Below are 72089 nucleotides of genomic sequence, written 5' to 3'. Positions count from 1 at the left end.
GGACGGTAAAGGATCCTGGCTGGTCCCGGTCTTGATGTGGTGGGCTGTAACGCAGGACTTTCTGTTCTCGAATGCCTCCATGATCATGAGCAAGTCCACTGGCTGTGCCATTTCCACCCCGGTGGTGGGCAATGGCAGTTGACTGAGAGCATCTGCCCAGTTCTCTGCACCCGGTTTGTGGCGGGTTACATAGTTGTATGCCGACAGTGTGAGCGCCCATCTTTGGATGTGGGCAGAGGCATTGGTATTAACCCCTTTGCTCTCAGAGTACAGCCATATGAGCGGCTTGTGGTCAGTTTCAAGCTCGAACTTGAGGCCAAATAAGTACTGGTGCATTTTTTCACCCCGTAGACGCACGCCAGAGCCACTTTTTCAAACATGCTGTAGGCCTTTTCGGTGTTGGACAAATTCCTGGACAGATAAGCGACTGGTTGCAAAATTCCCGATACATTAGCCTGTTGTAACACACACCCGACTCTGTATGACGATGGATCACAAGCTAGCATGAATCGTTTACAAGAGTTATACAGGAAAAGAAGTTTGTTTGTGTTGTGTATCTTTAAAGTATGCACTCCCATGCTCCACCACCATGGAGCGCATGCCCTGAAGTCCCAAGGGATTCCAGCATCCCTTGGGAGCACTGTATATAAGCCGGCCCCTAAGGCCTGTTCCTCACTCTGGAGTGTCTTGATAAAGACTGAGGACACTGCTATTTTAACCTCCCTGTGTGCAGTCTCATCTGTGTTAGGAACACATTAACTGGCTTTTGGATACGAATCCAATGCAATGATGCAGCAAACTGTGGACATCCTGGAGAAGTTCTCACAGGTTGAGCACTGGGAAGCCTATGTCGAACCAGTACTTCGTAGCCAACGAGCTGGACGAAGAAGAAAGTGCTTCAAAAAGGAGAGCGGTCCTCCTCACAGTCTGCGGGGCACCGACCTACAGCCTCATTAAGAATCTTCTGGCTACAGTGAAACCCACAGATAAGTCATATGAGGAGCTGTGTACACTGGTTCGGGAGCATCTTAACGCGAAGCAGAGCGTGCTGATGATAATGTATCGGTTCTATACGTGCCAGCGATCTGAAGGACAAGGTGAGTTGATGGTTACCTGGAGCAGATGCTCAGAGACTGTTTTGCTCTGGGCATTGGCCACGAGACCATCCTATGAAAACTTTTGACTGTAGAGACACCGACCCTCAGTCGGGCCATTACAATAGAGCAGGCGTTTATGGCTACCAGTGATAATACCAAACAAATCTCTCATCATACAAGTGCTAGCAATGTTCATAAATTACCTGGAACTGTGTTTGCGAGCAGAAATGTACAGGGCAGAAAGCACGAGTACACAATTGCCAGCAGGCCTCAGGTGACCCAAATGACTCAGAGTCTGCAACAAAGGATGAATGTAAGGCAATTCACACCTTTTTGGCTTTGTGGAGGCTTCCATTCAGCCGATTCATGCCGCTTCAAAGGGTATGTTTGCCAGAGCTGTGAAACAATGGGCACCTCCAACGAGCTTGCAGACGAGCTGCAGGCTCTGCAAAACCTACTAACCACCACGTGGCTGAGGAAGATCGGTCCATGGTGGATCAAAGCAATGTCGAGCCTTAGCGAGAGGAGGCAGATGCTGACGTACACGGAGTGCACACATTTTCGACGAAATGAACACTTATGATGCTAAATGTAAAATTGAATGTGTTACCCGTAGCCATGGAACTGGACACTGGCGCTAGCCAATCTATCATGAGTAAAACGATGTTTGAGAGACTGTGGTGTAATAAGGCACTTAGAAGAGCCCTGAGCCCCATCCATACGAAACTGAGAACGTACACCAAAGAGTTCATCACTGTCCTGGGCAGTACCATGGTCAAGGTCACCTACCAGAGCACGGTGCATGAACTCGCACTCTTGATTGTCCCGGGCGATGGCCCCACACTGCTTGGAAGGAGCTGGCTGGACAAAATCCGCTGGAACTGGGATGACATCCGTGTGCTATCACATGTCGATGAGGCCTCATGTACCCAGGTTCTGAACAAAATTCCTTCCCTTTTTCATCCAGGCATTGGAAACATTTCCGGGGTGAAGTGCGGATCCACTTGGTCCCAGAGGCACGACCCATTCACCATAAGGTGCGAGCGGTACCTCACATGATGAGGGAAAGAGTAGAAATCGAGCTGGACAGGCTGCAATGCGAGGGCATCATCTCCCCAGTGGAATTCAGCGAGTGGGCCAGACCGATTGTTCCAGTACTCAAAAGTGATGGCACGGTCAGGATTTGCTTTGATTATAAAGTAACAATTAATAATTTCTCGCTACAGGACCAATACCCGCTACCTAAGGCAGACGCTGGCAGGAGGCAAGACATTCACCAAGCTCGACCTGATCGGCCTACATGATGCATGAGCTGGAGGAGCCTTCGAAGGGCCTCACCTGCATCAACACGCACAAGGCACTGTTCATCTACAACAGATACCCATTTGGAATTCGGTCGGCTGCAGCGATCCTCCAAAGAAACATGGAGAGCCTACTCAAGTCAGTACCATGCATGGTGGTTTTTCAGGACAACATATTGGTCACGGGTCTGGACACCGTCGAGCATCTACACAACCGGCATAAGGTCCTCCATCTACGTGATCGCGTAGGGCTGCAGCTGAAGAGGTCGAAATGCATCTTCATGGCAACAGAAGTGGAGTTTTTGGGGAGAAAGATCATGGCGGATAGCATTCGGCTGACAAACGCCATGACAGTGACTATCAGGAATGCACCAAGGCCACAGAATGTCACGGGGCTGCGGTCGTCCCTGGGACTCCTCAACTATTTTGTTATCTTCCTACTGGGGTTAAGCACCCTCTTAGAGCTCCTAAATATGTTATTACGTATCAATGAGAACTGGGTATGGGGAGAAAACCAATTAATTGCTTTGAGAAAGCCAGAAACATTTTATGCTCCAACAAGATGCTTCTATTGTATAACTCGTGAAAAGTCTTGTGCAAGCATGTGATGCGTCGTCGGATGGATTCGGGTGTGTATTACAACAAGCCAACGTTGTGGGGAAGTTGCAACCTGTCGCCTATGCCTCCAGGACCTTGTCTAAGGACGATAGGGCCTACAGCATGATTGAGAAAGAGGCATTAGCATGTGTGTTCCAGGTAAAGAAAATGCATCAGTACCTTTTATGCCTCAAATTTGAGCTGCAACCCGATCACAAGCCCCTCATATCACTGGTCGCTGAAAACAAGGGGATGAATACTAATGCTTCAGCCTGCATACAAAGCTGGGCACTTGCGCTATCAGCTTATAACTATACCATCCAGCACAAGCCATGCACCGAGAACTGTGCGGATGTTCTCTGTCATCTACCATTGCATACCACGGGGTTAGAAATGTCGCAGCCTGCAAACTTGCTGATGATGGCGCAGCCCGCAGACTTGTTGATGGACATGGAAGCTTTTGAACAGGGCCTTCGTGAGGCTTCATCTGGAATATTGTGTTCAGTTTTGGTCTCCTAATCTGAGTAAGGACGTTCTTGCTATTGAGGGACGTTCTTGCAGTGAAGGTTCGCCTGACTGACTCCAGGGATGGCTGGACTGTCATATGAGGAGAGACTGGATAAACTGGGCCTTTATTCACTGGAGTTTAGAAGGATGAGAGGGGATCTCATAGAAACGTTTAAGATTCTGACGGGACGGGACAGGTTATATGCGGGAAGAATATTCCCTATGTTGGGGAAGTCCAGAACCAGGGGACATAGAGTTAGAGTAAGGGAGAGGCCATTTAGGACTGAGATGAGGAGAAACTTCTTCACTCAGAGAGTTGTTAACCCGTGGAATTCCCTGTAGCAGAGAGTTGTTGATGCCACTTCATTGGGTATATGTAAGAGGGAGTTAGAAATGGCCCTTATGTCTAAGAGGATCAAGGGGTATGGAGAAAAAGCAGGAAAGGGGTACTGAAGGAATGATCAGCAATGATGTTATTGGATGGCGGTGCAGGCTCGAAGGGCCAAATGGCCTACTCCTGAACCTATTTTCTATGTTTCTATGATTCTATGTTTCGATAAATCACCTGTCATGGCCCACCAGATTAGAAACATAGAAACATAGAAACATAGAAAGCAGGTGCAGGAGTAGGCCATTCGGCCCTTCGAGCCTTCACCGCCATTCAATGAATTCATGGCTGAACATGCAACTTCAGTACCCCTTTCCTGCTTTCTCACCATAACCCTTGCATCCCCTAGTAGTAAGGACTACATCTAACTCTTTTTTGAATATATTTAGTGAATTGGCCTCAACGACGTTCTATGGTAGAGAATTCAACAGGTTCACCACTCTCTGGGTGAAGAAGTAGCTCCTCATCTCGGTCCTAAATGGCTTACCTCTTATCCTTAGACTGTGACCCCTGGTTCTGGACTTCCCCAACATTGGGAACATTCTTCCTGCATCTAACCTGTCTAAACCCATCAGAATTTTAAACGTTTCTATGAGATCCCCTCTCATTCTTCTGAACTCCAGTGAATAGAAGCCCAGTTGATTCAGTCTTTCTTGATAGGTCAGTCCCGCCATCCCGGGAATCAGTCTGGTGAACCATCGCTGCACTCCCTCAATAGCAAGATTGTCCTTCCTTAAGTTATCAGACCAAAACTGTACACAATACTCCAGGTGTGGCCTCACTGTAGTAACACCTCCCTGCCCCTGTACTCAAAACCCCTCATTATGAAGGCAAACATGCCATTTGCTTTCTTAACCGCCTGCTGTACCTGCATGCCAACCTTCAATAAGTGATGTACCATGACACCCAGGTCTCGTTGCACCTCTCCTTTTCCTAATCTGTCACCATTCAGATAATAATCTGTCTCTCTGTTTTTAACACCAAAGTGGATGCCCTCACATTTATCCACATTATACTTCATCTGCCATGCATCTGCCCACTCACCTAACCTGTACAAGTCACTCTGCAGCCTCATAGCATCCTCCTCGCAGCTCACACTTCCACCCAACTTAGTGTCATCCGCAAATTTGGAGATACTACATTTAATCCACTTGTCTAAATCATTAATGTACAATGTAAAACAGCTGGGGCCCCAGCATAGAACTTTGCGATACCCCAGTAGTCACTGCCTGCCATTCTGAACAGTACCTATTTACTCCTACTCTTTGCTTCCTGTCTGCCAACCATTTCTCAATCCACGCCAGCACACTACCCCCACTCCCATGTGCACATTAATCTCTTGTGTGGGACCTTGTCGAAAACCTTCCGAAAGTTCAAATACACCATATCAACTGATTCTCCCCCTTGTCCACTCGACTGGAAACATCCTCAAAAAATTCCAGAACATTTTTCAAGCATGACTTCCCTTTCACAAATCCATGCTGACTTGGACCTATCATGTCACCTCTTTCCAAATGCGCTGCTATGACATCCTTAATAATTGATTCCATCATTTTACCCACTACCGATGTCAGAGTGACCGGTCTATAATTCCCTGTTTTCTTTCTCCCTCCTTTTGTAAAAACTGGGGTTACTTTGGCTACCCTCCATTCCATATGAACTGATCCAGAGTCTATGGAATGTTGGAAAATGATTGTCAATGCATCCTCAATTTCCAAGGCACCTCCGTAATACTCTGGGATGCAGTCCATCAAGCCCTGGGGATTTATCGGCCGTAAATCCCATCAATTTCCCCAACACAATTTCCCAACTAATAAGGATTTCCCTGAGTTCCTCCGTATTACTGGACCCTCTGACCCCTTTTATATCTGGAAAATTGTTTGTATCCTCCTTAGTGAATACCGAACCAAAGTACTTGTTCAATTGGTCTGCCATTTCTTTGTTCCCCATTATGACTTCCCCTGATTCTGACTGCAGGGGACCTACGTTTGTCTTTACTAACCTTTTTCTCTTTACATATCTATAGAAGCTTTTGCAGTCCGTTTTAATGTTCCCTGCAAGCTTCCTCTCGTACTATATTTTCCCTGCCCTAATCAAACCCTTTGGCCTCCTCTGCTGAGTTCTAAATTTCTCCCAGTTCCCGGGTTCGCTGCTATTTCTGGCCAATTTATATGCCACTTCCTTGGCTTTAAAACTATCCTTGACCTCTCTTGATAGCCACGGTTGAGCCACCTTCCCTTTTTTATTTTTACACCAGACAGGGATGTACAATTGGTTTAGTTCATTCATGCAGTCTCTAAATGTCTGCCATTGCCCATCACTGTCAATGCCAATCGCCAATCTATTCTAGCCAATTCATGCCTCATACCTTCAAAGTTACCCTTCTTTATGTTCTGGTTCATGGTCTCTGAATTAACTGTTTTATTCTCCATCCAAATGTAGAATTCCACCATATTATGGTCACACTTCCCCAAAGTACCTCGCACAACGAGATTGCTAATTAATCCTCTCTCATTACACAACACCCAATCTAAGAAGGCCTACGTCCTAATTGTTTCCTCGACATATTGGTGAAGAAAACCATCCCTTATGCACTCCAGGAAATCCTCCACCACCATATTGCTTCCAATTTGGATAGCCCAATCTATATGCATATTAAAGTCACCCATTATAACTGCTACACATTTATTGCATGCACCCCTAATTTCCTGTTTGATGCCCTCCCCAACATCACTGCTACTGTTTGGAGGTCTGTACACATCTCCCACTAACGTTTTTTGCCCTTTCGTGTTCTGCAGCCCTACACATATAGATTGCACAACATCCAAGCTAATGTCCTTCCTAACTATTGCAATAATCTCCTCTTTAACCAGCAATGCTGCCCCGCCTCCTTTTTCTTTTATTCTCTCCTTCCTGAATGTTGAATACCCTTGGATGTTGAGTTGCCAGCTCTGATCATCCTGGAGCCACGTCTCTCTAATCCCAATCACATTATATCTGTTAACTTCTATTTGCACAGTTAATTCATCCACCTTATTACGGATACTTCTTGCATTAAGACACAGAGCCTTCAGGCTTGTCTTTTTCAGACACCTTGTCCCTTTAGAATTATGCTGTAAGGTGGCCATTTTTGCTTTTTGCCTTGGGTTCTCTGCCCTCCACTTTTACGAATCCCCTTTCTATCTTTTGCCTCTGTCTCCCTTTTATTGCCCTCTGCCTCCCTGCATAGGTTCCCATCCCCCTGCCATATTAGTTTAACTCCTCCCCAACAGCACTAGCAAACACTCCCCGTTGGACATTGGTTCCGGTCCTGTCCAGGTGTAGACCGTCTGGTTTGTACTGGTCCCACCTCCCCCAGAATCATTTCCAATGCCAAGATCCTCTGCTGTCCCTAGTAAAAAAAACTGTCTACTGCATGGGAGCTAGGCCAGCATCCCCGTTGAAATGTAAGAGCTAATCAAACCGTTCTAGCGGGGAAAGGACGAGCTGTCCATTCAGGCAGACTGCCTGTTGTGGGGTAACCCTGTAGTGCTACCTAAATACGGCAGGGAAACCTTCATCTCGGATCACCTCAGCACACACCCGGGTATAGTAATGATGAAAGCAAATGCCAGATTCTACATTTGGTGGCCCAGTATCGACTCTGACTTAGAGTCCTGTGTATGGCAATGCAGTGTGTGTGCACAGTTGAGCAACGCGCCCAGAGAGGCATCACTAAGTTTGTGGTCCTGGCCCTCCAGACCATGGTCAAAAATCCAGTTCAACTATGCGGGCCCGTGTCTCGGTAAAATGTTCCTGGTTGCGGTGGATGCTTTTTCAAAATGGATTGAACGTGAAATAATGTCGGGAAACACCGCCAACACCACCATTGAAAGCCTGAGGGCCATGCTTGCCACCCACGGTCTGCCTGACACACTAGTCAGTGGCAACAGGCCATGTTTCATCAGTGCCGAATTTAAAGAATTCATGACCCACAGTGGGATCAAACATGTCACCTCGGCCCTGTTTACACCAGCCTCCAATGGGCAGGCAGTGCGAGCACTACAAACAATCAAACAGAGCCTTAAACGCATCACAGAAGGCTCACTCCAAACCCACCTGTCCCGAGTACAGCTCAGCTACCGCACGAGACCCCACTCACTCACAGGGGTGCCCCCGGCTGAGCTACTCGTGAAAAGGTCACTTAAACCAGACTCTCGTTGGTTCACCCCAACCTGCATGATCAGGTAGAGAGCAGGCAGCAGCAAAAAAATGTAAACGATGGTCATGCCATTGCGTCATGGGAAATTGATCTGAATGACCCTGTTTATGTGTTAAAGTATTGACATGGTCCCAAGTGGATCACAGGCATGGTGTTAGCTAAAGAAGGAAGTAGGGTGTTTGCAGTCAAACTAGACAATGGACAAATTTACAGAAAGCACCTGGAGCAAACGAGGCTGCGGTTCACAGAGTGCCCTGAACAAACCACAGCAGACACCACCTTTGTCAAGCCCACAACACACACCCAAAGGATCAACGACACCATCCCGGACCAGGAAATTGAACCAATCACGCCGAACAGCCCATCAAGGCTAGGCTCACCCAGCAGCTCTGCAGGGCCAACAACACGCCAGACCAGCGAGGGCACCGCCAACTCACCAGAACAGACATTTGTACTGAGGCGGTCCACCAGGGAAAGAAAGTCTCCTGACCACCTCTCCTTGTACATAGTTTTCACTTTGACTTTGGCGGGGAGTGATGTTGTGTATCTGTAAAGCTTTCACTCCCATGTTCTGCCACCCGGGAGCGCATCCCCTGATGTCCCAAGGGATCCCAGCATCCCTTGTGAGCACAGTATATAAGCCGGCCCCTAAGGCCTGTTCCTCATTCTGGAGTGTCTTGATAAAGACTGAGGTCACTGTTACTTTAACCTCCCTGTGTGCAGTCTCATCTGTGTTAGGAACACCATAGTTTGAACACATCAGGTTTCTGCTTTTCCTGAAGGCAGCCTCTTGTGAATTCCCCCTTACCCACGCCTCTCCCTTGTGCAGTTGCGCATGTACGGGTTCTAGCAGCGTGCTTAATCCAGGTAGGAATTTACGAAAATAATTAGGCTGTGCTAGGAACGACTGCAGCTCCGTCACATTCTGTGGTTGTGGCGCATTCTTGATGGCCTCCATCCTGGCCTCGATGGGTCTGATGCCATCTGCTTCGATTCTTCTTCCCAAGAACTCGACGCCCTGTGCCAGGAAAATACATTTCGAGCATTTCAACCTGAGCCCCACGCGACACAACTGACTAAGAACCTCTTCCAAATTCTTCAAGTGATCAATGGTGTCCGGACCTGTGACCAATATGTCGTCCTGGAAAACCATTGTGGAAGGATTCGACTTTAGCAGGCTCTCCATGTTCCACTGGAAGATAGCCATGGCCGACCAAATCCTGAACGGACACTGGTTGTAAATGAACAGACCATTTTGCGTGTTGATGCAGGTGAGGCCTTTCGAAGACTCCTCCCACTCCTGCATCATGTATGGTGAGGTCAGGTCCAGCTTGGTGAACGTCTCCCCTCCAGCCAGGGTCGAAAATTGGTCGTCTGCCTTGGGTAGTGGGTACTGGTCCTGCAGTGAAAAAAGGTTAATCGTTACTTTATAGTCCCTACAAATTCTAACCGTGCTGTCCTCCTTAAGTACCGGGACAATCGGACTTGCCCAGTCTTTGATTTCCATCGGCGCGATGATGCCTTCACATTGCAGCCTGTCCAGCTCAATTTCCGCTTTTTCACGCATCATGTACGGTATTGCCCGTGCTTTGTGGTGGATGCGTCGCATACTGGGCACCAAATGGATCTGCATTTTCGCCCCGTGAAGCTTCCAATGCCTGGCTCAAACAACGATGGGAACTTGCTCAAAACCTGGGTACATGAGGCGTGATCAATGGACGAAAGCGCTCGGATATCATCCCAGTGCAGCGGATTTTTCCCAGCCAGCTTCTGCCAAACAACGTGGGGCCATCCACTGGCACAATTCACAATAGGAGTTCGTGTACTGCTCTGTCTTATGAGATTTTGAATTCTGCACTGCGAATTACAGGGATTAGTTCCTTGGTGCAAGTCTTTAGTTTGGTGTAAATGGGGCTGAGCTTGGTCCTGTGTGCCTTTTTGCCCCACAGCCTGTCGAAGGCCTTTTTGTTCATTATGGACTGATTTGCCCCCGTGTCCAGTTAAATAGATTCAGTTCAACTTTCAATATTATTGTTGGACATTTGTGTACCCCGTACACTCCTGCCTGCTCGGTATGAGTCTCCAATTCAGCCTTCTCCACAGAGAATCTATCTTCCTCTGCAACGTGGCGGTTTGCAGGTTTTGCTGGGTTTGCAGCTCGCCTGCGCAATCGTTGGGGGTATCCCATTGTCCTGCAACCATTGCATGCATAGTGCTTAAAGCAGCATTGATGGGGCCGATGATCATCTCCACAACGCCAACAAGGTCTTCACATTACCAATTGTTGGTGGACTCTGGGTCAACTGTGGTCGGGCCGCAGCAGCCTTCTTGTACGTTCTGCCATGTACATTTCTGCTCGAGACCGACATTACTTTATGTACAGTATTGATCGAAACTTCATTACTCTGCAGAATCTGTTTGGTATTTCGCTGGTGGACGTAAATGCCTGGGCTATCGTTATGGCTTTACTTAGATTCGCAGATTCTACAGTCAACAGTTTGCGAAGGATTGTCTCATGTCCAATGCCCAGTACAATAAAGTCTCTGAGTACTAGTTTTAGGAATCCCTCAAACTGACAATTTTACGTGAGACGCGTAAGTTCGGCGACATAGCTCACCACTTCTTGGACCTCCAATCGTTGACACGTGTAGAACCGATACTTCACCATCAATAGTCTTTCCTTATGATTTAGGTGCTCCTGGATCAGCGTACACAATTATTCTCTGTTGGTTTTGCCGGGGCTAGGAGATTCTTCATGAGGCCATAGGTTGTTGCCCCACAGACATAGAAACATAGAAACATAGAAAATAGGTGCAGGAGCAGGCCATTCAGCCCTTCTAGCCTGCACCGACATTCAATGAGTTCATGGCTGAACATGAAACTTCAGTACCCCCTTCCTGCTTTCACGCCATACCCCTTGATCCCCCAAGTAGTAAGGACTTCATCTAACTCCCTTTTGAATATATTTAGTGAATTGGCCTCAACTACTTTCTGTGGTAGAGAATTCCACAGGTTCACCACTCTCTGGGTGAAGAAGTTTCTCCTCATCTCGGTCCTAAATGGCTTACCCCTTATCCTTAGACTGTGACCCCTGGTCCTGGACTTCCCCAACATTGGGAACATTCTTCCTGCATCCAACCTGTCCAAACTCGTCAGAATTCTAAACCTTTCTATGAGGTCCCGTCTTACTCTTCTGAACTCCAGTGAATACAAGCCCAGTTGATCCAGTCTTTCTTGATAGGTCAGTCCCACCATCCCGGGAATCAGTCTGGTGAATCTTCGCTGCACTCCCACAATATCAAGAATGTCCTTCCTCAAGTTAGGAGACCAAAACTGTACACAATACTCCAGGTGTGGCCTCACCAAGGCCCTGTACAACTGTAGCAACACCTCCCTGCCCCTGTACTCAAATCCCCTCGCTATGAAGGCCAACATGCCATTTGCTTTCTTAACCACCTGCTGTACCTGCATGCCAACCTTCAATGACTGATGTACCATGACACCCAGGCCTCATTGCACCTTCCCTTTTCCTAATCTGTCACCATTCAGATAATAGTCTGTCTCTCTGTTTTTACCACCAAAGTGGATAACATCACATGTATCCACATTATACTTCATCTGCCATGCATTTGCCCACTCACCTAACCTATCCAAGTCTCTCTGCAGCCTCATAGCATCCTCCTCGCAGCTCACACTGCCACCCAACTTAGTGATATCCGCAAATTTGGAGATACTACATTTAATCCCCTCGTCTAAATCATTAATGTACAATGTAAACAGCTGGGGCCCCAGCACATAACCTTGCGGTACCCCACTAGTCACTGCCTGCCATTCTGAAAAGTACCCATTTACTCCTACTCTTTGCTTCCTGTCTGACAACCAGTTCTCAATCCACATCAGCACACTTCCCCCAATCCCATGTGCTTTAACTTTGCACATTAATCTCCTGTGTGGGACCTTGTCGAAAGCCTTCTGAAAGTCCAAATATACCACATCAATTGGTTCTCCTTTGTCCACTTTACTGGAAACATCCTCAAAAAATTCCAGAAGATTTGTCAAGCATGATCTCCCTTTCACAAATCTATGCTGACTTGGACCTATCATGTCACCATTTTCCAAATGCGCTGCTATGACATCCTTAATAATTGATTCCATCATTTTACCCACTACTGAGGTCAGGCTGACCGGTCTATAATTCCCTGCTTTCTCTCTCCCTCCTTTTTTAAAAAGTGGGGTTACATTGGCTACCCTCCACTCGATAGGAACTGATCCAGAGTCAATGGAATGTTGGAAAAAGACAGTTAGGAGGATCACCCTTCATTGGGTAGCTTTCTCATTGGCCATGAAGTATTGGTCGCGTCTCTCCATGAAAGCCTCCCAATCATCCCCTTTGAGAACTTCTCTAGGCTTCCGACTGTTCTTTGCATTTTCGCGCGGCTGTTCATTACCTAGTCGCCAATTGGTACACTCATAATAAAGGATGAAACTGAGTACCGTGTACAATGAGCAAGTGTGACCTTAGTTTCTTTAATAAGACTCCAGAGTACAGGCACCTCGTGGGTGACCTGCTTATATGCTGTGCTTCCAAGGGATGCTGGGATCCGTGGGGACTCCAATAGCTGGGCCCTTCGTGGTCAGGTGTCATACAGGTTACAAAGGGTTAAACACAAATCAGATAGTATGCAGGTACAGCAAGAGGTCAGGAAGGCCAATGAAATCTTGGCCTTTATTACAAAGGGCATGGAGTATAAAAGCAGGGAAATCTTGCTGCAGCTATAGAGGGTATTGATGAGACCACACCTGAAAATCCTTCGTGCAGTTTTGGTTTCCATATTTATGAAAGGATATATTTCCTTTGGAGGCAGTTCAGAGAAGGTTCACTTTGTTGTTTATGGAGATGAGCGGGTTGACTTATGAGGAAAGGTTGAGTAGTTTGGCCTCTATTCATTGAAATTCAGAGGAATGAGAGGTGATCTTATAGAAACGTATAAGATTATGAGGGGCTTGACAATGTGGATGCAGCCATAATGCTTCCACTGATGGGGGAGACTGGAACTCGATGGTGTGATATTAGAATAAGGGACCACCCATTTAAAACAGAGATGAGGAGAAATGTCTTCTTTCAGAGGGTTGTGGAATTCGCTGCCTCAGAGAGCTGTGGAAGCTGGAACATTGAATACATTTAAGACAGAAATAGACAGTTTCTTAAACGATAAGAGGATAAGGTGGTATGGAGAGCGGGCAGGGAAGTGGAGCTCAGCCCATGATCAGATCAGCCATGGTGGAGCAGGCTTGAGACGCCATATGGCATACTCTTGTTCCTATTTCTTATTTTCATATGTGCTTATAGTGGTCAGTGTGGCTAAGGCGTTGCATTTAGAGAATACTTTCCCCTTGATGTGTGGTTTCAAATCCCATTTGTGACATTTAGACTTTCAATCATATGGTGTTTTTTGTGTGCATTCGGCTGGGGCTGAGTTTTCAGCCCAGCTTATTTGCTGCTAAATATATTAAAAGCAAGAGGATAATTAGAGAAGGAGTGGGGCCTATTGCAGACCATAAAGGAAAACTGTGCATGGAGGTGGAACACGTGGGTAGGATTCTTAATGATTATTTGCGTTCGTTTTCACAAAAGTGAGAGGTGATGCAGACTTTGCAATGAGGGAGGAGGAGTGTGAAATATTAGCTGAGGTAAATATAGTGAGAGAGGAAGTATTAAGGGGCTTAGCAGGTTTGAAAGTAGATAATTCCCGAGGCCCAGATGAAATTTATCCCAGGCTGTTAAAAGAAGCAAATGACGAAATAGCAGAGGCTTTTGCCATCATTTTCCAATCCTCTCTGGCTACAGGTGCGGTGCCAGTGGACTAGAGTACTGCTAATCTTGTAGCTGTCTTTAAACATGGAGAAACGGATAGAACGAGTAATTTCAGGCCAGTCAGCCTAACTTCAGTAGTGTGAAAATTATTAGAAACAATCCTGAGGGTCAGGATAAATCTTCCTTTGGAAAGACATGGATAAAAAGGACAATCAGCATAGATTTGTCATGGGAAGTTGGTGTCTGACTAAATTGATTGAATTTTTCGAGGAGGTAACCAGGAGTGTTGATGAGTGCTGTGTTTATGATGTCGTGCATATGGATTTTAGCAAAACCTTTGATAAGGTTTCATATGACAGATCTGTCACGAAGTTAATAGCCCATGGGATCCAGGGCAAAGTGGCAAGCTGGATTCCAAATTGACTCAGAGGCAGAAGAAAAGAGTAATGGTTGATGGGTATTTTTCTGATTGCAAGGCTGTATCCAAAGGGGTTACACAGGGCTCAGTGCTCGGCCGCTTGCTTCTTGTGGTATATATTAATCACTTGGACTTCAGTGTTGGGGGTATGTTCAAGAAGTTGTCAGATGACACTAAAAATTCTGTGTGGTTGATAATGTAGAAGAAAGCTGTGGACTGCAGGAAGACATCAATGTATTGGTCAGGTGGGTGGAATAGTGGCAAATGGAATTCAATCCGGATAAATGTGAGGGAATGCATTTAGGGAGGACTAACAAGGCAAGGGAATACACATTAAATGGTACGACACTGAACAATGTAGTGAGACAAAAGGACCGTGGAGTGCAGGTCCACACATCCCTGAAGCTAGCAGGCCAGGTAGATAAAGTGGTTAGGAAGCCATATGGAATACTTGCCTTTATAAGTTGAAGCATGGAATATAAGAGCAAGGAAGTTGTGCTTGATCTCTACAGAATAATGGTTAGGCCGCAGCTGGAAATGTATGTGCAGGGTCACCACATTGCAGGACAGATGAGATTGCACTGGAAAATGTGCAACGGAGATTTAAAAGATTGTTGCCTGGACTGGAGAATTTTGGCTATGAGGAACGATTGGAGCTGCTGGGTATGTTTTCTTTGGGAATGAGAAGGCTAAGGGGAGACCTGATTTCTGTGTATTAAATTATGAGGGGCATGAATAGAGTGGATAAGAAGGACCTGTTTCCCTCGGCAGATGGGTCAACAGCCAGGGGGCTTGGATTTAACGTAATTAGGGGCTGGCTTGGAGGAGATACGCGGATAACTTTCTTCACCCGGAGGTTGATGGATGTCTGGAATTCACTGCCTGAAAGGGAGGTAGAGGCAGAAACCCTCACCACATTTAAAATATACTTGGATGTGCACGTAGAGTGCTGTAACATACAGGGCTTTAGGCCAAGAGTCGGAACATTGGATTTGGCTGGATAGCTCTTGGTTGGCCGGTGCGGAGAGCATGGGCTGAAATGGTCACCTTTATTGCTGTAAATTTCTATGATTTCTACGATTTCAATGCTTGTTGTGGATGTTTCCTAGTTAAATAAATTGAGAACCATCTTAATATTCGAGGATTATTTGTTTGCGTATTGATACGGAGCCAGTTTAATTATGAAAAATAATAACGCGTAGTTGTTACAATGGCTAAGATTTGGAGCGACCAAACAATTTTCTCGCACTTTTATTGTTTTGGTGGGCCACAAGTTCAGCATTATAATTTGATACTGACTCAGATTACAAGCCGCTATTTTCAGGGTGCGTACGAATCTTCATGAGATTTATTTCCGTGTAATAGATATTGTTCTCTCTGCTAATCATATGTTTTGATTCTGTACGGTGTATTGCCATTCCATTTTTGTTAGCGTACATAAAGCTTGAGATGCGGTGCATTTTAACCCACCCAGTCCTGTCTCCAAACTCCATGCTTGGCTTTACCATGAAGAGCCTATGGGAAATGTTCACGCTTCCGCATGTTTACAGTAAATATACCCAAGCTATCTTCGGAAACCTAATCATGACTTTACCAAAATTCATTTAACAATGAAAAGCAGTACAACATGAACACGTAAGACGGAAAAAGAAAAATAACTTTAGAGACAATTTTGATGTAGTTATGCAACCATGAATAGAAGACTTATTTTCTAGGCTGTAAATGTAGAAGTTAAGCTCTCGCCAAAGCTAATTGGTCAAATGTCGTGAATACTGGATGATGTTAGAAAATATCCAAAAACACATCAGGAACATTGAACATGAAAAATTGCAGACAAATTAATTGGAAACTACTAACACTTTTCAATTCGACACGAAACGCTGATTTTTAGACTTCCCATGGCAGCCTGTAGTATCATTGCCGGAAACAGCAGACACCGTGGAACAGTCTGCGCTGCAGTTTCCTCCTCGAGGAATCTTTATATCTGAATGAATCTACATAAATATTCGACCCGATACCAGAGTCAGATTTTTGGCTAAACAATACACACAATTGCTGTGCACATGTTCAGCCACAAAATCACATCACTCATGGTAATTGAGTGGAAGAAAATGTAAGGTATAACGGCATCTTCAACGCTCAAATGCATTAATGTGAGTTGAAACGCAAGTATCACATTGCAAAATTTTAAAGAATTTGTGGTAATTTAGCGACGGGTTCTTTAGGTCTTGGAACTAACGAAAATGTAGCTGGAATCAAAGTAGCTTTTTGGCTCCAAGTGCCTGGCTCAGTCTCGTCTACAAGATGTATGAACGGACTATTATGCACTGCACTTGTCAGTCTGAGCTTAAATTAACCAACCCATTTGCTAAAGAACACACCGTTTGCATGATGTCTGAAGTTTATCTAAGGTGCGATTTTAACTTGCTATTATCTGACCGGGAATATATTAAACTGCCAGTGTAAGAAACATGCTGTCTAGTTATGTGCCCTTTTAATGGACTGAAATCGTTCGTATGATTTTAAAATGCCTTACATTTACTGCAGCTGTTCAGAATGTAAAACACATATTTTGCTAATATTTATTTTTGTGTAAAAGTAATTATGAAGAAAATGAACATAGTCACCTCAAATTTACTGAAAAGAGCAAATCTAATCGAAAAATTCGATTTAAGCTAAAATTATCCTCTGACAATATATATTGAAAAGCTTATTTTTTTATACAACTGCTCTAGCAGCTTGCAATAGATTTCAGACGCTGAATTATAAGTAAGCAAAGGCAAGAACGAGGTTGCAAATTAGGAAAACAAGTATTTAGATGCATCGGAGAATGATGTTATGCCGCTTAAACATTGGCGACCGTTAGTGTCGTGCAAGATGTAATTATCAAGCAGTTCATGATTTCGGCTGTCTATACACTGAACGCTGAAAATAAACTAATTTTAATGCTTGCTTGTCAGGATATTTTTAATTGTACACTCGTAAATATAACGTTCAGTACACTTTAAATGATTTCAAAACAGTCATGCTTTAAGAAATGTAGCTGCAATTATTGGTTGAGACTGTTCGTGTCGCTGTCTACCAATAAGGAGCCGAGTCGCTGCGAGAGATCGACCTTCTCCGTCAGAGAAACACCGAACAGAGACAGACGGTGTCTGCGTTTATGCAGTGCGGCCATATTCAGAACATATGCCCAGTTTGTGTGTTGGTATTCCTCCGTTCAATATTAGTGTATCTACATATAGTCGGCTAAATATTGTGCATAAGAGACAAATTAATATAATAGATTGCGGGTTATTTCGATATTTTGCTACATAGTCCAGCACAGAACAATGGCGAATGAACTGATGAGCGGGGCATATTTTATTTTCCTGCTTTGTGCGTCGGACCTGGTTTCGGGACAGTTTCGCTACTCGATTCCCGAGGAACTGGAGCACGGGGCCTTTGTGGGGAATATCGCTGAAGATTTAAGACTAAACGTTTGGGAATTATCGGCTCGCAAGTTTCGGCTGATTTCCGATGAAAGAAAGCAGTACATGGCGGTAAATCTGGAGAATGGGATTTTATTTGTTAATGAAAAAATCGACAGAGAACAGATTTGTTACCAAAGCTATACCTGTTTTCTTTCTTTTCAAATAGCGCTGGATAATCCTTCGGAAATGCATGATATCGGAGTCGAGATTCTCGATGTAAATGATAATTCGCCCACTTTTACAAAGAGCGAGTTTGCTTTGCAGATCAGTGAGTTAACTGCGCCGGGTGCGCGCTTCCCTCTCGAGAGCGCGCGTGATCCGGATGTGGGCACGAACACAATCAGCTCTTACCAGATCAGTCCAAACGAACACTTCGGGATTAAAGTGCAGACAAGATCCGATGGGAGTAAAAGTGCTGAGCTGTTATTAGAGAAATCCTTGGACCGTGAACAACAGTCTGTCTTTCATATAGTACTGACGGCTACTGACGCTGGAATTCCCCACAGATTTGGCACAGCTCGGATTATTATTACTGTAATGGACGGGAACGATAACGCACCTGTATTCGAGCATGAAATCTATAGAGCAACCGTAGCAGAAAACGCCCCTAAAGGTACTTTGGTGATGCAAATCAACGCTACTGATTTAGATGATGGCAATAACGCGGAACTAACGTATTCTTTCATCAATCACGTTTCCCAAAAGATTCGTGAGTTGTTCAAATTGGACCCTGAAAACGGAGAGATTAGAGTTCAAGGAGTACTGAATTTTGAGGAATCAAATATTTATGAACTTGACGTACAAGGTGTGGACAATGGTACACCCGGTTTGACAGGGCATGCTAAGGTTATCGTCCGTTTAACTGATATGAACGATAATGCCCCCTTGGTAGATATTAAGTCGGCGTCCAGCACATTCCCCGAAAATGCGCAGCATGGAACTGTGATTGCTACGATCAGTGTAACCGACTTAGATTCGGGGAGAAATGGGGAAGTTCAATGTCGAATTCTCGCAGATGTTCCGTTTAAACTTCAAAAGTCTATGAGGAATAATTATAAGTTGGTGCTCAACGGCATTTTGGATCGTGAAACAACCGCATTGTACAATATCTCTATTTCGGCCTGGGACGGCGGGTCTCCCCCTCTTTCAACGCGAAAAAGCTTATTAGTTTCCGTATCTGATATAAATGACAACGCCCCGAAGTTCTCAAAATCCTTATATAATGTATATCTGATGGAGAACAACACTCCGGGTGCTTCTATATTTGCGGTTACCGCTTTGGACCCTGATAATGATCAAAATGGTGCTGTTGTCTATTCTATTCTCGATAATCAGATATATGAGGGCCCAAGATATGTCACGATTAACGCCAAAAATGGGAACATCTACGCGCTGCGTTCCTTTGACTATGAACAACTGAAACATTTCCAGCTCAAGGTTCAAGCTAAGGATGCTGGATCACCTCCACTGAGCAGCACTGCCATCGTGAATGTTATTATCTTGGACCAAAATGACAATGCTCCGGTCATTGTTTCCCCTTTAATGTGGAACCGTTCAGCACTAGTGGAGATAGTGCCTCTGTCAGTGTATCCAGGATACTTGGTCACTAAGGTAATCGCGACTGATGCGGATTCCGGTCAGAACGCACGGCTTTCTTACCAATTGTTGGAGGCCACAGATCCCAGTTTGTTTGCCGTCGGTATTCTCTCTGGGGAAATCAGAGCAACTCGAAGTTTGACAGACCAAGACATCATCACAGAGAGACTGGTCCTCTGTGCGAAGGACAATGGACAGCCGAGCCTCTCCAGTACGGTCACAATCTCATTTACAATCGTGACGAATTTTACTGAAAAGTCTTCTGAAGGAACTGAGGAACAGATACAGTCAGAATATGTTTTCGATCTCAATCGTTACTTAATCATCATTTTGGGATCAACTTCCTTTCTGTTTCTTGTAACCATCATTTTTCTGGTCGTTCTGAAATATAAACAAGACAGAAATATTGCTGAAGATTACAGTTCTACAGTTTGTTGTTGCAGACGGAAGAATTCGAGTAACGTGTTTAATCAGAGAGCTGCAGCAAACGAACCTTTAAATTGTACCGGAACTGTTCAGAATGAAGGGTATCGTTATACTGTATGTCTATCTCCAGAATCATCGAAAAGCGATTTTCTGTTTCTAAAGCCGTGTCATCCTACCTTGCCTTTCAATGACTTGGGTGTCCTGGATCCCAATGGAAGAAAATAAGTTAGAATCATCTTTTTATGTTTGGAGTTACAGATGATTCACTTTAGTGAAAAGCTATTTGTTAAGCGACGAAGTAATGGGCAAGTTTTATTTGTATGGTTCAATCCTCATGTTGGTTGTCAAATGCTTGATAGGGCAAGTTGCTTCCACCCTGCTCTTATGATCCAGCAAATCAACGATGTGAATACACCTGCCGCTTTTCTGACAGGCTTCAATAATATATGGTGTATTAATATTAGCATGAAGTTTGGCGTTTACTTGTTTCAATCTCTATCTTGATGAAATGCATATCAATATGTTCTACTGTTATTCATCTCTCCACTGCTGAGGTGTTTTTAGTCGCATGTATATTACATTGGTTCATATCAGAATGCCTGGGGCGCATTCACCGCTGGATGGAAAGGGGACATTTCATAGATGTAGTGTCTTTCTTTCAGAGGTATGCTGAAATGGAAACTTTGTCTTTATCAGTGCATGCAGTAGGAACATTGACGCTTTTCAATAATACTTACCTCTGAAAATGTTCATACTTTCCAAAAAATTATAAACTATTATGTTAAATATTAAAAAATGAATAATATCTCAGATATGCTCCAGACTTGATATGAAACAGCATATGCTAATTTTGGCAGCTGCTGCTGAGATAGGACTATCGAAAGGGAAGGATGTTACACTTGTTACAGAGTGTGTCGCGCACTGCAGTTGGAACGTAATAATGAACACGATATCCTCATGTTTCCTACAAATGCCTCAAAATGTTTTCTAAATATTTTTAAATCTATTATTTTTCACCAGTGACTATAATTTCTAATGGTCTAAATATATGTTTAGACCAAATAAATAAAATTACAAAATTACACATTTTACATTGATAAGATTCCAGTTATGAACTGAATTGGCCCCGATTTTGCTCTCGGCAGGGAAGGAACGACGTTCCCGCTTGACCTCTCGTACAGTTGTCCAGAGACTTTTCGCGGGCTTTTCAGCAGAGATTTCCACTAATCAGGTGAATGTTTCCGTTCTAAGCCTTCCACAGGGAATGTTTGGCATCCGTTAACAGGTAAGCATCGGCGAGGCTCTTCAACCAATCACATTGAAGTATCGTCATTTAGCCACACAGACAGCCAAGTAGGAGTAAACATCCGGAGACATGAATTACATCTAAATCACATAGGGACACTAAATTAAAGTTGGGAAATACAGATGGGATTAAGGGACAGAGATAAAAGAGGAGCGAAAACTAAAAAATATATAGTTTAATGTTGATTTAAATAGCTGTAACATTAATTTTCTTCGGAGTGAATGAGACTCCATTCAGATAAAATTAATTTTTCAGAGCCAGAGTGGATGTTCAGCAATAATTATCACTTATTGTCCCATTAAAAATTCACATTCTTAAATGCATGAGCCCTTACTTTTTCATCCAATGCGGAACAACTGGGAACTATCCTAATTTCATTCCATTACCGTGATTTTAGTGCCGAATCTATCAGCGAGGACTGCAACTGCACACCCTATGGTGGAGCAGGTTAACTGTGACAGCAACTTTTAGATTTGTGCGTTTAACTCCGCATATTTGGATGCTTGAAGTTTCTGTCAGATGCAAGCATTGATAGTCCCTGTTACTATTATAGCAAAATCAAGGTCATTCCTTTCCATTGCTGTTGCGGGAGCTTGCTGTGCGCAGAATGGCTGCCGTGTTTCTTACATTACAACAGTGACTACAATTCAACTGCGACGACACTTCAAAATACTTATTTGGCTGTAAAGCAGTTTGGGACGTCCTGAAGTCATGAAAGCGCTATTTAAAGGTAAGTCATTCTTTGCTTTTAAATGTTTTACTTCAGCGCCATACCTCGGCTAAAAGCCTGGTTTTAGAACGGTTATTTGTGCATGTAAATGTAAATCTGGATGCTGAATTTGGACTGTGCTATTTGAGCGTGCTTAATGTTGGAGGGTGCCTCAGTATCGCTTAGACCTGTATACTGATGGAATCTCCTAGCAATTTCCACAAATACATTTTTAATATTTAGATTGGATATTTAAAAAGAACTATGCGCCGTGTGTGTGTGATGAGGGAGAGGCAGAAACACAGTTACATTCCCAGGGCTTAATCATCAAACACCAAATTTTGATTGTACAGAGGTCCCTTAGAATGATATAAAGCAATGCTGCCAGACTGGGGAATTACCACCCCATCATGCATTCCCTGACGTTCCCTCCTTTACTGCTGAAAAATGCCATAAAATCACCACTGAGCAAAACCTCATGTTCAAACCATAGTTGTATGCATCTGTTACACACAACCATCACTGCATGTTAAACGACTGTACCTTTAGATAGAGCTAAATAATATCCAGGATGTGTGGATCCATATAAATATCATGAAAAATTCACTAATGCTCTCTGAAGGGAATAGGCTTTTCCCTGACACTACCTTGGCACATGATATGGAGATCCACAAGTAAATTATAAGTATTTATCGAACAATTAATATTAAAAAAAGATCTTTTACGTACTCACAATGGCCCCTATCCTATTTCATACTGCTACATTGCAGTCATCTGGACAAGAACACCAAATTAATAGTGTAAAGTCACCCTCAGTCGCAAGCATCTTTTAAATACTTCTTGCCAAGTATATGTTGAACACAATTCTTGGGAAAAAAATATTTTCAATCTCTCCGCTCAAGTTTTCAGCCACCTTGAGAACCAAAACGACCATAACCAAAGTCACAAATGATTTTTTTTTGTGATTATGAACGTGATGCCTTATCCCCACTCGCCCTCCACCTCGTCACTCAAGCCTTTGACATGCAATATCAAAATGTGCACTCCCAACAAACTTGCTGTGCTTTCATACTCAGTTTGACTTCCCTCGCCTGATTCCACTCTTAACTATCCTATGATATCTAGAGCATCTGCAACACTGGCTTAGCTTCCTGTAGCCGCCTTGCTACATTTCGGTACAGTTCACCTTTCCTCTACCTCAATGCTGTACTGCTCTTTGGGACATCATCCAGAGACACGAACCCAACTTCCACATATTATTTTGATGACAACCAGACGACCTTCCCACTGCCAATCTCGATCACTCCACTGGCTCTATATTTCTGGATTGCTTCCTGGACATCAACCTTGGATGAGCTGTAATTTTCTCCAGTTAAATAGGTGTGATAAAGGTTGCCAGGGGTTACATACGTAACATCACTCCCTCCCAAAGTCAATACGACACTTATTTACAGGGTGTGACGATCTGGATCATGAATTCCTTGAATTCAGCACTGGTGAAACATGGCCCATTGTCACTGACAAGGACATCCGTCAGGCCCTGTGTGGCAAAGATGGCTCGTAGGCTTTCGATTGTGGCGGTGGACGTGCTTACAGACATTATTACACGTTCAATCCATTTTGAATAAGCATCCACAACAACCAAGAACATTTTGCATAGAAATTAGCCCGCAAAGTCAAAGTGTATCCTAAACCATGGTTTGGAGGGCCACGACCACGAACTTAGTGCTGCCTCTCTGGATGCATTGCTCAGTTGAGAGCAAGTGTTGCATTGGGCATGCATGAGTCTAAGTCTGAGTCGATGCCAGCCCAGCACACATGGGATCTGGCTCTGACTTTCATCATTACTATGTCTGGATCGGTACTGTGTAGTTCCATATGAACGTTCCCCTGCCTTTCTTAGGCAAAACCACGTAATAACCCACAAGAGACAGTCCGCCTGCAGTGACATTTTGTCTTTGCGCTTCTGGAATGGCTTGATCTCTTCCTGCATCTCGGCTAGGACACTGGACAAGCTCCCATGGAGGACACAGTTGTTTTTTTTTTTTACCATGGATCGTAAAGGAACGTGGCTGGTCCATAATGGGTGACTCTTCGTTTTCAAATGCATCCACCACTAGGAGTAAGTGTGCAGGCTGTGCCATTTCCAGCCCGGTGGTGGGCAATGGAAGCCAATTGAAAGCATCAGCGCAGTTCTCTGTGCCTGGTCTGTGGCGGATTACATAGTTGTATGCCGACAGCGTGAGTGCCCATCTTTGGATGCGGGCAGAGGCATTGGTTTAAATCGCTTTGCTCTCTGAGAATTGCAATATGAACGGCTTCTGGTCAGTTTATAGCTCAAACCTGAAAACAAACAGATACTGGTGCAGTTTTTTCACCAAGTAAATGCACGCCAGAGCTTCTTTTTCAATCATGCTGTAAGCCCTTTCAGCCTTGGGCAAACTACTGAATGCATAGGCGACCGGTCATAATGTTTCCAAGTCATTAACCTGTTGTAACACACTTTGACCCCGTATGACAATGCACCACAAACTAGCACTAATTGTTGACATGGGTTATACAGAACAAGCACTTTGGTGGAACAGACCAAATATCTGGCTATCTCAAATGCTGCCCCTTCTGATTTCCCCCATACCGAGTCATCCCCCTTGTGCAGCAGCACAAGTAGGGGTTCTAGCAAGGTGCTGAACCCGGGTAGGAAATTTCCAAAATAGTTGAGGAGTCCCAGGAAAGACCTCAGCTCCATCAAGTTCTGTCATCTCAGCGCATTCTTGATGGCATCCATCTTGGCGTCGGTGGGTCTGATGCCATCTGCCATAATACTTCTTCCTAAAACTCGACCTCTGGGGCCAGGAAAACACACTTCGAGCGTTTGAACCTGAGCCCCACGCGATCCAGCCGACGTAGAACCTCTTCCAGTTACTTCAATTATTCGATGGTATCCCAACCTGTGACCAGCATATTGTCCTGGAAAACCACGGTGTGTGGAGCCGACTACAGCAGGCTCTCCCTGTTCCATTGGAAAATTGCCGCGGCCGAATGAATCCCAAACGGGCATCTGTCATAGATGAGCAGAACTTTTAGCATATTGATGCAGGTGAGGCCTTTCAAGATTCCTCCAGCTCCTGTGTCATGTAGGCTGAGGCCAGGTCCAACTTGGTGAATGTCTTTCCTCAAGCCAGGGTCACAATTAGGTGGTCTCTCTCGGTTAGCGGGTACTGATCCTGTTGCAAAAATGGTTAATCATTACTTTATGATATCCACAAATTCTGACCGTGCCGTCGTCTTTGAGAACCGGAACAATTGGACTGGCCCACTCATTGAACTCCACCAGCACGATGATGCCTTCTCACTGCAGCCTGCCGAGCTCAAATTCCATTTTCTCTTGCATTATACATGGTACCGCCCGTGCCTTGTGGTGGACAGGTCATATACAGGGAACCAAGTGCAACTGCACCTTCGCCCCTGAGAAACTTCCAATGCCTGGCTCCAATGACAATGGAAATCTGCTCAGAACCTGGGCATATGAGGCGTCGTCGATGGACAAAAGCACTCGGATGTCGTCCCAGTTCCAGCGGGTTTTTCTCAGCCAGAACCTGCCGAACAGTGTGGAGCCATCCCCTGGTACAATCCTGAGTGGGAGTTCGTGCACTGCTCCATGGTAGGAGGCTTTTACTTCCGCGCTGCCAATAACAGAGATCAGCACTTTGGTGTAAGTTCTTACTCTTGTCTGAATGGGGCTAAGTTTTGGCCTGTGTGCCTTGTTACTCCACAGCCTGCTGAATGCCTTTTTGCTCAATATAGAGTGATTCGCACCAGTGTCCAGTTCCATGGATACTGGAATTCCATTCAGTTCAACTTTTAACATGATCTGTGGACATTTCATGATGAAGGTGTGTACCCTGTACACTTCTGCCTCCTCGGGTCAAGTCTCTAGTTCAGCCTGATCCAACATGGATCGATCTTCCTCTGCAATATGGTGGTTTGCAGGGTTTGCAGCTCGTCTGCACATTCGCTGGAGGTATCCCATTGTTCTGCAGCCTTTGCATGCATAGTGTTTGAAGCGGCATTGATGAGCCCGATGATCAGCTCCACAGCGCCAACAAGGTGGTAACTGCCTCGCTTTAACAATTGATGATGGACTTTGGGTAATCTGATGTCGGGCAGTTGCCGGCGCGTACGTTCTGCCATATATATTCCTGCTTGAAAACAACGTTACTTTGTGTACAGTACTAGACGAAACCTCATTATGCTTCAACATTTGTTTGGTGTTATCGCTGGTGGACGTAAATGCCTGGGCTAGTGTCATGGCTTTGTTCAGATTCGGTGTTTCAACAGTCAATAGTTTGTGAGCGATAACCTCATGGCAAATTCCAAGCACAAAAATGTCTCTTAGTATTTGTTCAACGAATCCATTGAATTAGCAATGACCTGCAAGGCGCCTTAGTTTGGTGAGGTAGCTTGCCACTTCCTGGCCTTCAGATTGTTGACATGTGTAGAACCGATACCTCGCCATCAAAATTCTATCCTTCAGAATTAGGTGCTCACGGATCAGCATACATAATTCTTCGTAGGATTTGGTTGTTGTTTTCACCGGAGATAGAAGATTCTTCATGAGGCCATAGGTTGTTGCTCCACAAATGGTAAGGAGGATTGCTCTTCGTTGGGCAGCATTCTCATCTCCTTCCTGCTCATTGGCCACAAAATATTGTTCGAGTCACTTCACGAAGGCCTCCCAATCGTCCCCTTCTGAGAATTTCTCCAGGATGCCAAGAGTTCTTTGCATTTTCGCGTGGTTGTTCGTTACTTCGTCGCAAATTGTTACACTCATAATAAAGGATACAATTGGGTACTGTATACAATGAGTAAGTACGACCTTAGCTCCTTTAATTAAAATCCAGAATGCAGATACAGCATGGGAGGCCTGCTTATATACCGGGCTCTTAAGGGATGCTGGGATCCCTTGGGTACTTCAACAAGTAGGCCCTCTGGTGGTGGTGTGATACAGGTTGCCAAGGGTTACATACACAACAGTTAGCATGCAGTTATAGCAAATAATCAGGAAGGCAAATAGAATGCTGGCCTTTATTGCTAGGGGGATGGAGTATAAAAGCAGAGAAGTCCTGCTACAACTGTACAGGCTATTGGTGAGGCCACACCTAGAGTACTGCATACAGTTTTTCTCTTTCTATTTAAGGAAGGATGTACGTGCATTGGCGGCTGTTCAGTGATGGTTCACGAGGTTTCTTCAGAGATGAAGGGTTTGACATATGAAGACAGGTCGAGTAAATTGGGCTTATACACATTGGAGTTCAGAAGAACGAGAGGTGATGTTATTGAAACATATGAGATAATAATGGTGCTCGAGAAATTGGATGCAGGGAGGATATTTTCCCTCATTGAGGAAACGAGAACTAGGGGACTTAGACTCAGAATAAGGGGCCGCCCATTTAAAACTGCGATGAGGTGGAATTTCTTCTCTCAGCAGGTTTTAAATCGATGGAATTCTCGACCCAGAGAGCTCTGGAGTCTGGGTCATTGCATATATTCAAGGCGGTGATAGAAAGATTTTTGAGCGATAAGGGAATAAAGGGTTATTGGGAGCCGGGACAGAAGTGGAGCTGAATCCATGATCAGATCAGCCATGTTCTTAGTAAATGGCGGAGAAGGCTCGAGGAGGCCATATGTTCTACTCCTGCTCCTATTTCTTATGTTCTTATGTTCTAACACACTTACTCGTCTTTATTGCTTAGAATCAGACTTGCTTTTGAATAACAAAGAGGAACCGTTTTCCAAATTTAATTTTCAAAATCAAATCACTTGTGGTAATTATCAGAACAGGTTATCAAGATGTAAGCATATCTACATCGGACATTTGCACTGACATGGGTTGGATCGTAACTAATACATGATACTATTTTCTCGAATTGGTGCTTAGTTATGTTAGTTTTCTTGGGTTTTGTAAATAACGAAAATGCAATTGGGAGCAAATTAGATTCTGGGCTCTAAGTCTCGGGCTCAGTCTCTCGTAGAAGATGTAGCGACCAAATATTATGAACTTCCCAGTCTGAATCATAAACCAATCAATCCATTTGCCAAAGACGCACGGTGTCTGAAGTTTATTGAAAATGTGATGCTGACCTTTTATTATCAGAATGGAAGAATACTGAACGGCCAGTTGAACAAACATGCCATCTTTTTATGTAACGTTATCATCGCCTGAAAATAGTAATGTTTTTATGTTTTGCATTTACTGCACTTGTTCAGAATGTAAAATACGATCATGATCTGCTAATATTAACTTTCGTGCAAAAGTTGTTGGTGTTTTGTAAGACGGGAAAAGCGTATCACGAGATGTCTAGTTTAGATATCCATTCGATGGCCTTGTGAGATGCTGAGTTGAGAAATTAGCTGCCTTCTGTCACAGATCTTAGTGGACAGGTTGATGTGATGTGTTCCATGCTCTAGGAATCATGACCACAATTGCACTTCCGGTCGTCTCTCATCTTCCACTTTGGGACCAAGTGGCCGAATCATCCACACCCTCTGCGGATTTGCTTGAGCACTGTCCACTCTCTTCCAGCGATGTTGAAGCCAAGGACTTCTACTGCTGGATCAGTGATGAGATGTTGGTACTTTATATTACATGCAACCCACGATTCTGTCCTATCAATCTGGATAATAGATTTATACCAGCTGCATGAATATTGTCTGTTTCAGTGCCAGAATGGCCGGCACAATTTTCACCACTTTTAGGGTGTGTTATTCAAGTTTTTGAGAATGGGAAGATCGATATTGCTCATGATTTTTCCATCTTATAGAGCATGAAATCATAGCGGTGAATTGGCATGTGGGAAATGTGGGACAGTATTGGGAGCCACTCATTTGGAGAACCAGTGAATCACCTTCAAAATCTTTTCTTCCTGCCACCGCATTGTTATGTCAGGTGTCCCCCAAGAATCTATCCTTGGTCCTTTCCTATTTGTCATCTACATGTTGTCCCTTGGTGACATCATCTGGAAAAACAGAGCCTGTTTAGACATGTACGCTGATGACACCAAGCTCCACCTCACTACCATTTTTCTCGATACCTCCACGGTCTCTACATTGTCAAACTGCTTCTCCGACATCCAGTTCTGGATGAACAGCAAATTTCTCCACTTGAATATTGGGAAGACCGATGCCATTGTTTTTTGTCCCCTCAAAAAACTCCAATCCCCAGCTGGTAACTCCATCCCTCTTCCCAACTTCTGCCTGAGACCGAACCAGACTCTTTGCAACCTTGGTGTCATATTTGACCCTGATAGGAGCTTTCGACTACCTATGCACAACATAACTAAGACAGGCTATTTCCATCTGCATAACTTCACCAGTCTCTGCTCTTACCTCAGCTCTTCTGCTGCTGAAGACCTCATCCAGCCTTTGTTACCTCTTGGCTTGAGTTTGCCAATGAACTCATGGCTGGCATCCGACATTCGAACCTACATAAGCTGTGCACGCTGACCTACATTGGGTTCCGGTTAAGCAACGCCTCATAATTAAAATTCTCATCCTTATTTTCAGTGCCGCCATGACCACACCCCTTCCTATCTCTGTAATCTCCTCCAGCCCCACAACCACCGATATATCTGTGTCCTCTAATTCTGCCCTCCTGTGCATCCCTGATTATAATCGCGCAACCATCGGTATCTGTGCCTTCTATTGCCTCGGCCCAAAGCTCCGGAACTCCCTGTCTAAACCTCTGTGCCTCTCTACCTCTCTTTGCTCCTTCAAGACGGTCCTTAAAAGCTAACTTTTAACCAAGCTTTTGCTCACCTACGATAATTTCTATTTACGCAGCTCGATGTAAAATTTATATCAGATAATGCTCCTGTGAAGCACCTTGGGATGTTTCACGAACTTATAAACGCTAAATAAATACAAGTTATTGTTGTTGTTTTTGTCGCTGACCTCATAGTAGCATTGAGCTGCATATCCACGTTTTTTGCGTGGCTCTATAGGAACACGAGGCAGAGTAGTGTTCGATAGCAGAGTAGAATACTGTCTCTGATGCCATGCATGGTTTTCTGGCTGTGCATTCCCATGACGTTCCAGTGCGTTTCCGGACCTGGTTCCCGATGAATTTTAAGTTTTGTCCTGCGCTGGTGTGATGAGGCCAATAGGTGAGAGTGCTAAACTGGGTGACACCCAGCTATTTTCATTACGGTTCATGTGTAATGCACTTTCTGTAGAAGGAATGACTGAGTTATTTTCCGGCAGCATTGTTGTTGTTGTGGCATGCTCGCACATCTCAAAGGCACCGTGTCGAGAAATAGAATTGCAGCAGGCACAGCTCACTTGTTAGTGGTCTACTACCTTCATCTAGCGTTGTTGCCTGTGTCAGCACTGCTATGTCATCAGCATATGCAAATTTACGGGATTTGGTACAGGACATATTCGCCGTTTAGATGTTGAAAAAGGCCTGTGCAAGCACCGACCCCTGTGGGAGACGTTGATACATAGAAACATAGAAACATAGAAAATTGTTGCAGGAGAAGGCTATTCGGCCCTTCGAGCCTGCACCTCCGTTCAATGAGTTCATGGCTGAACATGCAACTTCAGCACACCATTCCTGCTTTCTCGCCATACCCCTTGATCCTCCTAGTAGTAAGGACGACATCTAACTCCTTTTTGAATATATTTAGTGAATTGGCCTCAACAACTTTCTGTGGTAGAGAATTCCACAGGTTCACCACTCTCTGGGTGAAGAAGCTTTTCCTCATCTCGGTCCTAAATGGCTTACCCCTTATCTTTAGACTGTGACCCCTGGTTCTGGACTTTCCCCACATTGGGAACATTCTTCCTGCATCTAACCTGTCTAAACCCATCAGAATTGTAAACGCTTGTATGAGATCCCCCCTCATTCTTCTGAACTCCAGTGAATACAAGCCCAGTTGATCCATTCTTTCTTCATATGTCAGTCCTGCCATTCCGGGAATCAGTCTAGTGAACCTTCGCTGCACTCCCTCAATAGCAAGAATGTCCTTCCTCAAGTTAGGAGACCAAAACTGTACACAATACTCCAGGTGTGGCCTCACCAAGGCCCTGTACAACTGTAGTAACACCTCCCTGCCCCTGTACTCTAATCCCCTCGCCATGAAGGCCAACATGCCATTTGCTTTCTTAACCGCCTGCTGTACCTGCATGCCAACCTTCAATGACTGATGTACCATGACACCTCACATTTATCCGCATTATACTTCATCTGCCATGCTTTTGCCCACTCACCTAACCTATCCAAGTCACTCTGCAGCCTCATAGCATCCTCCTCACAGCCCACACTGCCACCCAACTTAGTGTCATCCGCAAATTTGGATATACTACATTTAATCCCCTCGTCTAAATCATTAATGTACAATGTAAACAGCTGGGGCCCCAGCACAGAACCTTGCGGTACCCCACTAGTCACTGCCTGCCATTCTGTTGAGACTGCATGTTTCCTTTCACCAAGATAGACGTGGAACGGATGGTTGCTCATTAGGGTGTTGATAAGCCAGAGAGTTTTGCGACGTTGGCGGATTATTGAGAGCTTCATTAGCAGGCCTTTGCACCAGAAAGTCTAGTTTACCGATGAAAGGTCTATGAATGCATCTCAATTCTTCATTCCGTTCTCAAACCCTGCCTCAATATTGATAATGAGTGAAAGGACCTTATCAGGGTAGTTTTATCCTCTCTGTCTGTAGCCTATCTGCTCGTTTGGGAGGGCAGTTTCCAAAGCCAGTTTCATCCAGTTAAGAATTAGTTGTTAGATCACCTTGTAGACTATAGAAAGGCGTGCAACTGGACAGAGGCTTTTGCAATCATTGACTCGGATTCTAGGTTTAGAATGGCAATGAATTTGGAATTACATGAACTTTCTGGGATTATCCTAATGTCAACGATGTTGGAGGCGAGTTTGACGAGCAGTATCCGTCCATTTGCGCCCTGGTTCTTGAGAAATTCTGGATACATTCCATCTATCCCGGCAGCGTTCCCAATCTTGGTGACTGTCAGTGCTGTGTCTACCTCTTCGACATTGAAGGTCGCTAAAAAGGTGATGATCAGAGCAGCTTTTTATAGAGAGTGCGTGGAGCAGCTTTTTATAGAGTGAGTGTAAGCAGCTTTTTCACTCAGCAATGTTTTTGGTGTCAGTTAGTACCCTTGAGTTGGTTGGGAGACAGAGCCCGTAATGGCATCTACACTGTTCTTTGGCACCATACGTGGGATCCGTGAAGTGGCGCTAAGGCCATGTTCCATTGTTCCCTGCTGGAGTGTCAGAAATCCAAGTTTTCAGTAGTTTCTCGACATCGCACGTATCAGTATTTGTTGCAGGAGTTCTTGCTGTATCGGCGTCTTTTGTAGCAGTGAAACGTGGAAACATAGAAAATAGGTGCAGGAGCAGGCCACTCGGCCCTTAGAGCCTGCACCAGCATTCAATGTGATCATGGCTGATCATTCAACCTCAGTACCCCACCCCAGCCTTCACCCTATACCCGCTGATCCCTTTAGCCGTAATGGCCATATCTAACTCTCTTTTGAATATGTCCAACGAAGTGGACTCAACAAATTTCTGTGGCAGAAAATTCCACAGGTTCCGAACTTTCTGGGTGAAAATGTTTCTCATCATATCGGTCCGAATTGGCTTACCCCTTATCATTAGACTGTGTCCCCTGGTTTTGGACTTCCCCAACACCGGGAACATTCTTCCTGCATCTAACCTGTCCTGGCTATCATAATTTTATACATTTCTATGAGATCTCATCTCATTCTTCTACGTTCCAGTGAGTATAAGCCTAGTTGACGCAATCTTTCCTCATATGTCAGTCCTGCCATCCCGGGAATCAGCCTGGTGAACCTTCGCTGCATTCCCTCAATAGCAATGACGTCCTTCCTCAGATTAGGAAAACAAAACTGCACACAATACTCAAGGTTTGGTCTCGCCAAGGCTCTGTGGAACTGCAGCAAGAATTCCCTGCTCCTATACACAAATCCACTCTCTCAGAAGGCAAGCATGCTATTTGCTTTCTTTACTGCCTGCCGTACCTCCAAGCCTACCTTCAATGACTGATATACCATGACACCCAGGTCTCGTTGCACCTCCCCTTTAACTAACTTGTCAATCTTTAGAAATAATCTGCCTTCCTGTTTTTGCCACTAAAGTGGATAACCTCACATTTATCCACATTATACTGCATCTGCCATGCATTTGCCCATTCTACTAAGTCCCCGTGCAGTCGCTTAGTATCCTCCTCGCAGCTCACACTGCCACCCAACTTAGTGTCAACTGCAAACTTGGAGATATTACATTCAATTCCTTCGTCTAAATCATTAATGTATATTGTAAATAGCTGGTGTCCAACACTGAACCCTGCGGTACGCCACTCGTCACTGCCTGCCATTCTGAAAAGGACCCATTTATTCCAACTCTTTGCTTCCTGTCTGCCAACCATTTCTCTATCCACGTCAATACATTACCTCCAATACCATGTGCCTTATTCTTTTGTGTGGGACATTGTCAAAAGTTTTTAAAAGTCCAAATACACCACATCTACTGCCTCTCCCTTATCCATTCTACTAGTTAGATCCTCAAAAAATTCTAGAAGATTTGTCAACAAGATGTCCCTTTCATAAATCCATGCTGACTGGGATCAATCCTGTCACTGCTTTCCAAATGCGCTACTATTACATCTTTAGTAACTGATTCCAGCATTTTCTCCACCACTGATGTCAGGCTAACCGGTCTATAATTCCCTGTTTTCTCTCTCGCTACTTTAAAAAAAAAATGGGGTTACATTAGCTACCCTTCAATCCATAGGAACTGATCCAGAATCCAAGGAATGTTGGAAATGTGCAAACAGTCACTTGCTGTCCTGGGACCAGCATAGAATGTATTCTTTTCTGTAACCTCGTGGTATAGTTCTGACAGACCCATTTTCAGCAGTATAGCAAAACGGTCATAGTTGTTTGGAGAATGCAGGAAAGTGGACTTCCGGTCTCAAAAGGATGAAAGTATCATGCAAAAGTAATTGTGAGGAAAGTGAGCATATTGTACAGAAATTAAATTAAATTAGCAAAAATATTCGAAAATGTCAATATAATTTAAAACTATCCTCAGAATATATATTGAAAGGCTTATTTGTATTCAAACCTGCTATCTCCTTACAATAAATGCAATCCGGTAAGCAATAAGTAAAGATTGTAAAGAGAGAGATCTTTGTTACACTTCACCTCACACGACCTCAGCACATGAAAAGAGCACTTTCGAATAGGAGTCGCTGTTGCAATGTAGGAAACGCAATATAGAACCTTAGAAAGATACAGGAAGCTATATGTCCCATTGTGCATTGGCAGCACTTTAAAAGAGCTATCCAATTAAACCCACTTTCTGGCGCTTTCCCTACAGCCATACAACATTTTGCCCTGCAAATATTTATCCAATTCAATTTTGAAAGTTAATATTCAATCTGCTTCCACCTTCCTTTCAGGAAATGTATTTCAGATCGTAACAACTCGCTGCGTCATTACCTTCCTCATATTCAAGTCCACTGCAAATTCTGAAGCATAAAAGTCTAGCTGACTCTTCAGTGCAGTGTTGAGTGAGTGCTGCAATGTCGGAGGTGCCATATTTTGGATGAGAGTTTAACCGGAGGCCCCATTGGCACTCTCAGTTGAACGTGAAGCTCTTATGGCAATATATTTTCAAAAAGAGTAGTGGAGTAATCCCAGGTGCTCTGGCCAATATTTATATCTCAATCTATATGATTTCAATCAGATCACCTGGTCATTATCAATTTGCTGTTCGTAGGAGCTTGTTGTATGCAAATTGGTGGCCGTGTATAAGAAAACAGTAACTATACTTCAAAATACATAATTGGCTGCAAATTACTTTGAGAAGTCTCGAGGGAAGTTCTGCTAAAGTTTGCAAGAATTTCTATGTTCATGTTCTCTCTGGTTCTTTTCAAATTAGCTTGAATCTACATTCGAAGGAGAACAATCCTAGCTTCTCTAGTCTCTTCACGGAACTGATGTATTTCATCCCTGGTACCAATTTAGTAATTATCCTTTGCACGTCCCCTAATGCCTTATCATCCTTCCTGAAATGTGGTGAAGACATTTGTCACAATGTTCCAGTTGGGATCTAAGCAGCCTTTTATAAATGTTTAGTATAGATTCCTTGCTATTATATTCTATGCCTCTATTTATAAAGAATCCTTTATACCTTCTTAACAGCCTTCTTAACTTATCCTACCACCTTCAGAGACATATGTTCGTTCACCCCATGTATCTGTTCACCTGCATCCCGTTCAAAATGGCACCATTTAGTTTATGACGCCTCTATCATACTTCCTACAAATATGGATTACTTTGCACGTCTCTGCGTTAAGTTTCATCTGCCATGTTTCTGCCCTGTTCACCAGCCACCACGTCTCCGAAAGTTTGTCACGATCCTCTTCATTGTTTGCTTCATTTCCGAGCTCCTTTAATCTGCAAAGTTCCAAATTATGGCCTGCATACCCGTCTAGATTATTAAAAAAATATTAGTCAGATCAGTGGTCCCAATACCTACTCCTGGATGGCAGCACTTCTACTTCCTTCCAGTCTGAAAAACAACCGCCCATCACAGCACCCTGCTTACTGTCCGTTAGCCAATTACGTAATCACGCAGCCACTGCTCAGTTAATCCCACTGCCTTCAATATTGCAAAAAAATTTCTATTTGGTACCTTATCAAACACCTTTTAAATATCTATCTGCACAAAATTTAGTTAAAATTAATCGGAGGATGAAAATACGGCGATTCAATGCTGGCGACCATCACTGACGTGAAGATGTAAATGAAAGCAACCGGAGAAATTTGTCGAGATACAATGCCTTTAAAAGTAAGTCTGAAAACAATAAACATTATTTTAATGCGCGCTTGTCTGGATATTTCTAACTGTACACTCGTAAATATAACGCTCTGTACATGATAGATATTTTCGGAGCAGTCTAGCTTTAAGAACAGTTGCTGCAGTTATTGGGTGAGACACTTCGTGTCGCTGTCTGGCAATAAGGAGTCGAGACGCTGCGGGAGATCGACCCCCTTCTTCGCCAGTGAAACACAGAACAGAATCGAAGAGGCAGGCAGACGGTGCCTGCGTTTAAGATGTTCGGCCATGTGGATAACAGCTGCTCCGATTCTGTCTCTGCATATCCCGGTTGAATATTAGTCTTTAGACAAATATTATACTAATTGTTGTGGCATTAGAGACAAGTTAGTATAATAGATTGGCAGATATTTCGATATTTTGGAACAAAATCCAACTCAGAAAAATGGCGATTGCACCGAGGAACAGGGCGTCTTTCATTTTCCTGCTGTGTGTGTCGTACCTGGTATCTGGACAAATTCGCTACTCGATTCCCGAGGAGCTAGAGCACGGGGCCTTTGTGGAAAATATCATTCAGGATTTAAGTCTAAATATTTGGGAATTGTCGGCTCGCAAATTTCGGTTGGTCTCCGATGATATAAAGCAATACATGCAGGTAAATCTGGAGAATGGGATTTTATATGTAAATAAAAGAATCGACAGAGAACAGCTTTGTAGACAAAGCTCTGTCTGTTCACTTTCTTTTCAAATAACGCTCGATAATCCGTTGGAAATACACCCAGTTGCAGTGGAGATTCAAGACGTAAATGATAATTTACCAAGTTTTACAAAGAGCGAATTTGCATTGCAGATCAGTGAGTTAATGGGGCCGGGGCCGCGCTTCCCTCTTGAAAGCGCGCGTGATCCGGATGTGGGGACGAACACAATCAACACTTATCAGATCAGTGCAAACGAACATTTCAGCATTAAAGTGCAAACAATGAGGGATGGGAGTAAAAATGCGGAGCTATTATTAGAGAAGTCCTTAGACCGTGAACAACAGTCAACCTTTCATCTTGTACTGACGGCCATTGATGCTGGGACTCCTCACAGGTCTGGCACAGCTCGGATTATCATCACTTTAGTGGACGTGAATGACAACGCGCCTGTATTCGATCGTGACATCTACAGGACAACTGTAGTAGAAAACGTCGCCAATGATACGTTAGTGATAACAATTAACGCTGCAGATTTGAATGAAGGTTCACACGCTGAACTTACATATTCTTTCACCAATCACGTTTCCCAAAGGATTCGTGAGTTGTTCAAGTTGGACCCGGAAACTGGTGAGATCAGAATAAATGGAATAGTAGATTTTGAAGAATCAAGTGTGTGTGACCTTGATGTACAAGCAGTGGACAATCCCGCACCTGGATTCGCAGGACGTTCCAAAGTTGTGATCGATGTAATTGACATTAATGATAATGCGCCCGAGTTAGACGTGCCTTTGGTGTCCAGCGATGTGCGGGAAGATGTTCCCATGGGGACTGTTATCGCTCTGATCAGGGTAGCGGATCCAGATTCTGGTGACTATGGACAAGTTCAGTGTCAGGTTTCAAGGAATATTCCGTTTAAGCTTGAAACATCTTTGAGGAACAACTATAAGTTGGTTACATGTGATATTCTGGATCGTGAAACGGCCCCTGTGTACAATATCTCTGTTTCAGCCTGGGACGGGGGGTCTCCTCCTCTTTCAACGAGCAAAACAATTTCAATTTCGGTAACTGATATAAATGACAACGCACCGAGCTTTACGCAATCCTCATATAATGTGTATTTGATGGAGAACAACACTCCAGGTGCTTCGATACTTACTGTTACCGCTTTGGAAGCTGATTTGGATCAGAATGGGGAAGTCTGCTATTCTATTCTGGAGAATCAGCAAGAAGTATCTGCGTCTGTTTACGTCACGATTAACTCACGAAATGGTAACATTTACTCGATTCGTTCCTTTGACTATGAGCAACAAGAACATTTCCAGATCAAAGTTCAAGCCCAGGATGCTGGATCTCCCCCACTGAGCAGCACTGCCATCGTGAATGTTATTATCTTGGACCAAAATGACAACGCGCCTCGTATTATTTCACTTTTATCCTGGAACCGTTCAGCATCAGTGGAGATTGTGCCCCAGTCAGTCTATCCAGGATACTTGCTCACCAAGGTAATCGCCACTGATGCCGATTCCGGTCAGAACGCACGGCTTTCCTACCAACTATTGGAAGCCACTGATCCCAATCGTTTTACTGTGGGTCTTCTTTCTGGAGAAATCAGAGCAACTCGACTCTTAAGAGACGAAGATGTGATCACAGAAAGACTGGTCGTCTGCGTGAGGGACAATAAACAGCCACGCCTCTCCAGCACGGCCACAATCACCTTTTCAATCCTGTTCAACATTACAGAAAAATCTTCTGAACGAACTGAGCAACCCAGGCAGTCAGAATATTTTGGTGATTTAAATAGTTATTTGATCATCATTTTAAGATCAACATCTTTCTTGTTTCTTGTAATCATTATTATTCTGGTCATCTTGAAGCTTAAACAAGACAGCGATATTGCTGAAAATGGCTGCTCTACAGTTTGCTTCGACAGGCGGAGGAATTCAAATGATGACTGTAATCAGAGACCTGGACCAAATGACCAATTAAATTATACTGAACCAGCGCAGATTAAAGGCTATCGCTATACCGTGTGTTTATCTCCAGAATCATCCTAAAATGATTTTCTGTTTCTTAAGCCCTGTCATCCTAGGTTGCCTTTCAATGACTTGGGTATTTAGGGCACCAACGTATCCAAATAATTCAGAAGCAATTTCTATGCTCGGAATGGAAGATAATTCACTTTGGTGATGAGCTATCTGTTATGCGTTCATTTAGAGGATACGTTTTTTGTATATAGCTAAATCTTCACGTTGGTTGTAGAATGATTGATAGGCCAACTTGCTTACTTCTGTTCCTTTGATCCTACAAATTAGTGATATTGAACATAGGAACCGTTTTACTCATATCGCTGAATACTACATACTCAATTAAAATTAGCATGAAAGCTGGCTCTTATCTGCCACAGTTTATGTTTTCATGAATTGTTTATCAAAGTGTGCCTCTCTCAGCCCTCTCATCGCTGTTGTGCTGAGCGGTTAATCGCATGTAGATTACACTAGTTACATCACAGATGCGTAATTTTAGGGCTTGATGCATAGTCACCAATGATTTTAACAAATTAACCAGTGAGGTTTCATTGAACTAAATTCTTTCTTTCAAACTGACTTAAAATATTTGATTTTATCAATGCATCCAGAGAGAAATTATCAACAAACTTCTCCGTCTGAAAATGGTACATACTTTCCACAATTAATTATATAGCAATTGCTTTGGGTATCTTAAAGATAAATAATGCCTTAGATTTGTTCGAGACTTGACTAAAACACAGTTTTAGTCGGGAAATAATCTATTTAATTCATATTAAGTTGGGTACTGGGGCAAGAAAAATCTCGCTATAGCTATTTCCAGAATCTGCTACATATATATATTTACACATCTATTTATTCATATATGTACATATATAAAGTTCATTACGTTAATCTCTCCCTCAGTGTAAACTCCACCACCCATATTCAGGCCAGCCCCTTGACCTTGCCATCTCTCAAGGCTTCGCTGTTCCATCACGTCAATCGCAGATAAGGCCATCTCTGAACACTTCCTCATATTACTTTCCACCCATATCCCCTTCCATCCACTCCATAAGCCTGCCTACTTCTGTGTCCGCCCCGGGAAGAAACTCTCTCCCGACTCTCTTACAACTGCACTCATGAACTCCCAACTGTTCACCCTTTGGCCCTCCATTCACTATGATATTTCTGTGGCTACCGATCTGCTCAATCATACCCTCACCACGACCTTTGATTCCTTAGTCCCTGCTAAAACAAGTAGTCTCTCTCATCCAGATCGCTGGTACAGCCTTGATCTTAACTCCCTTAAGTCCAACGGATGCAGACTGGAAAGGATATGATGAACAACTGGGCTAGCCATTCACTACCAAATCTGGCTTGACCACATAAATTACTAACAGATCTACCAAAATTGTTCAGTTTTACAGAATCATCCTGGAATGTAAAGATAAACGTGGCTTCTATTCTCCATTGCCAGCTATCTTTTTAAACGCATCTCCCCAGTCTCTACCCTCACCTCCAAAAATAAGTGTGAGGAGCTCAGGGACTTTTTTCGGCCACTTGTTCCCTTCCTTCCCCTAGCCCAATGAGCCAAACGTCCTCCAAGGATCAGCCCCCCCCCCCCCCCGCTTTTATCCCAACCTCATACCTTTCACCACTTTTCTCCGATTTCCTCTTATGACATTTCCGAGATGATCCTTACTATGAGATCCACTACCTGCTCCCTTAATGCTATTCCTCCCAAACTGCTGATCACACAAATTCCTTTCCTGGCTCCATGTTAGCTGACATTATCAACGGTTCTGTCTCCTCAGGTACTAACCCCCCTCTCCCTCAAATCTGCCATCATCGCCAATCTCCTCAAAAAGCACCCGTCGACCTCACCGTTCTTGCAAACTACCACCTCAACACCAAAGTCCCTTCTTCTCCGACGTCCGTGAACGTGTTGTCACCTCCGAAATCCATGCCCAACTTTCCCACAATTCCATATTTGAATAACCCCAATCCGATATCTGCGCTTGGCACCGTACCAAAACAGCACTCATCAAAGTCTCAAATGATATGCTTTGTGACTGTGACAAATGCAAACTATCCCTACTTCTCCTTCTTGATTTGTCGGCATTCTTTCACAAGGTTGACCATTCTATCCATCTCTAAAGCCTCTCCACCGCCGTCCAACTGGGTGGTAATGCACTTGCCTGTTTACATTGTTATCTCTCTACTCGTAGCCAGAGAATCACCTGCAATGACTTCTCTTCCTGCCCCTGCATCGATACCTCTGCTGTCGCACAAGGATCTGTCCCTGACCCGCTCCTATTTCTGTTCGTCATGTTGCCCCTTGGTGACATCATCCAAAAACACCAAATCAGTTTCCACATGTAACCTGACGACACCCAGCTCTACGTCACTAACATTTCTCTCGACCACTCAATGGTCTGTAAACTGTCAGAGACTGCTTGTCCGACATCCAGTTCTGGATAAGCAGAAATTTTCTCTAATTGAATATTGTGAATACCGAAGGCATTGTTTTCAATCCGCGCCACAATCTCCATTCCCCAACTACTGACTCAAGCCCTCTTAGCAAGTTCTGTCTAAGGCTGAACCAGATTGTTCGCAACCTTGCTGCCATATTTGACCCTGAAATTAGCTTTCGAGCACATATTTTCAGCATAACTAAGACTGCCTATATCCAATTCCGTAAAATCACCCATGTCTGCCCTTGCCTCAGCTCAGCCGCTGTTGAAGTTCTGATCAATGCCTTTGTTACCTCTAGACTTGACGATTCCAATGTGCTCCTGGCTGGCCTCCCAATTTCTACTCTATGTAAATTAGATTTGAACCAAATCTTGGCTGCGCGCGTCCACCTCGCACCAATCTCCGCTCACACATCACCCATAAGCTCACTGACTTACATTGGCAATGCTTCAATTTCAAAATTCTCATCGTTATTTTAAAATACTTCCATGGACACACCACTCCCTATTTCTTAAAATCCAGCTCTTTGATCACGTATTTAGTCACCTGCACTAACGTCTACTAATGCGGCTTAGTATCAATCTTATTAATATCATTCTCCTCCTGTGAAGCGCCTTGAGATGTTTCACTGTCTTAAAAATGCTATATAAATGCAAGTCATTGTTGTTATACTGAGGGAGAGATGCATGATTGGAAGCGCTGTCTTCCAAATGAGACAATAAACAGAGGGCTCCGTCTGATCTCACAGCTGGATGTGTAAGGTTCCATGGTAACATTTCAAAGTAGGGCAGCGGAATTGTACCTGTTGTCATTGGCCAATATTGATCCCTCAATCACCATCACAAAAACAGATGATCTGGTTATTATCACATTGCAGTTTGTGGGAACATGCTGTGCTCAAATTGACTGCTGAATATCCCATTTACAACAGAGACTGCACTTCAAAAATAACTTAATTTCCTGTAAAGCACTTTGGGACGTCCTGTGGTCGTAATAAATGTAAGTGTTTCATTTATTTAAAGTTCTCACAGAAGAATTGGCATAGCTCTGACCTTCAATCCCGAAAACAGCAGTAACTATTCCAAAGTGCTGTTTTAAATTGGGAGTTAGCTGGAATAAATTAGCAGCCCTGGCTCTCCCCCCCCCCCCCCCCACCCCAGGGCGACCCGCCACCCCCCACACCCTAAACTTGTTTCTTTTTTCTCCTTCTCTCTAATGGCAGCTGGTCATTATCCAGGCATACACAGCCTATCTTGTCAAATGTTTTTTAAACTCCAGGCTTTAACATTTCATTTACTCCATCATCCTTTTTGTCTCTCCAATCTCTCCTGTCTTCCACCATATCACATATCTTTCTTTTTGTTCTTTCTTCCCCTCCCCCTTTCAGTGTTTCTTAAGAATGTGTTATTTCCGAACAACTCTACAGTTCTGACGAAGGGTCACCGACCCGAAATGTTAACTCTGCTTTCTCTACACAGACACTGGCTGCCCCGTTGAGATATCCAGCGTTTTCTATTTTTATTCCATCCGCAATACTTTAGTTTTCTATTAGCAACCCTGATGTTATCACCTGTGTGACATAAGCACTCTCATTGGTACGTAACACCACGGATATATTATTGTTCCATATATATCACATGCTGCATCTGGCACACAAATCATGACTGCAGTTGCTACATCAGCTCGCGAAGTTGAGTTTTCCCAAATGCATGCCTACAATGTTATCAATTCACTCTGGGCAAAGCAGTTTGAACTAAGAAGTACATTTTATTCAAGTGGTCAAAGAAGTAGTGTTGAAAGCGGTTCTTCTATGGACACTGTGCTCTAATTCTCCAAATGTAGTGTAGCTTTATAGAGAGCTTGAAAAGAACACAAAATAAATTGGGTAATGGCACTCTTCATCGCTAAATATTTTTTAAAACAACTCTTTTATGTGGAACATTCTTGTTCGCCAGCACTCTTTACGGATATCAATAACACCACGCCAAACTTTGATTGTCAAAACTTGTGTCTGTGAATCCATTCTAAATATAGTCTAATTAGACACGCATTTATCCACAGCGTTATACGTTGTGCTTTAATGACCAATTCAGAGATTGACAGATCCCAGTTCGAGTGGATAACTTACACGTCCAGTAAATCTAGCTAGATAGATAGATTTTTTGAGTCTAGGGGAATCAAGGTAATTGGAGCTCAGGCGGGAAAGTGGAGTTGCGTTTGATGATCAGCCATAATCTTGCTGAACGGCGGAGCAGGCTCAATGGGCCGTTTGACCAACTCCTGCTCGTATTTCATATGCTCTTATGTTCTTTCTCAATGTCAACAAGACCTTGTTAATCATTATTTTGATCGATTTCCAAGGTTTTATTATCATGCTAGTGATGGCAAAAGTGGTTCACCACTGAGGGATTCCAATATATTGAAAGCAGAAGTTATCCGTGTTGATGGACGAGGTTCCGTGTGACATTCAACCATTATAGGCAGTCACTAGGAATCGAAGAAGACCTCCTTCCACTCCTAAAGTGAGTTCTTTGGTGGCTGAACAGTCCAATACGAGAGCCACAGACCCTGTCATAGGTGGAACAGACACTCCTCGAGGGAAGGGTATGTGTGTGGGACTGATGTGCCGCACATTTCTTATGCTGCCTGCGCCTGGTCTCTTCACGCTCATGGCGTTGAGATGCGAAGAGCTCAACGCCCTCCAGGATGGACTTTCTCCACGTAGTGTGGTCTTCAGCCAGGGACTCCCAGGTGTCAGCCATGATGTTGCACCTTATCAGGGAGGCTTTGAGGGTATCCTTGTAACGTTTCCACTGCCCACCTTTGGCTAATTTGGCATGAAGGAGCTCCGCATAGAGCAATTGCTTAGGGAGTCTCGTGTCTGGCATGCAAACTATGTGGTTGCCCAGCAAAGCTGATCGAGTGTGGTCAGTGGTTCAATGCTGTGGATGTTAGCTTGGGTGAGGACACTGATGTTCGTGCATCTGTCCTCCCAGGGGACTTGCAGGATCTTGTGGAGACATCGTTGGTAATATATCTCCAGCGACTTGAGGTGTCTTCTGTACATCGTCCATGCCTCGGATCCAAAGAGGATATTACTACAGTCCTGTAGACCATGAGCTTCGTGGTAGATTTGAGGACCTGGTCTGCGAACACTCTTTCCCTCAGGCGGCTGAAGGCTGCACTGACATATTAGAGGTGATGTTGAATCTCCGCATCAATGTCTGCTTTTGTGGATAAGAGGCCCCCGAGATATGGGAAGTGGTCCACGGGGGGCAGTGCTGTGTGGCGAGAACAGGCTGGTGGAGGACCTTTTGCTTACGGATGTTAAGCTTAAGGCCCATGCTTTAATATGCCTCGGTGAATACATCAACTCTATCCTGCTGTTCAGCCTCAGAATGTGCACAGTCAGAGGTGTCGTCCGCGTACTGTAGCTCAACGGCAGAGTTTGGGGTGATCTCGGACCTGGCCTGGACGTGGCTTAGGTTAAACAGCTTCCCACTGGTTCTGTAGTTTAGTTCCACTCCAGCGGGGAGCTTGTGGACTGAGGTGGAGCATGGCAGCGAGGAAGATTGAGAAGTGTGTTGGAGCGATGGTGCAGCTATGTTGACCTCAGTCAGGACGTGGATTGGCTATGTATTGGATCAGCTGGTAAGGATCACGGCCTGCATGTCGTCGTGGAGGAGGCAAGAATGTTGACAACGTTTTGGGAGTATCATAAATAGAGGAGAACGCTCCATAAGCCCTCACAACTGACAGTGTCAAAGTCCTTTGTAAGATCGAGAAAGGCCATTTGTAAGGGCTGGCAGTGCTCCCTGCACTTTCCTGCAGCTGTCGCGCTGCAAGGATCACGTCCATTGTGCCCTGTAGGTGACGAAATCCGCACTGTGATTCCGGGAGGAGCCTCTTGGACACAGGGAGAAGACAGTTGAGGAGAAGTCAAGCGACAAACTTCCCAGTGGCAGATAGCAGGGAGATTCGCCGATAGTTGCTGCAATCTGACTTGTCCCCCTGTTCAAAGATAGCCACGATCACTTTATTTCGGAGATCTTCCAGCATGCTCTACTCCCTCCAAAGGAGAGAGATGAACTCATGTATGTGCGCTAACAGTGCCTCGCCACCATACATTAATGCCTCAGCAGGACAACCATCCACACCCATACCCTTGTTATTCTTGAGCTGTTTTATGGCTTTGCGTACCTTGTGCCGTGTTCAGGTTTCACTGAGGTGGTGGCGGGTCACATGCTGCGGGATGGAGTTGAGAATACTCGGGTCAAAGGCAGAGTCTTGATTGAGGAGATCTTCAAAGTGTTCCTTCCAACGGGCCCTGACAGCCTCGGTGTCATTGATGAGTGTTTCCCCGTTCTTCCACAGGCATGGGGTGGGGCCTTTTGGAGTTTGGAGCATAGGTGGCCTTGACTGCAATGAAGAATCCTCGAATATCATGGCTGTCGGCCAGTTGCTGTATCTCCTGTGCTTTCTTAATCCACCAGCTGTTCTTTAGGTCCCTGGTCTTTTGTTGGACCTCAGCCTTGAGCCGTCTGTAACGTTGCTTTGCAGCTCCCGAGTTCGGTTGTTGCTTGAGGCTCAGATATCTCTGCACTTACGATCTATTAGTTCTTGGATCTCCTGATCATTTTTATCAAACCAGTCCTGGTGTTTTCTGGTTGGATAACCAAGTGTCTCTTCACAGGCACTGGTGATGGAGGCCTGGTGGGCAGCCCGAAACTGTGGGCATTCAGCACCTCAGGATCATCAAGGCATGCCAGATTAGCTGTGAGGCGCTGGCTGTAAAGGGCTCTCTTAGCTGGGTCTCTAAGTGCCCCGGCATTACCTTTTTCATGGCACTGCTTCTGCTGTCCCCTTTGCTTTGCGGCAATGTTAATGTGGATGATGGATCGGATTAGGGGGTGGTCTGTCCAGCCGTCGTCAGCTCCTGTCATGGCGTGGGTGATGTGCATAACCTTGAGATCCCTGGCTCGAACGATGATAAAGTCAAGCAGGTGGTAGTGTTTGGAGTGAGCTTGTTGCCACGATTCCTCGTATTTGTCCCTCTGGCGGAACAGGATGTTGGTAATGAGAGTTCATGTTCTCAACATTTTGTCAGGCGTAGATTGCCCTGGAGTTGGCTTTCCCTACACACTCTCTGCCAATCAGGGCTGTGTCTTTACCGACCCTGGCATTAAAATCATCCAGGAAGGTCAATTTGTCACCCGTGGGGACGCAGGGCAAGGTTGGAATAAAAACTCTCGTTAGCTTCACCCGTTGCATCGAGTGTAAGGGAGTACGCACAGATCACTGTGGTGCATTGTTTCCGAGATATGGTAATGCGAAGAGTCATGAGGTGTTCGGTAACCCCACAGGGGGAGTCTTAGAGGCGGTCGACCAGCTCATTCTTGGTTGCAAAACCGACTCCATGAAGGCGCTGTCCTGCCTCTGTTTTCCCTTTTGCAGAAGGTGTAACCTCCAACATCGAGACATAGAAACATAGAAAATAGGTGCAGGAGTAGGCCATTCGGCCCTTCGAGCCTGCACCGCCATTCAATGAGTTCATGGCTGAACATGCAACTTCAGTATCCCATTCCTGCTTTCTCGCCATCCCCCTTGATCCCCCTAGTAGTAAGGACTACATCTAACTCCTTTTTCAATATATTTAGTGAATTGGCCTCGACAACTTTCTGTGGTAGAGAATTCCACATGTTCACAATTCTCTGGGTGAATAAATTTCTCCTCATCTCGGTGCTAAATGGCTTACCCCTTATCCTTAAACTGTGACCCCTGGTTCTGGACTTCCCCAACATTGGGAACATTCTTCCTGCATCTAACCTGTCTAAACCCGTTAGAATTTTAAACGTTTCTATGAGATCCCCTCTCATTCTTCTGAACTCCAGTGAATACATGCCCTGTTGGTCCAGTCTTTCTTGATATGTCAGTCCCGCTATCCCGGGAATCAGTCTGGTAAACCTTCGCTGCACTCCCATCAGTAGCAAGAATGTCCTTCGTTAAGTTAGGAGACCAAAACTGTACACAATACTCCAGGTGTCGCCTCACCAAGGCCCTATACAACTGTAGTAACACCTCCCTGCCCCTGTACTCAAATCCCCTCACTATGAAGGCCAACATGCCATTTGCTTTCTTAACTGCCTGCTGTACCTCCATGTCAACCTTCAATGACTGATGTACAATGACAACCCAGGTTTCGTTGCACCTCCCCTTTTCCTAATCTGTCACCATTCAGATAATAGGCTGTCTCTCTGTTTTTACCACCAAAGTGGATAGACTCACATTTATCCACATTATACTTCATCTGCCATGCATTTGCCCACTCACCTGACCTATCCAAGTCACTCTGCAGCCTCATAGCATCTTCCTCGTAGCTCACACTGCCACCCAACTTAGTGTCATCCGCAAATTTGGAGATACTACATTTAATCCCCTCGTCTAAATCATTAATGTACAATGTAAACAGCTGGGGCCCCAGAACAGTACCTTGCGGTACCCCACTAGTCACTGCCTGCCATTCTGAAAAGTTCGCATTTACTCCTCCACTTTGCTTCCTGTATCCCAACAAGTTCTCAATCCACGTCAGCACACTACCACCAATCCCATGTGCTTTAACTTTGCACATTAATCTCTTGTGTGGGACCTTGACGAAAGCCTTCTGAAAGTCCAAATACACCAAATCAACTGGTTCTCCCTTGTCCACTCTTATTGGAAACATTCTCAAAAAATTCCAGAAGATTTGTCAAGCATGATTTCCCTTTCACAAATCCATGCTGACCTGGACCTATCATGTCACCTCTTTCCAAATGCGCTGCTATGACATCCTTAATAATTGATTGTATCATTTTACCCACTACCGATGTCAGGCTGACCCGTCTATAATTCCCTGTTTTACCGCTCCCTCCTTTTCTAAAAAGTGGGGTTACATTGGCTACCCTCCACTCCATAGGAACTGATCCAGAATATATGGAATGTTGGAAAATGACTGTCAATGCATCCGCTATTTCCAAGGCCACCTCCTTAAGTACTCTGGGATGCAGTCCATCAGGCCCTGGGGATTTATCGGCCTTCAATCCCATCAATTCCCCCAACACAATTTCCTGACTAATAAAGATTTCCCTCAGTTCCTGCTTCTTACTGGACCCTCTGACCCCTTTTTTATCCGAAAGGTTGTTTGTGTCCTCCTTAGTGAATACCGAACCAAAGTACTTGTTCATTTGGTCTGCCATTTCTTTATTCCCCGTTATGACTTTCCCTGATTCTCTTTACATATCTATAGAAGCTTTTGCAGTCCGTCTTAATGTTCCCTGCAATCTTCCTCTCATACATTATTTTCCCTGCCCTAATCAAACCCTTTGTCCTCCTCTGCTGAGTTCGAAATTTCTCCCATTCCCCGGGTTCGCTGCTATTTCTGGGCAATTTGTATGCCACTTCCTTGGCTTCAATACTATCCCTGATTTCCCTTAATAGCCACGGTTGAGTCACCTTCCCTTTGTTCTTTCATCTGGCCTTCACCTGCCCGCCGGGCCTCGCTTAGGGTGGCGATGTCAATGTCAAGACATCTGAGTTCCCGGGCAACTATGGCGGTGCAACGTTCTGGCCTGTTGCTGTTGGAATTGTCCATGAGAGTCCTGACGTTGCAGCTCCCTAACTTCATACTGACGAAGTGGAAGATGTCTGTGCATGAGTTATTTTAACGTGGGGCGGCCGCTGCACACCGGCAACCACATGGGCTTAGCTGAGCAAGGTCTTGGTCCAGTGGCAAGGGGGCCTAAGACAACTGGAGACCAGGCACAGCTCCATAAGCCTAATTGCCTACAGTGAAGTGTAGGCGGCAAGCTCGGCCATTGATGATAGATGGCCCGAGGCTTGGTTGGGGGGCAGGCATTAGGAAGGTGATTTGCAAAGTTATTTTAAAAGTTAAAAGTTTATAAAGATTCCCAATTTATTTCAAAAGTTTAGTCGAGTTGATAAAAAGTCTAAGAAGTAAATCAATAATAGGTTATATAAGTTTCCCCAGTTTAAATCGTTTCTAAAGATTGTTATAATGTCAAGGATGTAGATCAATAATAGATGTTTAAAAGTATTTCAATTAAAAGTCTAATGTAAGTTTTAAAAGTTCTTCCAAATTGTTTAACACTTTTAAAAGTTGACTAAGTTTAAAAAATAACTAAAAGTTGGTTAGGAATTTAAGACGTTGGGTTTAACGCCGCCGCCGCTGTCCTTTCGGCCGGCTCAGCGCCGGTCTGGAATCCCTTCGACCGGTTGAACGGCGGCCTCGGATTCCCTTCGGCTGGTTCAAAGTCCCCGGAGTCCCTTCGGCTGCTTCCACATTCCCCCAATCTTTCAGCACAATGAACACCTGGTGTGCGGCCACAGCCAGAGGCGTGGGCAGGTGTGGAAACCTTTCGGCCGGGATGGCCCGGGACGGTGTGGAGTCCTTTCTGCCGGTCCGGGATCCCTTCGGCCCGTGACAGAAGCAGCCGGTGCGGAGTCCCTTCGGCAACTGCAAGGTAACGTTTATTTGTTATCCCGTTGGGGCTGCTCAGGGGCCGCTGTGTGTTGTCCCGCTGGGGGTGCTCAGGCCCGCTGTGTTTTGTCCCGCTGGCGCTGCTCATGGTCCGCTGTGTGTTGTCCCGCTGGGGCTGCTCAGGGCCCGCTGTGTGTTGTCCCGCTGGGGCCCGGGACCGGTCTGCAGTCCTTTCCGCCCGGGCCAGAAGGGGCCGGCGCGGTGCAGGTCACAACCCTCTGTAAACATAGCAGCTACTGTGTGTCACATAGTGTGACATCATTAACATTAAAAGTACATATCACAGTGCCATCTTGGACCAATACTAGTAAACATGTGATCCCTGCAGCGAACTGAAATTTCACCACGGGCGCACAGTTGCAGTCAAACTGAACTATGAAGAACGGCTTTGTAAAGCAGCATGCCACGCCAAAGTTATACTGCGGCTGCAGTTACCACGACAGGTCTAAGAATCGATGTTGAATTTCATGTGGATGCGTCCCGAAATTTCCCTGTAATGCTCGAAGTATTTATTCAACTAAATCGTATTATTCACAAATCACTTAACGCGTTGTAACAAAATAGAAGCAAAAAAGCAACACGATGCTGACTGTGGAGGTATCCTCGTCAAATAAAAGCAGGAAGATCTTTTTATTCTGCGATCATTTGATATTTACACGTTGGTGGACTACCCAGACAATTAGGGAAAACAATCCTGTAAAGCCGTGTAGGTATTTGCTTATGACTGAGACATGAAGTGATCGGACAATGCTTTTGCTTTCGTATTTTGAAGTAAATGGTACAAGCCCAGTAATATAGCTTGATACTGATCAGGATTTACAGGCCACTATTTTCCGGTTGCATACGAAACCTCAGCAATTCAGTTTAATTTCGTTCGATGTTGTGCTCAGTTCTAATCCTAGGTTTTGATTCCGTTTATTATAACGCCCGTGTTTCTTTAATGGAGTATATTTTGCAACGAGGGTGTGTGTTAGATGCGTGAAATGACCGTTATTTTGAGAGTCCTTAAGAAGAATGGGTTTACCACTGAGATCATATGGGGAATTTTCTCCGTCGTTCAAGTTTACACGAAATAAACTCGAGGTATCTTCAAATGCACACGCTTGATGTCAAAATGTATTTAACAGTGAAAAGACATACAACTTCTAGACTGTAAGATTGACTGTAAAATGCGACAAGCATTTTAGCGTGTATTTTGATGGGGATAAGCAACCATGAATAGAAGGTTTCAAACGTACAATTTAAACTCTCGCAAAGCTAAATATTTCTCATGTTGCAGATGCTGGATGATGCAGTCCGAGACAGAAGATGTCCAAAAAGAAATCCCCCAAAATAACGAAATTTGAACTTAGAAATGATCAAACAAGTTATTTGGAAACAACTAATGTTATTCGGATTGACATGCATCGATCCTTTGTAGACCGCGCTCGACTGCGTCTCATATCAGTTGAGGAAAAGCATGACAGTGATATATGCAGTTTGTGCCTTGAGGACTCTATCTCTGAACGAATCTACGCACTTACCCGTCTCTACATCTCAGAATTAGACTTGCTTTTCAACAATACACAACAACCCTTGTCCACTTTTTAATTGACAACATTATATCACTCACGGTAATTATCAGAAAGGACGGGTAAGAATTAAGGACAGCTACATAAGTCAATTGCACTGATATGGGTTGAAACGTAACTGATACAAGCCACGTGGTAAAGTAGTGACTGTTTTCTTGGGTTTTGGAAAAAAACGAAATTGCAGTTGGAACTAAAATAGCTTCTTCGCTCCAATCTCGTCTCTCCCACCAGATGAAGGAAAGGAAGATTATGAACTTCCCGGTCTGAACATAAACCAAGCAATGCACTTGTTAAAGTCGCACTGTGCCTGAAATGTATCGAAAGTTTGCGGCCGACCTGTTATTATCTGACTGGAAGAAAGCTAAATTGCCAATGGAACAAACATGCTCTCTCTTTATGTGACGTTATCATCGACTGAAATATTCCTGTGTTGTTTTTGTTTTACATTTACTGCACTTTTTCAGGATATAAAATGCAATCACATTTTGCTAATATTTAATTTAATGCAAAAGTTGTTGTTTCGTATGACGGAAAACGCTTATAATGGGATGTCCAGTTTGGCTCTGCATTCTATGGCCTCCTGAGATGCCGAGTGGAGAAATTAAGTGCCTCCCGTACAGATCGTAGTGGGCAGGTTAATGTGATGTTATGTGTTGGATAGTCTGGGACTCATGGCCATAGTCACAATTCGGGTCGTCCCTCATCTTCCACTTGAGGAACAGGTGTCTCCATCGTCCATGCCCTGTGTGGATTGGGTTGAACGCTGTCCCTTGTCTTCGAGGGAGGTCGAAGCCAGGGACTTCTGCTGTTGGGTCAGTGATGAGATGTTCTTTCTTTATGTTGCATGCGTCTCACAATTCTGTTCTTCTGATAGTGGATTCATATTTCACAGAATGCCTCGCACATTTTAAGTGCTTTGTGGTGGGTTTTTAACGTCTTTGTGAATGGGAAGATCGATTTTCTCATATTTCTTTCCATCCCATGGAGCATGGTGGCATAGAGACAAATCACAGTCGATGAAATGTGCGACAGCACCGAGAGCCACTCAGTTGGAGCGGACTTGAGCATCCTTATGAAAGCATTTAGCAGACGTGCTCAATTGTGTGTGGCCGCTGAGATGCCAAGTGGAGAAATTAAGTGCCTCCGGTACAGATCTTAGTGGGCAGTATTCTATGGCAGACAAGAATACGGCCACTGTTATGGTGCGAAGATTAGTGCGAGTTTCCCGACAATGTTCACCCTGGTTTTTACCATTTGGCCTGTGCGACTCAAATTGGGCCGATAGGTGAGTGTCCTGTCCACGATGACGCCCATGTATTGCTGCTGTGCTTCATGTGTAAATTGCCTTCAGTAGAAGGAAACATTGAGTTATTTTCCGCTGGCATTGTTGTTCAGGTGTAACACCAGCACAACTCTCCTGCTGCATTGGTGCAGAGCGGCCAGGTCCAGAAGTAGTATTGCAGTAGTTGCAGGTTGCTTGGTAGCGTCCGACTTGCTTTGCTCTGCGTTGATGTCTGTGTCAGCAGTGCTATGTCATCGGCATATGCAAACTTCCAGGATTTGTACAGGATATGTCCGAATTATAAATATTGAAAAAGGCCTGTGCGAGCAGACCATTGTTGAAAGTGCATGTTTGGCTGGTCTTGTCACCAAGATAGACGCGGAACTTACGGTTGCTCATTCCTGTGCTTATATGCCAGAGTCTTGCGGCATTGGAGGAATAGTGAGAGCTTCGCTAGTAGGTCTTTGCACCTGAAAGTTTCGTATGCCGATGACAAGCCGATGAATGCAGCTCAGTTCTTCAGCTGGTTCTGGAACCCTGCCTCAATATTGGTGGCGAAATAAAAGTCCTGGTCAGAGCAGTTTCTCCCCTCTCTTAGCCTGTCTGCTTGTTTGGGAGGAAGGTTCAAAATGCCTGTTTTCATCCCATTAAGGACGGGCCTTTCGACCACCTTGCAGATGTCGCCAGAAGGGCGATAGACCTACAGCATTTGTGATGATTGGCTGAGTTTTCTGGCTTTAGGACGATATCGAATTTGGAATGGTGACAACCTGGTGGGATTATCCCAGTGTTAATATGTTGGAGGCGACTTTGGCGACCTCCATACTTGCATTTAGACCATGCTTCTCGAGAAATTCTGTGCATTCTTCAGAATTCAGCGATGCTGGCGGTGTTTCTAGATTTGGTGGCTCTCAGCGATGTCCCTACCTCTCCGGTGGTGAAGGCCGCTGAAAAGGATGTGTGCGGAGCGGCGTTTTTAGTCAGCATTTAATTTTGAAGGTAATTGTTATCTTTGCATTGGGCGCAAAAGCATCAGCACTGATCTTTGGCACCACCCATCGGGTCAGTGTGCGGTGCTAGACCAGTGAAACAGTGATGTGTATGGAGAAAGAGTCAGACTGAAAACTGTGAGCTCAAAGTAAAGTGTGAAGTTAGTCTTTTATTGCAGGTCTCCAGAGTGCCTCTCCAATTTGTGAAGCCTCCTTAAATGTCTGTGCTGCCAAGGGATTATGGGATCTCTTGGGACTCCAGGGGATGAATCCTCCGGTGGGTGTACAGAGTAAATACATATATAACAACTCTCCCCTCTCCAAAGTCAATACTGAAACTATTTATAATGAGAGTCGATCTGGGGCCCTTCTTGCCCTGGTTGATCGTCTCGGTGTGAAAGCTGCTGTTGTTGAATCATTTGTTGGGCCCTTGCTGGGCTGCTGTGCAGCTGGCCTTGCTGGGCTGCCTGGTGTGTTGAGCCCTGCAGGGCTGCTGTGGATGATGGGTTCTGCTTCGTGCTCAACCTTGGTGCCGGTTGCCACTGGTGTGTATGTTGTGGGATCAAAAAAGGTAGGGTCCATGAATCTGAGTTTGATTTGATTCAAGTGTTTCTGGTGAATGAGTCCATTTGAAAGTTTGACCCGAAACATCCTGCTCCCCTCTTTGGCCATGACAGTGCCGGGAAGCCACTTAGAACCTTGTCCATAATTTAATACCAATACAGGATTATTGATTTAAAACTTGCATGACACATTTGCGCTATCATGGTATGCAATTTGTTGAAACCACCTGCTCTCTACCTGTTCATGTCGATTAGGGTGAACTAACGAGAGCTTTGTCTTAAGTGCTCTTTTCATGAGCAGTTCAGCAGTTGGGATTCCAGTTCGTGAGTGGGGTCTCGTGCGGTAGCTAAGCAGGAGTCTGGGATAGGGAAGTCTGCAGTGAGCCTTCAGTTGCCCTCTTCAAGCCATGCTTGATGGTTTGCACTGCTCTCTCAGCCTGACAATTGGACGCTGGTTTAAACGGAGCACATGTGACATATTTGATCCTGTTGCGGGTCATGAATCTTTGCACTCAGCACTGGTAAACGTGGCTCGTTGTCGCTCATCAGGACATCGGGTAGGCCGTGTGTGGCAAACACATCCCGCAGGCTTTCAGTAGTGGCAGCGGACGTGCTAGCCGACATTATCTCACATTCAATCCACTTGGAGTATGCGTCTACAAACATAAGGAACACTTTACCCAGGAATGGAGCTGCATAGTCAACGTGTACCCTAGACGACGGTTTGGAGGGCCAAGACCATAAACTTAGCCATATCCCCCTGGATGCATTGTTTAACTGTGAGCAGGTATTACATCTGTGAATGCAGGACTCTAAGTCCACATAGATACCGGGCCACCACACGTGGGATCTGGCTATCACTTTCATCAATACGATGCCTGGGTGGGTACTGTGGAGGTCATTGATGAAGTTGTCTCTGCAATTCTTGGGGACCACTACTCAATTGCCCCAGAGAAGGCAGTGTGCCTGTATAAATATTTCATCTTTGCGCCGCTGGAACGGCTTTACCTCTTCCTGCATTTCAACTGGGTCACTGGACCAGCTCCCATGAAGCACACAGCTTTTGACTAGAGATAATAAGGGGTCCTGGCTTGTCCAGGTTTTGATCTGCCTGGCAGTGACGTGTGATTGCTCACTCTCGAATGCTTCCATAACCATGGCTAGATCTGCCCATGTGGTGGGCAATGGCAGCCGAGTGAGAGCATCTGCGCAGTTTTCTCTGCCTGGCTTGTGGCGGGTGGTGTAGTTGTATGCAGACAACGTGAGTGTCCATCTCTAGATATGGGCCGATAGGTTGGTATTTATCCCTTTACTCTCGGCGAAAAGGGATATATGTGGCTTATGATCGGTTTCGAATTCGAATGTCAGCCCAAACAGGTATTCATGCATTTTCTTTACCCCATAGACAGACGCTAATGCTTCTTTCTCAATCATGCTCTAGGCTCTCTCAGCTAGACAGACTCCTGGATGCATAAGCAACTGTTTGCAGTTTCCTGAAATCATTAGCTTGTTGCAATACACACCTGACGCCATATGAGGACGCACCACATGCTAGTACCAAACACTTTCATTGATCATACAACATAAGCAATTTGTATGAGCATAACAATTTTCTCGAATTACAAAGACATTTTCTTAGCTTTTGCCCCAAACTTATTCATTCCCTTATCGTAGTAAGACATGCAGTGGTTCTAACAGTGTGCTGAGTCCCGGTAAGAAGTTACCAAAGTAGTTCAGGAGTCCCAGAAACGATCGCAGCTCAGTCACATTCTGTGGCCTCAGTGCATTCTCGATTGCCTCTGTCTTCACGTGGTGGGCCTGATGCCGTCCGCTGCAAACCTCCTTCACAGGAACTCCACTTCAGGCACCACGAAAATGCACTTTGATCATTTTAACCTGAGCCCCACGTGGTTGAGTCGACTAAGAAAATCCTCCAGGTTATGCAGATGTTCAACTGTGTTCCAACCTGTGACCAAAATGTCATCCTCGAAGACCACGGTGTGCGGGACTGACATCAGTAAGCCTTCCATATTTATCTGGAGTATCGCCGCCATCGATCGATTTCCAAATGGGCATCTGTCATAAACAAAAAGATCTTATTGCGTGTTGATGCAGTTGAGGGCCTTCCATGATTCCCTCAGTTCCTGCATCATGTAGGCTGAAGTCAGATCCAGCTTTGTAAATGTCTTTCCTCCCGCCAGCATTGCAAAGAGGTCGTCGGCATTTGGTAGTAGGTATTGGTCATGCAGGGAGAAACGATTGATAGTTATTTTTAATCGCCACAGATTCTGACGATGTCGTCTCCCTTGAGGACTGGGACGATAGGACTGGCCCCCTCATTGAACTCGATTGGGGAAATGATACCCTCTCTTTGCAGCCGGTCTAGTTCGATCTCTATCCTTTCTCCCATCATGTATGGTACTGCTATTGCCTTGTGATGGATGAATCGCGCACCTGGAATAAGGTGGATCTGCACTTTTGATCCTTGGAATTTACCGATGCCTGGTTCGAACAGTGAAGGAAATTTGTTTAAGAGCCGGGCACACATAGTTTCATCAGCGGGCGATAATGCTCAGACATTGTCACAGTTCCAGCATATCTTTGCCAGCCAGCTCCCGTCGAGCAGCGTGGGACCATCGCCCAGTACCACCCAGAGTGATAGCTTGCGCACCGCTCCATTGCAGGAGACCTTTATGGTAGCACTGCCGATTACAGGAATCAGTTCTTTCATGTAAGTTCATAGTTTCGTGTGATCTGGAGTTAAGACTGGCCTTGACCATAACGTCTCAAACATCTTTTTGCCCATGGTGGACAGGCTTGTGCCCGTGTCCAGCTCCATTGACACAGGGATTCCATTTAGTTCAAAATTCAGCACTATCAGTGAACAATTCGTGTTGAATGTGTGCAACCGATGTACATCTGCCTCCTCGACCTGAGGCTGTGGTTCATCGTGAGCCTCTGTGGATCCGTCCTCTTCTGCATCATGGTGGTTTGCAGGTTTACAGGTTTTGCGCTCGCCTGCGCACTCGTTTTGGGTGTCCCATTGTTCCACAGCTCTTGCAAACGTACTCTTTGAATCAGCATGAATGGCAACGGTGACCAACCCCGCAGTGCCAACAAGTTGTTAATGGCCTTGCATTTATTACCCTTGATGGTGGATTCTGAGACACCTGCGGACTTGCAGCTGCAGGTATGTGTGACCTGTCCTGTACGTTACAATTCAAAAACAACCTCACTTTGTTCACAGTGCTTGTAGCAGCACTTGTGTGTGGAGAGATTTGCTTAGTTTTGTCACTGGTGTCAATGAACGCCTGGGCTATAGCTATGGCCTTACTCTAGAGTCAAAAGTTTGTGAATTATGGTTTCATGGCCAATGCCAAATAAAAAAATTCTCTGAGCATGTTCTCCACAAGTCCTTCAAATTCGCAATGTCCTATAAGGCGTCTTAGCTCGGTGACATAACTCAACACTTCCTGACCTTCAGAACTTTTGTAGGTGTAGAACCGGTACCTTGCCATAAGAACAGTTTCCTTTGGGTTCAACTGATCTCGGACCAGTATCCACAAATCGTCGTATGATTTCTCCGTGGGTTTCGCTGGAGTGAGCAGATTCTTCATGAGGCCATACGTTGGTGCCGCACAGATGGTGAGGATGATCTCCCTTTTTTTGGCAGCGCTCTCTTCCCCATCTAGCTCATTGGCCACGAAGTATTGGTTGAGTCGCTCCACAAAATTTTCGCAATCATCTCCCTCTGAGAATTTCTCCAGGTGTCCATTGTTCTCTGCATCCTTGGGTTCGCTATCTGTAACTCATCGCCAGTTGTTATGTAAGGAGAAATATTGTGACTGAACACTGTGAGCTCAAAATAAAGTGTGACCTTAGTCTTTTATTGCAGTTCTCCAGAGTGCTTCTCCAACCTGTGAAGCCTCCTTAAACACCTGTGATCCCAAGGGATTATGGGATCCCTTGGGACTCCAGGGGATGAGACCTCAGGTTGGTGGACAGAGAAAATCAAGTAAACATATATAACAAACTGCTGGAGCATTAGAAATCGTGGTTCTACATGGTTTTTCGCCATTGTGCAAATCTGCCATCGTCTAAGAAGTCCACCTGTGTTGTTGCTGTATCCGGGTCTAAGTAACATTGAATTGTGCTAACAGTCTCTCGCTCTCCTGGGACCTGCATGGCATGTGCACATTTCTGTAGCCACGTGGTTGGCTTCTGGCAGCCCCCATTTTCAGCAGTCGAGAAAAACGCTTGTAGTTGTTTGAGGATGGTGGTACAACCGAATGTCCGAAACTGGACTCCAGGTCTGAACAGTAAGGAAGCAACATGCAAAAGCAATTATGAGGAAATTGAATATATTGTGAACAAACTAAATTAAAATAACAAAATCATTCAAAATTTAAATATGTTAAAACGATCCTCTCAATATATATATAGAATGGCTTATTTGTATTCAGTCGTGTTATAATAACATAAGAAAAAAAGAAATAGGAGCAGGAGTAGGCCATACGGCCCCTTGAGCCTGCTACCCCATTTAATACAATCATGGCTGACCCGATCATGGAATCAGGTCAACTTCCCTGCCTATTGTAGGTCGCTTTCAAAGGCAAAGGCACCTGCTGAATATATGTATGTATGTGTCAAATTGTAGCCAGATATAAAATGGCTGCCAGGGATTCTGCAAAGCACCAAAGGAATTCAGCTAAACAGTTTGACTAACTTTCTGATGACACTGCATTTCCTTGTACAGGAACACTGGAAAGGGCGAGCTCAGCAGATGTCCCTAATCAACAAACCCCAGACAAGATGTCCTAGCAGAATACTGAAAAAAGGAGGTAATGTACCTATGTTAAGATAAGGAGGTTAGGCGCAGAACCAAAGGACAATAGATAATGGTGGGGCCGACCACATCACAAAATCATGAGAAATTCTTAGCAAAAACATGAACTGATCATGCAGCCCCCTTGAAGCTTAGAGATCAATTCCATTGGCCCAAAAGAAACCTGTATGTAATCTATAATCGTTGTGATTGGATTGTGTCCAGCCGAGATCGGTTGAGTAATTGTAGCCAAGTGTCGTAAACCATATAAGTATCGAAACATTTCTTTGTTCAGCAGAGAGAAGTGCCTGGTGTAACCCAGAGGCTTCCTCTCCGCTGGCATAATAAATACCATTTTGAAATTGGAACTGACCTAGAGTGGCGAGTGATTCTTCCAGGAAAACATTTGCGCTAACAGTGGCATCACGAACAGGATTTTGAAGTCGCTGGACACCCTTGGAAGAACCCGGATGAGTATAGATTTAGACAAATATATAATAAAGGAAGCTGAAGGTGGATCGATATGAGGAGATGGTCTAATTTCTCAAACTCCTAGCCTGAGCCTGAATTAAGATGACTTGGTCCCACATGATGGCCAGGATTAAGTACGCATAGGGAACACACTTAGACCGTAGGATCGTGATACCACGCGACATCTCCTGGACCAGGTAGAGTAATTTGAACCTTACCCCGGGGGCCAGGCATGTACAGCGGCAAACGAATACCAAACCTGTGAACGGATTTAGACCAATAGGCAAAACGGCGGTAGGTACTTTGTTAAGGAGGTGTAGAGCGCTGTTGTGAATTGCTTAAAGTATTTAAGAATTGTATTATAATCTTGTTGTAAGAAACTATCACAGACTTGTGACCCGGCAGTAAGCCAAGAGACGGTCTACAACAAGTCACGTTAGCTGAAAGTGGATCTCTGAGAGTAAATTCCTAACAGATCTAATCCTACCCAGAAATGGCCAATGTACCAACAAAGCTCGAGTGGGGGACAGAAGGGTCCATTACCCGCCACCTGGTGGAGAAACAAAAGAAAGTAATAGAAAAGGCCTGGGTTCTGATTCTGCAAGCTCATGTAAAATTAACAGACCATGTAAATCAATCATGTATTAATCTATCATCATTTATTAATTGAAACTTGTAGCATTACGTAATGCCATTAAAAAAGCTGATAGTGTCTATCGAAGTGATGTATGGATCCAAAAATAGAGCCGGCCAAACAATAAGCTTTGTGAATGAAGAGAGACTTTTATGAATGTCTGTCTTTGAAAGGGAGTGCTTGTGATTTTTGACTGTGGAATATTTGAGGTGGGAATTAATGAAGTTTTCACGTGTCTGAAAGCCTGTTTGTAAAAATGGTAGAGCTGACTGTTTGTTTTAGCTCCACGCACATTTTGAGACAGAGTGAAAGTTTTTTTTAACCCTTTGCAGTGTTGTCCTGTATGTGGAAAGTTTTAAGAAAGTATGAACCCAGAGTTGAATTACATTTTAAGTTAGAAACACAGGTGCGTATTTATTCGGATGATAAGTTATGGAGCTAGGAAGTGCACAAAGGATAGGTTTGTTGAGCAAAAGATAAAAAATACATGGTCCCGGTGTTATTTTGTAAAAGCAAGTTTGACACACTCACTTCCTTGTCAAAAGAAAACACGCAATCATTGATTACATTGGGTTGAAAGATGTAAATTTAGTCTAGGAATGAGATAAAGAAAGGAGAAGGGAAGTTGTAATGCCTTTAAACAAACAGCCTGCGTGTGCCTCTCGAGGCTGCGGGTTTGGAAAGTACGCCCCAATTTGCCTTTGTGTAAAACGTTGACCCGAAAGCTTCTAGCTCAGTAAATAGAGTTTTAAATTGGCAGTACAATATTTGAATTGGGATTTTGAGATATTAAGAGAAGCAAAGCAAAATACTTAGATAGATTCAAACTAAACAATTAAACCTAAACCTGATCTCTTAAAAAAAGAGAAATAAAACTAAAAAATTTGAAAAAAATCTAGAAATACCTTCAGGGCACAGGTCAAACCCCTGGGCAAGTGGTGAGCAAGCTGTGAAAGTATAAAAGAGACTTTGGGAAAATTAAAATGTTAAAACGGCAGGCTTTAGCAGTTTAGAATAAAGGACAATGTAATGGCCTTGAAACTGGAACACTTGAGATAACGGAAAGCAGCTTTCAAAGCCTACGTGCTAGATTAAGTTCTTGTCATGGAAAAGACGAAAAAGATAAAGACGCAACCTTGAAAGAAAACAAATAGAACGAATTTGGAAAAAGAAAATTGTTTTCGATTGTCTGATGATTTTAAAGTAACAAATTTGCAGAGACGCAAGCCCTCTATGTAAAATACAAAACCTAATTTGAATAAAGGAGATTTAAATGAAAAAAAAGACATAACTTACTAAATACTAGTTGATATTGGCTGTTAAAAAGATATTGGTTTAAATGGGAAAAGGAAGAAAAAATAATTGGAAGAGGTAACGGACAGTCTACATTGATAATGATTTTAAATTACGAGAAAGTTTCACTGCAGTTTGAAAAGATTTCCAAAATGGACATTGTTTAGCACGAAGAGTACTGCACAGTCTAAACAAGCAGGAGCCTATTGAAAATAATGAGTAGCAAAGATTTAAGCAATGCGAACTCAGCACAGAACGAAAAAACTGCGAATTAGAAAATCTTACTGAATTGTAAAATTCTTATATAAAATGGAACCTGCACGAAAGTTTAGATTTTGTGCCGGGAGAGAAATAAAACTCAAGATTTGCCCCGTCAATGCGACCGTAAAAATATCGAAATGTTGGAATGTATACAGCTTGTGTGTATATGTGATTTCAGTAAACAAAATAGCTATTAAAAATGTGTGGTTTCGTTTTAAATTAATTTAAAAAAATCATTGACAAGTATTTCTATTAGAAGTTTAGAAAAAAATGGAATTTAATCTAAAATGCTGTCTTTCCCGATGAGATGATTTTTATTATGATGGCTTTACTAATGATTCTGCTGCTTTAACGGATTCCTAATTTCTAAGCAAGTTTTGTCGGCACAAAGACTTGTAAAAAGTTTTGGATGATTACGCGAAGTCATGTAATGACATCAGACCTTCTTACAAACCTGTAAAGGAGTTAACCCTTTCCATTGACAGCTGTTTTATACTGGACATGATTACTTTAGATTTCTTAATAGAATAAAGAAAACTCACCTGACAGACAGAGGAAATGGTGCTATGGTCATAATAAAAAATAAAACACAACTAGCCTATGTAATAATACTCCCCTGATACGGCACAAGAAATAGATATTCAAACAAATCAAATTCAAGAGTTAAAGCTAATATAAATTGGAAGATATTTTTAAAAAACCGGGACTAGCGTGCAGCCATAGCACCATCACCTATGTCCATAGAGCCAATATACCTCACGGTGGATACGTGTAGTCCACAAACCCAACCTAACAGTAAACCAGACTGGGATGTTTGGATGAATAGTGCTGGAATTGGTGTTGATTGGAGTTTGGATAATATTTAGATGGGTCATCGTGCAGGCTCGAGCATAGCAGGTTCAAATGTCAAAACGATGGCAGCCAAGACAGGGACATGAAGTGATAGAGATGGTACGACTGTAAAGAAAATGGATAACCTGACCCTTGCTTCCGATTTCACAGAGTGAGCGTGACACAAGTAGACCAAAACCTAACAGCTGGTGACGACCAAGCTATCTTTTTAAAATTTGCAGAGAAAACACTCACCGAGATGGGACCGCAGTTGCTACTTCGACTCTGGGGACTCATGATACTGGGAACCTTAAGGCCCACGCAAGCATTGGATAATGCAGACGGACTACGAGAGATACAGCACACGCGGGAAAGACAAAACTACATGAACTATGGGGTTTTGTTTAATTAACTGAAGAAATATGCATTCCAGCAGCCAAGGACTGAAACAAGGACAGGACTTAATTTAACGCATGGCTACAAGTACACTCAAACAAGGACAAAGTATGCGTGCACTGCTCCACGGGTAGCAGGGTCAGCTGCATCGGGAGAAAGGAGGCCAGTGGGCCCGATGAATGTACTTCTGGAATAATGTTAAGCAGGAAATTATGCCTGTTCTGATTAATATCTCAGGCATATGGATGTTGGAATATTGTACATAGCAGGCAAGAAATGTGTATGGTGTTTTGAGTAAAGTTGTACTGCAGCAGGGAGTGGCAATAGTCCTGATGATACCTATAGTCACACAAGACTCAGGATCGTTTCCCATTTATCAACTGCAGAATATCAGGATCATACGGGAAAACACCTCGGTCCATTACTATCTTACCACAACCTCTGCTATCCGCAGAGACAATGCAATCTATGGGATCCCCCTGACGAGATGCAAGCATATGGGTTACATTACGGGGTGGGTGCCCTCACCCAGTGGGACAAGGGGAACTAGATGAGTGTGGATTTAACTGAACCGATGGATGCGTATTGGAAATAGTACCTGCCCCCACACATGTTGCCAGAGCAGGTTGCAGAGGCAAAGGGAAATACTATATCTCTACCACGGCACGTTCATATCAGTACAATTGTTTACATTGCCAGATCCTGCAACCAAAATTTGATTCACACCCCTACAGCCCATCACAATAGGACAAGCCTACATTATCCAGGTTAGATGCCAAGGCACCGAAATCATTAACGCCACCAATCAGCTTTACAGTCACCTGCAGGATTATAATGAGCCAGAGCATGCCCCTGTCCCACATCGAGCTGAGGTACGAAGGGAACTAAAACTCAGAGTTTGCCAGTCTGTCAAGCTCTACCAGCAACTGCAGACAAAGATTGAAATACTGGAGAAGGATACTGAGATAGAGTTACAGGATGAGAGTTGGTGGAGGAGGGTTTGGGACTGGGGGATGAATGTAAACATACACCCCTGGATTCGAAAAATATCGCACATACTGGTCGGAATACAGCTGGTCTGAGCACTGACATGAAGTGTTATGGCCTGTCGATCCTGCAGGCATTATGCACGAAAAAGGACAATCAGAACCAGTGCTCAAGTGAATAAAGAGACTTGTCCAGTAGAGATACAGGGGAATTTGAACTATATCAATTTGATCTAAACAACCGGGACTCCTGAAACCACGTGACTGGCCAGCATGTCGTGGTACTTAAAAATATAAATAGGGTAACAAACTATGTTGTCAGTTAAAGGGGACTAAGATTAGTCCATTACCAAAAGGGGGGATTGTTGTAGGGCACTTTCAAAGGCAAAGGCACCTGCTGAATATATGTATGTATGTGTAAAATTGTAGCCAGATATAAAATGGCTGCCAGGGATTCTGCAAAGCACCAAGGGAATTCAGCTAAACAGTTTGAATGACTTTCTGGTAGCTGATGACACTGCGTTTCCTTGTACAGGAACACTGGAAAGGCTGAGCTCAGCAGATGTCGCTAATCAACAAACCCCAGACAAGATGTCCTAGTAGAATACTGAACAAAGGAGTTCCTGTAACTATGTTAATATAAGATGGTTAGGCGCAGAACCCAAGAACAATAGATAAGGATGCACCTGACCACATCACGAGACTATGAGAAATTCTTAGCAAAAACATGAACTGATCATGCAGCCTCCTTGATGCTTTGGGGGCAATTCCATTGGCCGAAAAGAAACCTGCTGGTAATCAATAATCGTTGTGATTGGATATTTTCCAGCCGAGATGGCTTGAGTAATGCTAGTCAAGTGTTGCAAAATGTATTAGTATCGATGAATTTCTTTGTTCAGCGGAGAGAAGTGCCTGGAGAAACCCAGAGGCTTCCTCCCCGCTGGTATAATAAAGACCGGTTTGAAATTGGAACTGACCCAGAGTGGCGAGTAATTCTTCCAGGAAAACATGCGCGCTAACACTGCCCACTCGCCATAACCCCTTATTCCCTTCTCGTTTAATAAACTGTCTATTTATGTCATACATTTATTCAATGTCCCAGCTTCCACAGCTCTCTGAGGCAGCAAATTCCACAGATTGACAATCCTCTGAGAGAAGAAATTTCTCCTCATCTCAGTTTTAAATGGGCGGCCCCTTATTCTAAGATCATGCTCGCTAGTTCTAGTCTCAGCTATCAGTGGAAACATCCGCTCTGCATCCACCTTGTCAAGCCCCCTCATAATCTTATACATTTCGATAACATCACCTCTCATTCTTCTGAATTCCAATCAGTAGAAGCCCAACCTACTCAACCTTTCTTCATGAGTCAACCCCCTCATCGCCGGAATCAACCTAATGAACCTTCTCTGAACGGCCTCCAAGGAAAGTATATCCTTTCGTATATATGGAAAGCAAACTGCACGCAGTATTCCTGGTGTGACCTCACCAATAACCTGTATAACTGTAGCAAGACTTCCCAGCTTTTATCCTCCATACCCTTTGCAATAAATGCCAAAATTCCATTGGCCTTCTTGATCACTTGCTGTACCTGCATACTATACTTTTGTGCTTCATGCATCTCCTTAAAATAGATGCAATCAGGAAAACAATAAATAAAGAATGAAAGGAAATAGCTATAGGTAAACTTCGTCTTGCATGACGTCAGGATGACGCAAAATGCTTTACAGCCAATCAAGCACATTTTTAATGTCGTCGCTGTTGAGAAACAAAATATTGAGGGGCCTGGACATAGTGAATAGTAAGGGCCTATTTCCATTGCTGAAGGGTCTATTACGAGGCAGAATATTTTTAAAGTGGCTGGTGGAATGCTTAGAGGGGATTTGTAGGCGGGGCCGGCTTATTTACGCAGACAGTTATGGGAATCTGAAACACACTGCCTGAATGAGTGCTGGATGCAGAAATCCTCACCACATTTTACAGATAGTTGGATGGGAACTTAAAGTGATGTAACCTGCAGGGTTATGGAAATAGAGCTGGTAGTTGGGATTAGACTCGATAACATCTTCTTGGTCGCCACAGATATGATGTTAAGAACTGCAGGGAATCAAATACGGCCAGGGTGATCTCCTGGACTAGTTTTGATCACTGGGATGGGTCAGAGAGGAATTTAGCCCAATTTCTTTCCCTAAATTGGCCTGGGTTTTTATCTGTTTTTTGCCTCTCCCAGGAGATCACATGGCTCCTGTTGCGGTGGAGGGTAGAAGGTTTCAGTATAAGGGGTGTCGCAGTTGTGTGGTCTGGACTGGTTGGGCTGGGTGCTCTATAAATTGCTGCCATATTTCTTTGTTCCTAGGTTCATAGGTAACCTTCACAGCTGCTGACCGAGGGCCGTGCAGCTCTTTGTCAGCCGGCACAGACATTATTGGCTGAAATGGCCTCCTTCTGCGCTGTAGATTTCTATGTTTCAATGTTTTGGTGTTGGAATATTGGAAACAGAATATAGAATCATGGAAATATTCAGGAGAGAATGATGCCATTTGACCCATCGTGCAGGGCCAGGAAGTATCCCCATCCCTAATTGACCTTGAGACGGTGGTGGTAAGCTGCTTTTTTGAACTGCTGCAGTCCTTGTGGTGAAGGTACTTCCATAGCGCTGTTAGGAAGGGACTTCCAGCATTTTGACCCAGGATGGTATATAAATTGGAAGGGAACTTGCAGGTGATGGTGCTCCCAGGCGCTGCTGCACTTATGCTTTTCGGTGGTAGGGTTTGGGAGGTGCTACCGAAGAAGCCTTGCCGTGTTGCTGCAGTGCATATTGTAGATGGAAAACACCGCTTCGGGTTCGCCAGTGGTGGAGGAAGTGCATGTTGATGGCAGTGATGAGGTGCCAATCAAGTGGGTGCTTTTTCCTGGGTCTTGTCGAGTTTCTTGCGTGTTTTTGGAGCTACACTCATCCCGGCATGTGGAGAGTATTCCATCGCACTACTGAATTGTGCCTTATTGATGGCGTAAAGTCTTTGGAGAGTCAGGACGTGAGATACTCTCCATAGAATCCTCAGCCTCTGACCCACTCTTGTAGCTCAAACTGGCTGGGCCAGTTAATTTTCTGGTCAATAGTGACCCCCAGGGTGTTAACGGTGGCGTATTCAGCGATGCTTATGCCATTAAATAGCAAGGGGAACTGGTTAAACTCTCGTTTGCTGGAGATGTTCATTGTCTGGCACTTTTGTGCTGTGAATGTTACTTCCTACTTAAGTGTCCAAGCCTACATGTTGTCCAGGTCTTGCTGTATGCGCGAATGAACTGCCTTATTTTCTGAGGAGTTGTGAATGGAAATGTATATTGTACAATTATCAGTAATCATCACCACTTCTGATCTGATGATGGAGTGAAGGTCATTGATTGAGCCAAGGACACTGCCCTGAAGAATTTCTGCAGCGTTAAGAGCATAAGATCATAAGAAATAGGAGAAGGCATAGGCCTTTCAGTCTCTCGAGCCTGCTCCGCCATTTAATAAGATCATGGCTGATCTGATCACGTACTCAGCTGCACTTCGCTGCCCGCTTCCCTTAACACTTTATTCTCTTGCTGCTCAACAATCTGTCTATGTACCGGGGCTGGGAAGATTGAGCTACAAACTACCATCTTCCTTTGAGATAGGGATGACATAGAAACATGGAAACATAGAAAATCGGTGCAGGAGTAGGCCATTCGGCCCTTCGAGCCTGCACCGGCATTCAATAAGATCATGGCTGATGATTCCCTCAGTACCTCTTTCCTGTTTTCTCTCCATACACCTTAATTCCCTTTTCCGTAAGTGCCATATATAACTCCCTCTTGAATATATCCAATGAAGTGGCATTAACAACTCTCTGCGGCAGGGAATTCCATAGGTTAACAACTCTCTGAGTGAGGAATTTTCTCCTCATCTCAGTCCTAAATGGCCTACCCCTTATCCTAAGACTATGTCACCTAGTTCTGGACTTCCCCAACATTGGGAACATTCTTCCTGCATCTAACCTGTCCATCAGGATCTTATACGTTACTATGAGATCCCCTCTCATCCTTCTATAATCCAGTGAATAAAGGCCCAGTTGATACATTCTCTCCTCATATGAGAGTCCAGCCATCCCTGAAATCAGTCTGCTGAACCTTCGCTGCACTCCCTCAATAGCAAGAATGGTCTTCCTCAGATTAGGAGAAGAAAACTGAACACAATATTCCAGGTGAGGCCTCACTAATGCCCTGTACAACTACAGTAAGACCTTCCTGCTCCTATACTCAAATCCTAGCTATGAAGGCCAACATATCATTTGCCTTCTTCACCGCCTGCTGTAACTGCATGCCCACTTTCAGTGACTGATGAAACATGACACCCAGGTCTCGTTGCACCTCCCCTTTTCCTAATCTGCTGCCATTCAGATAATATTCTGTCTTCGTTTTGTTGCCCCCAAAATGTATAACCTCACATTTATCCACATTATACTGCATCTGCCATGCATTTTCCCACTCGCCTAACCTGTCCAAGTCACCCTGCAGCCTCCTAGCGTCGTCCTCACAGCTCACACCGCCAACCAGTTTAGTGTCATCCGCAAACTTGGAGATATTACACTCAATTCCTTCATCTGAATCGTTAATGTATATTGTAAAGAGCTGGGGTCCCAGCACTGAGCCCTGCGGCACTCCACTAGTCACTGCCTGCCATTCTGAAAAAGACCCGTTTATCCCGACTCTCTGCTTCCTGTCTGCCAATCAGTTCTCTACCCACTTCAGTACATTACCCGCAATACCATGCGCTTTGATTTTGCACACCAATTTCTTTTGAGGGACCTTGTCAAAAGCATTTTGAAAGTCCAAGTACACCACATCCACTGGTTCTCCCTTGTCCATTCTGCTAGTTACATCCTCATAAAATTCCAGAAGTTTCGGCAAGCATGATTTCCCTTTCATAAATCCATGCTGACGTGGTCCGTTCCTGTCACTGCTTTCCAAATGCGCTGCTATTTCATCGTTAATGATTGATTCCAACATTTTTCCCACTACAGATGTCAGGCTAACCAGTCTATAATTACCCATTTTCTATTTCCCTACTTTTTAAAAAAGTGGTGTTACATTAGCTACTCTCCAGTCGATAGGAACTGATCCAGAATCCAGAGATTGTTGGAAAATGATCACCAATGCATCCACGATATCTAGGGCCATTTCCTCATGTACTCTGGGATGCAGACTACCAGGCCCTGGGGATTTATCGGCCTTCAATCCCATCAATCTCCCTAACACAATTTATCACCGAATAAGGATATCCTTCAGTTCCTCCTTCTCACTAGACCCACTCTTCCCTAGTGCATTCAGAAGGTTATTTGTGTCTTCCTTCGTGAAGACAGAACCGAAGTATTTGTTCAATTCGTCTGCCATTTATTTGCTCCCCATTATAAATTCACCTGAATCCGACTGACTCGAGCCAATTGAGAGCTTTCCCCGTGATTCCAAATTACTTCATTTTTATGATGACTCACCTCTGCAATTTACCTCTTTTTGCCATGTTTGGAGCAAAGCTGTAATGAGGTCTGGTGCCAAGATGTCCTGGTGGGACCCAAACTGAGTTTCAGTGAGCAGGTTATTGGTGATTAAGTGCCATTTTGTAGCACTTTCGATGGAGCCTTCCATCAATTTGCTGAGGATGTAGGTGGTAATCAGCAGGATATTTCCTTGCCCCTGTTTGACCTGAAGCCAAGAGACTTCCTGGGATACGGATTCCATGTTCAGGAGTCCCAGGGCCATTCAGCCCCGACTGTTTACCACTGTACTGCCACATCGAGTCATGGTAATAGAGGAATTTATGAATTCAGCTGGATGTACGATTGTGTGAGTCTGACTATGTCAAGCTGGTGCATGGCAAGCCTGTGTGACAGCTCTCCTAAATTCGGCACAATTCCCCAGATGTTAGCGAGGAGAACTTTGCAGGGTCGACTGGACTGGTGTGCGATTTACATATCCGAAGCCAGTGCTGAGATCAATGCCTGGTGGCCGGTTCGGTTTTATTATTATTATTATTGATTTATATACAGGTTTGTTACAACTGAGTGGCTTGATATGCCATTTCACAGAGCAGTTAATATTCAACTACATTGCTGTGGGTCTGGAGTCAAATCTCGGCCAGACCAGGTACGAACGGAAGATTTCCTTCCAGCTGTATTTTTACGACTGTCATAGTCATCATTACTGGCACTAGGTTTTTATTCTTGATTTAATTAATTAACTGAATTTAAATTCCACAGCTGCCGTGGTGGGATTTGAATTTGCATCTCCTGATTATTTGTCCAGAACTCATGGATTTGTAATCCTGTAACTTAAGCACTATGCTTTCTATCTGCTATGAGAAGAACAAACCCAGCTTTTCTCCTCACTCCACGTAACTGAAGCCCCTCATCTTTGGTTCAATTCAAGCAAATTCCTCTAGACACTCTCCAAGGCTTTGACAACGTTTCTAATTTGTGGTGCAAAGTATTAAATACAATATTCCAGGTGTGGTTTATTCAAGATATCTACCTCGAATTGCATATATTACATACCACATTGCTGTCTATTATTAGCTTCAAAATGGTAAGGGATAAATATTAATACATTGGTAATGGTATATGGCTCAGCTGTAAAATTCAATTCACAAAACAACAGTTTACATTCCTTATGCAATTTGATGATAAAACTTAACTTATATTAGTTAGTATTAATTACCAGCCCGGTTGTCACATGCAAAACATAAACACACCTATCGTTAAGAAATCTTACAGAGTTCCACAGAGATATATCAGAGATACATTTATGCCACATGTTCCATCTACAGCATGCAGTCCTGACTTTAAAATGTTCGATTCACTCCACTCAACTTTCCATTCGCAATAGAACCGAAATAACAACCCTACTATTGTATCCCATTAACTACTGCATTTAATCAGCACTATTTAACCTAAGCTTTTCCCGTGTCCTTTCACTTGTGCACCTTTGCTCCCCGGACTGGAGGCATTCAATTTTTTTGCACTTTTTCCCTCTCTTTCCTTCTCTCGTTATCCCTCTATGAATGTTCTCTCCTGTCGCCATGCCTCCTTTCAACTCTCCTCTCTCGCATACTCTGTCCTCCAAATCCCTGCCCCAATCTCTCTTTACTCTTCGTCCTTTCTACTCTCCTGCCGCTGTCCCAGGCTTGACTCATTCCTAGATAAGCTTACAGCTTCCATCTGGGCCTCTCTTGGAATCTTACAAAGAGCCCATTGAGGCACTCGTCGCTACCTCCTTACCTGGAGAAATCCCTTCTGTCCCAACCTACTCTCTCACCGACCTTTCCGCCCAGCATGCCCAGTGGCGGATGTCCTTTTCTACCTCCTGCAGGGTTAGCGTCCAACTCAGCCCTCAGGCCGGCCCCCTCCCCTAACTGCTGACACTGAAGACACTACAGTGGGGCAGCCATCACCGACCCCCTTTGCATTTCCCTCCATAATTTTCATTTGCTTGTAAAGAAGGCCCTTGCTATACAGAAGCTTGTCGTGGATAATGTCATCAACATCATTGCCCTGTGGAAACTTGGTTGAGATGCTATTAAAACTTCACCTTAAATGAAGTTCAGCGACTCGCTAAAACTTACACCACTTGTGGTGGCAATGTGGTTCTCATCACCAAATTGCACCTTTGTCTGTCACCTTAATCCTCCAGCACTTTCTCCTTCTTTGATCATCTCACCTTATTGCACCCCTCTCATATCTGATTTAACATTCTCGTTCTCTACCGCTCACCCAAGTACCATAGCAAATTTATTAACTATATTTATTCATTTCTTTCTTCCCTCTGTCTCTGCACTGAACAATGTATCCTCGGTGATTTCAAACTCCATTTCAATTAATCATGCTCTCGCTCCTCTGACTTCAGAAGCCTCATATCCTCCGGTAATCTCTCGCTCCTTCTAAACTCACCAACACATATTCACAGCCACCCCCTTGAGCGTGCTAACTCTCGTGGCCTCACTACTCCCACCGTATCCTCCGGTAATCTCTCGCTCCTTGTAAACTCACCAACACATATTCACAGCCACCCCCTTGAGCATGCTAACTCTCCTAGCCTCACTACTCCCACCGTATCAATCACAGATAAGGCCATCTCTGCCCACTTTCTCACATCATTCTCCACGCACATCGTCCTTTCACATCCGCCCAAACCTACCATGTTCTGTTCCCGCCCCTGGACAAACTCTCTCCCGACTCTCATTAAAACTTCATTTATGAGCACCGAACTCCACAGCTTTTGGCCGTCCATTCACCTTGGTGTTTCTGCAGCTACAGATCTGCTGAATCCTACCTTCACCACAACCTTTCATGCCCTCGTCCCTTTTAACATTATTATTCTCTCTCACCCTGGCCATTTAACCTTGTATGACCTTGATCTTCGCTGCCTTGTCCAAGGTACTCAGCATTGAACGGATATGGTGGACAACTGAATTCTCCATTCACCACCAGATCTGGCTGGATCACAAAAAGCAGATCGGATCTAGCTTTCATCTGGTAAAAT

General features: G+C 44.3%; 2 protein-coding genes across 2 annotated transcripts; both read left to right on the top strand.

Moving 5' to 3' along the window:
• Window positions 1–17656: 17656 nt before the first annotated feature.
• On the top strand, window positions 17657–20044 carry LOC139261959 (protocadherin-10-like). Its single transcript, XM_070877123.1, has one exon. It carries the CDS (start codon window positions 17657–17659, stop codon window positions 20042–20044), a length of 2388 nt encoding a protein of 795 aa, XP_070733224.1.
• A 16120-nt stretch (window positions 20045–36164) lies between these two features.
• On the top strand, window positions 36165–38555 carry LOC139261958 (protocadherin-10-like). The gene is given in 1 exon segment (XM_070877122.1): window positions 36165–38555. A coding segment is annotated over 1 exon segment (2391 nt).
• The last annotated feature ends 33534 nt before the right edge of the window (window positions 38556–72089 follow it).

This window comes from Pristiophorus japonicus, chromosome 4 (assembly GCF_044704955.1).
Source record: "Pristiophorus japonicus isolate sPriJap1 chromosome 4, sPriJap1.hap1, whole genome shotgun sequence".
NCBI classification, from domain to species: domain Eukaryota; kingdom Metazoa; phylum Chordata; class Chondrichthyes; family Pristiophoridae; genus Pristiophorus; species Pristiophorus japonicus.
This window is presented reverse-complemented; position numbering and strand designations above follow the sequence as displayed.

Bases quoted from the DNA above. Each gene is read 5' to 3' on its own strand.
- LOC139261959 (XM_070877123.1), top strand. From the start codon at position 17,657: ATGGCGAATGAACTGATGAGCGGGGCATATTTTATTTTCCTGCTTTGT.